Raw genomic sequence first — 66,320 nt, forward strand, 5'->3', positions numbered from 1 at the left:
TAAATTCAAAAAACGTGTCCAGCAGTTGTTCCAAAGTAGCGACGAAAAAGACAGCAAGTGCGAATGGGATAAGATGGAATCGATCACGAGTGCTAGTTTTGGCTCTCTATAGAACGCAGGAGTGCCCGCCTAGGAAGGGGGTCATGGGTTCTAGGTTCCATGGGGGGGGGGTCATGGCGCCGATTGCGCCACTGTAATTTTTGTGGGGGGGGAGTATTTTGAGAGGTATTTTTTCTCTTTTTGCGGGGGGGGGGGGGGCTTTTGCTTTTGGGTCTTCGCGAAATTTAGGGGGGGTGCGCCCTTGCTCTTAGGGGGGACCCCTCTGTAGAGCGGACATTACAATCATGCGCGCTGACAAATTTCTGCATCTCAAAAATCCTCTGACTGGCTACTTAAGCCCTGGTATCAGAACCCAGGACCTAAGGCGTGCGTGACCAACGCCACCCAGGCAGGCGCATCGAATCTTTCGCATTTGAAAATATCAAAAAAAAAAAGCATTAAATACTTCAATGGAGTTTTAGTTTTTTTTCCGTACTCTTTCAATACATTTTTTCTTTCTTCTTCAGTCTTTCTTTATTTTAACAGCTCTGTTTCTGGTAATTTTCATATTTTGATACATTTGGCAAAATGCTTCAAATTGAGACATTTTATTTTTAAAGCCTTTCCCCCCCCCCCCCCCCCCCCCCCCCCACCTTTCGGGGAATAGGGGTTTTTCAGGTCATCAAAATCCGGCCGCTAGTTGAGGGGAGAAAAAAATTATTGTTAAAAATTGTTATTTTTGCCGATTTCCAGCTGTAGTTAATATTGTACACATGCGTCGGACCTTTTCAACGCCCATATTGCGAGTCACCCGTGTGACGCAATCATTTTCACTTTAATCCCTAATCATATTCATGATGAAATAGTTTTCGGGAAAACATTGCTTTTACTCGCTAATCTATTCATTATTTTCAATAAAAATAAAATTCTCTGAGCAGTTCAATTTTAAATGTCTTCTTCGAACGGAGATTCAAAATGGGGCAATACTAAGCCTAAATGCGCACAATATAACCTGTTTTAATTTAATTCTTCTGTTTAATTTGGATTTCTGTTTAATTTGGATTTCTGTTTAATTTGGAATTGTTAATAATATTTCGGACCATATTTTATTATTTATTTGTGGCTTCCTATTCCAGTTTTCGTTTCACATTTTCGTACCTCCTTTATTATTTTCTCACAGATTGATTTATTCATTCGTATAAAACATTAATTGCAATCGCAGTGGCCTGATCGGTAAGGCGTTGGAGTAGTTACGGTAGGGTCGCGGATTCCATGCCAGCCGGTCGAAGATCCTCCATTTTCGCCAATGGTGACTGGTGAACGTCAGGTGTCTCGTGGTTGTAAAGTCCTCCAAATTTCTATTCCTAATCTGTAAATCTGGGGATGCTAGATTAAGGGTTGCTCGACTCCTGATCTGAATCAAAAATGAGCTGTCTTCATGGCCTATCCAACCGGTTGAACCACGTGTAGTGTGTAGTGAAGGGCCCTGAAGTGTAGTGAAGTGTTAATTTTTCAGTACCATTTCGTTCTTTTTTTTATTATCTTACTCGTTTATATCAGAAGTCGACAATCCAAGGCCCTCGGGTCGTATCTAGCACGTTGAGGAAAGGGGAGAAAAATGCTTAATAAAAAGAAAATAAGTATGTTGTGGCTATTAGGAAACTTTCTTCTATATATTTCTTATGAATTCTGATCCCTCCCCATGCTTGAAGAGAAACTAATATTCCCAGAAAAAATAAAATTACGCACACAAAAAATTGGAGAACCGTCCCAATTTCCGAATTATTGCAAAAGCAAAGCAAAGACCGAAAATTGGAAGTTAAGTTTTAAAGCCTTGCTTGAATTAATTACAAATATTTTTATTTGTTAACAAACATAAGATGGCAACAGTTAAAAAGTTTAAATCATTGAGTTAAACATTTCGGATCATTTCCCAACAATTAAAAACATGCTAAATGCGCAGACGACAGTCTGTTACGATTTATCTTTCTTATTGTTGCATTAATTAAGCTATTTTTATTCGCAAAAAAAAAAGGTAAATTAATTTGAATTCTGAAATTTTGAATTCAGTTTATGTGTTTCGCAATCACGAGTTGCGACAGGACCCTACTCATTGGGGGCTATTGTTTCTAGAAACAGCATGGACGGATTTATGGGGGGGCAGAGGGGGGCAATTCCCCCCCCCCAGTTTTGGGAGGACATTATGTAGTAACAACACATCTTCCAAAAATTAAAAAAAAAAAATTTCTTTTTTGAATATTTCAGAAGGTTATGGGTGGATTTTTAAGGGGGGGCATAGGGGGCAATGCCCCCCCAGTTTTGGGAAGATTTTATACAGTAACAACATATCTTCCAAAATCTTAAAACAAAAAAATCATGACTTTTTCTTTTTTGAATAGTTTAATGAAAATGAAGAGAAAAGCGAATGTCCTTTTCTGATGGGAGAAAAGAAAAGGGGGGAAAAAAACGAACATTAAATACAAATAAAACAGCTGTCACTGGGGTGCTAAAAACGTGTCTAAATTCACTATTTTGGACTGAAAACCATTTGGGCAAGTATATGAATGAAAATATAGGCTAAACGAGCTTTACATTAAGCTGCAACACTTATAATAATTGACGATTATTTTGACAAATTAAAAGCTAAAGCAAAGGGGGGAAAACTCCCCCGCCGCCATTCTCGCTAACAGAACAATCTACTCGTTATGATTTGTGTCCACATTTCAAGTATATTTGTGCATAATATTTATGTTCTAAGTAGATTAATTGGCCCCCCTTTAAGAAATTCTTTCTCTCTCTCTCTCTTTTTAAAGAGAGAGAGAGAATAAATAGTATCGCAAACTGAATAAATTTCAGTTATCTGAGTATTCTGATTAAATGAATCTTTTTACTGGGAGGGAGAGTACAATTTTACTTACTATATAAATGCTGTTTAAAAAGTAAGGTTAGTCATAATCATCTAAGTCTAAGTGAGTCAGTCCTTCCCATTATTGAAATCTAAATAATTGAGTTTGATATTTGAGTCAAAAGTTTTTGAAAATTTTGCTGAAATTTTATAAGTCTATAAAAACTTAACAAAGATCGGTAAAATCGTAAAAATCCTTTAACCGTATAAAAACTGACGAATTTTCGTAAACATTACAAAAGATCAAGCAAAAATTTGCAGGTTAGAGTGAATTACAAACAGGGTCAAATTTGCCTATAAGATAAACAAGCTATTGCTTAGGGCCCCAGCTTTGAAGTGGGTCCCTAACTCCAAAAAAAAAATTCATGATTTGTTCCTTAAAAAATGGAAATTGCTTGAAAAAACTAATTTAATTTTTAAGTGCTTGAAAACCTTGAATATTTCGAAACGTGTGGCTACAAACCTTAAATTTTAAAATTTCTAACAAATGGTAGAGGAGAAGGAATGCCAAAATATGTCAAATTCAGCTCCTTGCCACATCCTGTATTAAAAATGTAAAAATTATGGTTCTCACGTTTGTAACATTATTTGAAATAAATTTTTGTGACTCATATGTTTCATATCTTGCTAGGTATTCAATCCCGAATGCAGTAATTTGGAAATTCCTTTGTATTGATTGCTTTTATCTTACTTCTTCTGCATATTGTCTATCTGTTTAGCACGGAAAAAAATACACAATACACTACTTCTATTTCTTTTCGTTTTCTGCCCCACTTGCAACTGAAGAAAAGTTGCTGTCATGAGAAATCTATGGTTACTTTTCTCTATTAAATTTAAAATAGCTATTTCTCAAAGTTAGAACAGGACTATAAAAATTTACAATCAAGTACTAAAATATCAGAGACTGGAAAGGACAGACGAAGTGCGTTAAAAAATTTATTTATTTTATTTATTCTAGAGTCCTTGAAAATAATTAGATAGGACTTTGAAAATCCTAAGCTAAATGGGCTCCAATTACTTCTACTGCATATTGTTAATCTTTTTAGCCAGGAAAAAAAAAAAGATACACTACCTCTATTTTTTTTCGTTTTCTGCACTCTACTTATAATTAAAAAAAGGTTGTTGTAATGAGAAATCTATAGTTTATTTTTTGCTTTCAAACTTAAAATGGCTGTTTCTTACAAAGTTTGAACTAAATTATACAACTGTATAATCTAGTTATCAATTTCTACGTCTATCCAATTAACCTCTATAAGGCTTCAAAATGCAGAAATTTATATCCATTTTACAAAATTTCCTGCGGAGGAGAAACCCCCGGCCCCCTAAAATTGGAGATATTCTATTTCCCACTTAAAAGGGAGCCCTGCATCACTCTCTTGATACCGGCTCCCTCTCTTAAGGTGAGTTCAAAAAGGACAGCATGAAAACACACATTAATGAAAATGACACACAGAAAAGTAAAGCATGGACTTATGTATCGCAGGAAAAAGACAAAAACATGGGAGTGGGGGGGGGGCAATAAAAATGTTGCTAAAAAAAAATCGTGCCCCCCCCCCCCCAGGAACTCAGTCCTAAATCCGCCTATGAGAAACAGCTCCTGTTCCCCAAAGCTTGCCCCTCCTCCTGGGCGGTTATATATGTATAGTTGTGTGTGTAAACCTGTGTGTATGCACGTAGGCGTGTATGTATGTGTATGAGAGTGCGTATGTGTTGGACATAGACGCCACCGACCAGAAGAAACAGATTCCCGGGGACAGTGCTCGGGATCAAAGGAGCAGTGCCTGCAGCGGACGGTGGGCGGGAGTGCTGTAGAGGGAGGCGGGGTGGCGGTGGGAAAATAAAATCAAAGGACATCAAAACAGTCAAATGAGAACAATAAGCAATCGTGATTGCTCAAAAAAAAAAAAAGCACCTCTTGGAGCGATTCGCGCCAAAATTGAACAAACGCTTATTTATATGTAGGTTTACATTTATTCCAAATTTCATGAAGAACGTAGCGTTACTTTTGGAGATATAGCATTAGGAATAAAAAAAAAAACACCTTTGCACTACCCCCTTTTCAGCTCTTGACGCCAAAATAAAATCAGCTCTTGCACCCTCTAAAGACTACTTGTCGATAAATTTTTGTTTGATTCCGTTCATTATTTCTTGAGATATAGCAGACGCAAGTGACGACGAAAAACGTTCTATAGCTCAGCACGTGTTCCATTCCATTTCCATTTTGCTCACCCCCGAATGAATGTTGAGTTTATTTTTCAACCCGACCACCCGTGGATATATGCCTAGGAACGTACAGACACCCGAAATACCCATTTTGATGATCCCCGAGTTAATTACAACGAGTTTTCTCGTGACGTCCGTATGTGAGTATGTGTGTATTTATGTCGCATAACTCAAGAACGGAATGGCCTAGAAAGTTGAAATGTGGTACGTAGACTCCTAGTGGGGTCTAGTTGTGCACCTTCTTGTTTGGTTGCATTCGTATGCTCTAAAGGGGGGTGTTTTGCACCTTTTTTTGGGGAGGGGGGAGAATCATTGTTAATTTCGATGTAAACTCACGTGGTGTTATAATTTGGCGGACACTTGGCGATATATCGCCAGTCTTTTGGTCGCCAAGTTTTGTCGCCAACTTGGCGACAAATTTGACGATCTTTTTTTTTTTTCTTTTCTTTTCTTTTTTTTGAATTTTTTTTTGTTTTAAATCTGGTCTCAATTTGGCCACTGTTGATGATATTTAGAGAGTAAACTATTGAATCATATTAAAACTGCCAATAATGAGAAAATGACATTAAATTGGAGTAAAAGGAAGTCATATGATGCACACATCAGCTCGTCTGCACTCATCAGCCCGGAATAGGAACCACCTGAGCTGGAGGCGAAAAACCTCTTAAGGGAGCCAAAAGAGCCAAACAAACTGGTAGCTAATGTAGAATTAGCACACCAGATGAAGCCCTGGCTTAGGGCGGTAACTTACTACAAAATACCATTGTTAATTGTTTATTATTTAAAAATTATTCTGTTAATTCCACATCAGAGACTTTAATTTCTCTGCGTATTGGCATCAGATGGACGAAACCCAAGTTCAGAGAGACGCTCTTGTTGGGAAACAGCTTATCCCTGCGGTCAGTGGCGGCTCGTGGAAGGGACAGGGCCCCCTCACTTTTTTCAGAAGACAATAAATTGAAACTTTGTATTTATTTTCCTTTTTTTTTCTTTTTGTGCGTACGTACTTGAAATATAAAAAAAAAAAAGATTGTACCGTATTATCCAGCCTGCATATAATCCACAGATTATCTGTTAAAAAGTGCAAAATTAATGAGGTGCGGATTATACGTTGTCGCTGATTATCTGTACGAGTGTGTGTGTGTGTGTTTTCCCCCTCAACACCAACGCATTGAACCTCAATATTTACAGCAGGATTCGCAGAGACCGTTGCCCTACTGTTTATTTTACATAGCTTAAATGTTCTTACGTAATTCAGGCTATGTGAAATAAGCAACATACAATAAAGGAAGAAGTCTTCATTTGCACAAGATTAGACCGCTTGCTCCTTTCTTGACTCTTTGTCTTCAAGTAATTAGCGTACTACAACGACAATTTAGAGAAGCAATCATTATTCTTTAGATTATTTTTATATTAGTTTTGAATATACCTTAAAAGTTATTACTTCTTCACGTTTTTAATTTAGTGGCTGAAATGAATTTAATTTTATTAATTTAACAAAAGAAAAATTAATAAAGTTTAAATATTAATTTTTTTTGAACAAAGGGAGGGGGGCGAGTGTACCCATGATCTGGCCCCCTCACTTTTTCAAGGCACGAGGCGCCACTGCCTGCGGTGCTGCGAATTGATGCAGAAAAGACAGCTTTACGGAAATTGGTTAACGTTGAAAGTGTGCTCTGCGTACAAATCCACTGTATTTTACATCGTAAATTTGTCAAATTCAGCACAGAGGAGCTCAAATGCCCTGTGTTTCATATGGGAAGGTGCAAAACTTTAAATAGCTCCAAAGCATTCAATCATAGCAAATTTGAATTTAGTCGCTAAATAGCGACTAAATGAATTTGTGCAAAAAACACATGAGTGAATTTGTGTATCGTATCAAATTGTTTACCATGTTCAAGACCGAAGAAATTTAAAAAAAAAAAAAAAAAAACTGCACCCAGGGATTTGGTATCAGAGCCTGTGACCGGTTTTGGAGCATCCCCCCCCCCCCCACACTGTTCCAGTGTCGTCGTAAAATAGCCACCGAATACAAGCGCAGTGCGTGCTCATTGAGCCGAGCCCGTGAGCATCGGAAAGTCTCGTGGTTGGTTGCTAGCAGTTACTATGGTGGGCTGAACTGGATTAAGCCAAAGACAAATGAGGTACGGGCGCCACAATTTTGGGACACCATAGCTGTAACTAAAGTTATAACAAAAATTTTAATAATTTAAAATCGCACTATAGCAAGATAAAGCAGGGCCGTATACAGGTGTGGAATCTTAGGAATCACCCCCCCCCCCTCCACCCGAAAAGTTCGATTTGACGTTTAAATGTTCGTTTATATTTAAAAATTTCCAAACAGTATTGTTCCAAAACTCAAATGTCTTTCATATGTATATTAGTTGCATAAAACGTTTTCATAAATAGATAACCCGACGACTTGAACATTAGCTCAAATAGCGCAGAGCTCCGCATGAAAGTTTTTAAACCCTCCCCGAAATTATTTTCTGGTTACGGCCCTGAGGTGAAAGTACAATTAAGTGAAGAGACAACAATATCCTTAAAATTTTACCCCCTTTCACAAATCCCAAAATGTTTACACATGGACGTCCCAATGGGAGGTCACGGGAGGGCACTATCCGGGATTCTTTTTTTCGGGAGGGGTCCGGATTCGCACATTGCCTAACAGTCTAACACACACACACACACACACACACACACATATATAGGCACACATACACGCATAAAAATATTAACGCAGAAGATGTATTTTGTCTCGATTTTCAATGATTCCATCACTGTTTGAATTTTTGTTATTTTAATTTTATTTTCTTATTATTTTTTTTATTCACATTGTAGTAGTAAGAATAATAGGAGAATGTCTCTTCAAGTCAGATGTAGAACATTCATAATTTCAAGGGGTCCGGGGGGTTCTCCACTGGAAAATGTTTTGAAAAATATTTATAAAAATCTGTATTTTGCGGCCTTATATGGGGTAATTCAGACTACAAAAATATCAAGAAAAATAGGCAAACAAAGTCTTTTAAAAGTTATGTATTCTTTTACGAATCAAGATCAATCAAAATAAAAATTGCTTGGTGGACAAATCGTTGACATTAATCGACAGAGAGGAAAAACGAGAGAGGAGAAAAGAAGCACATCGTCAAAAAATTGGACTAAATGGTTTAAAAGAAATGGTGTAGAAATTCAGAAAATAAGAACGAAAGAGTAATATTCTGGCCATTTGGACAATTCATACTTTATTTTCTTGACAAGGGACAAAATTGAAGAACTTTTCAAGGAATTTCAAAAACTTAAATAATTTTCAAAGACTCTAGAACAATTGAAATTATTTAAAGCACATTATTTGCACTTTTCAGAAGTTGATTGCACAGCCTTACAAATGATTAAAACTTTGTAAGACACACCTGTTTTAAGTTAAAAATAAATGCACAACAAAATGTTTCTTAAAACAAACTTTTTTTTTTTTTTTTCAATCACAAGTAGTGCAGAAAATGAAATAGAGTAGAGTAAGTGTTCCCCCCCCCCCATGCTTAAGATATTAACAGTATCAGTAGAAGTAAGATAAAAACAAGCAATAACAAAAGAACTTCCAAAAATACTGAATTCGGTATTAAAGATCGGCCTCATTTTGGGGCCCCCACTTTTTGTTTGGGGACATTTTTCTAAACATTCTATGCACATTGATACAACATTGACTAGCCCAGCAGAATTCAAACTTCAGTTCATTACACCTTACGGACTAACAGAAATTTTGTTTATTACATATGTTGCACTTGAATTCTCAGTAAGCTCGGGAAATAACATTTTGAATCGTATTTGGCACTTCACAAAGGAAATTAAATGTCATAAAAGTACATTGTAACAGAGTTGAATCAAATCCCACATTTAAAAATCTAGCTTGTAGCTACATTTTATTAAAAATGTCCTCACTTTCAATAATTTAATTCTTTCAAACATTTTCGTTACGCAGATTACAGTGTTTGTAATCTCTTTAGAAAACGCAGTTAAAAGTAGAAACTGGAAGTGTTGAGCAGTTTTACAGTGATATTTGGGCCCCCTAAAAATTCTGAGGGGGATCTCAAGCTTCCCGAACCTTTTGGGTAATCAGGACCTGCATGGAACATATCAGTCCCAAAAATTGATCTTGAAAATTATGCCACAAAAACGCGAGAATCGTGATTTTTGCATTTTTTACTCAGGATGTATCAAGGAGCTGAATTTGGTGCATCTTGGTAACCAGATACTCGCCTAATCGGAAACTAGGGGCCCGGCCTTTGGGGAGTCCCCGGCTCGAAATCGGCGTAGTGTAAGTTTTATAAGAGTTTTAGGTGGAGGAGGGCAGGGGCGTGCACACGAGGGAGAAGGAACACCTGTTGGCCCGGGTCCGAGCCTGAAGGAGGCCCAATATTTTTAAAACTATAATTGAAAATTGGAGTAAACAATGGAGGGGTCCCAAAAAAATCATTTGTTACGGGCCCCTAAATTTCTGTGCACGCCCCTGGAGGAGGGAAGTCTACCAAACTGACAAGGGGCCTGCTTTGGCCCTGAATTGAATTGGGAAAGAGTGCAGCAAGTCCTAATTAAGTGCCATAATTTCAAGTATGCTTTGCAGCTAATGAGAACTAAAATTGCTTTTTCTGTATTTCTTCATATTTTCACTCGTTTAATAGTTACAAAATTAAGAATAAAAAAACTTTGTAATTCTCATTTTCTGTCTTAGAAATTTAAAAACTTTCGGGGGGCGGGGGGCTCTGGATACGGCCCTGGGCACTATGACCTTCCAAAAAATTCTTTACTCGGCAAAATTATCATTCTCTGCATAATTTAAGTTCCATTCGGTATGGCTCTAATTCACACAGACCAGTTTTTGGTTGTTCAGAGCAAGTATTGTTTAAGAATGATTATTATTAATATTATCATTTATTCAGTTTTCAATCTTGAAACTTTATTAATTCTATTTCGTGCAGAAAGGCTGCTGCCAAAGGCTTGCGGCCCAGAGTCTCTATGAAAAATATATGCGCACGGATATGGAGCATGGAAGATGGCTTAAAGTCGGATTTATTATTTTGAGTACCCACAGTTGAAACTGTAAACAATATTTCTTAAACTTGCCTCATATTTAGGACATAGCTGTTATGTGTTTGCACACGATAGTAAAATGCTAAGCATTCAAAGTAGATCAATGCTTCAGTCTTTCAGTATCTACTATGAAAAAGAACAATAGCTAAATAATATTACATTTGTTAAAATATACTTATTTTGCATCGAAGAGCTACTTTTAATTAAAATTCAATGAATAAACTGCCAAAAGTATTGTTAAGAAAATATCAATCTTAATTAATTTACTTCGTTAGCAAAGTTTTACAAGATTACAATTGTTATTTAAAACCGAATTATCACAAATATTACAAGTGTAAATACCTTTCTCTTTTCAATGAGCTAACAAAGGAGAAATACACTTTCCAAATCAGTCATAAAGTTACTGGAACCTAACTCATCGGCAAATTTAGATTAGAGCAACCAGGAGTTTATTATTTTAAAAAACCAAATGTCGTATTTCTTTCTGGTGTTGTTTAAAATAAATTATTTTGGAAGGAGGGGGGGGGGGAGCTCCTTCACTCCTTTTGGATCACCCCTCATTTGAGTATGTATGCACGTTTATTTATACCAATATACAGGGTGTTCCGTTCTAGCCTGCAATACCTTTATTTTCGCATCCGTCAGTCCTAGATGTGTACTTCCAATTGCAAAAATGCTCAAAATCAGATGCACAGTTAAGATAGTGAAAGTTTGAAGCAAAAATAAAAGTGAGTCAAAAAATACAAAATTTAACTTTTTATACGGGCCTTAGGTCCCCTAACTAATATTTAGAGAAATAATCTCCATTGAAAACTATTACTGACAAAAAAAAAAAAAAAAACTTGACATTTGTGTGACCAAAACTCAAGGAGGGACTATACAGATGAGATATGAACGTATTGCCCTTTCAGAAGAATGACAGGTCGTCAAAGTAAGAAAAACAATGTATTTATATTTTTACTTGCTATTCAAAAATAAATGCGAATGTTATGCCGTGATACGCAAAAACACACTACAAAACCTCGAACAGTTTGAAAAACCAAACTCTGCACACATATAATTTTAAACAATTGTTAACTGCTATATTTTCCTCCCAAAAGGTGTTGTTGACGGCGACTGTAAAGTGGTATAAATCACAAAACGCTGTGTTTCATATCTCACTGAAAATTGGTCGTACTAATTTCAAACTTTTTTTGTTGAAATTATTTTTCAATGAAGATTATTTCCCTAAGTATAAGTTGGGGGATATTGGGTCCGTATAAAAAGTTAAATTTTGTATTTTTTGACTTATTTTTATTTTTACTTCAAACTTTCAATATCTTAACTCTGCATCTGCTTTTGAACATTTTTGCAAGTAAAAATATACATCTAGGACTAACGGTTGCGAAAATAAAGGTCTTGCAGGTTAAAACGGAACACCCTGTATAAATATGCTATATTGTTCTGAAGAAACTTTTGAGCTTAAAAAAACGTTGAATCTTAATTTTTGAGTAAGTTATTAAGAGTTGATATGATTTTGGTGATTGACCCTATTTTCCAACTCGACTCTCTTTGCCTATCTCTCTAAGGCCACCTGCATTCCAATGCAGCACACGCAAAAAATCTCGTTCTCCGTGTAATGTTCTGCGGCTGTAGTGGATTTAGTGTTAACCAGGGTGCACCACGAGGAGGCTCATTGACCCCTGAAAATTTGGTGAAATACTGTTATAAATTTCTTTGCTTTAAAAAATAAATCCATTATGCTATTTTTATTTTTATGGTAGTGCACCGACTCATAGATGATACATTGGGAAATCGATTTCAAAAGCTGAAAAACTGTTAAAAACTTTTAATTTTTTTTAAAGTGAAATTAACCAACATAAAAAATTAGTTTGTGCTTCAGTTTTCTAACTTATTCAACCGCTTTTTTTTTTTCGCAATATTGCTTTTTATGACATTTTTAAATTCGCATACTATTTCAATTTACCGAATATAAGTTTCAGCTTCTGAAACTTAACCGACAACCGACATTAAATTATTTACTGTTGTTTTAAATTTTCTAGTTAGAGGAGAAAGTGGCAGAAGCTTCGTCTTCTAAGCAGGGGGTCGTGGGTTCGATTCCCGCCGGTGCCCCGGTTGTTATTTCCTTCTCTTGTGTTGTAAATCGTTCCTGTGTGTGTCCGGAGGCACGGCGCTTGGCACGTAGTTCGCTATGTATGTGAAGCTGTTTAGCTTCTAAATAAATAAATAAACAGAGGAAAGAAAACTGAAGAATGACTTAACAAGGAAAGAGATTTCGATTTCGAGTCACAACTGACTACAACTGTATTTATGTCAAGGACTGCATAGTAAGTGCCTTGCCTCCATTATTTTTTATACCGATAGATGGCAGCACCATCACCGGATCGAACAGTTAATGAGAATTTAGAACTAGACCAGGAGCTAATAGCTACCTGGTGCTAGCACCCCCAGAGGTATCGTTTCACTTGGAGGACATTGAGACCACGAGCCTATGTAACGTCTCCCAGTCCCCTTTAATGACAACGGAAAGGAAAGAGAAACTATGCAATTTTATCAGGTTTATACCTTTTTTTCCCCCCCACTCGTCTTTGTATGTCTGCATTATGTCTCACGCTTAAAACTTATTTTTACTCAACAAAGCGTCACGATTTTCCTTCTATTGGAAAAGTGATTCAAAACATGTATGGTATTTGGTGTACAAATAAATTTTAAAGGATTTTTTTTTTCCCAAGTTTGACGCTTTATTGTGAAAAAATGGTTTCATGTTCAGTTTTCGAAGCATTGTACATCGTTGGACACTATATTTTCCCATCCTTCTGGGAATTTTTCGGACGCCTACTACTCGGATTATGGGAGATTCATGCATTAAAACTAACAAAACACGAACAGAAAGAGCATAAAGTTCAAAGACCAGGTAAGCATAACACAAGCGTAATATTAGCTAGAGTCCCTAGGGACTCTAATCACGCCAAACCGAATACAGAGATCTATCGTTAAAAAAAAAAAAAATAATTTACACAATTTAAACTTTTGCCTTGTCTTTGAGTGTTGTTTTTCAATAACGTTGTGATTCGAATCATCGATTTAACAGAAAAAATAACAATAAAAGACCCAAATAAAGTGTCAGAATGGAATTGTAGCACACCCGAACACATGTTCTTGATATAATTACGCGATAGTTAAAGAAATAGGAATGGACTCACTCAAGTAAAGCTACACACGTATAATTTGAACATTGTAGAACAGTAATATGAGCATTAAAATCCTGGACTCTCTTTCATCTTCCAGATTTTGAGTTTTTCCACAGCACTGTCATACGCTCCATGTTAATCCTACGGGAGAAGAAGAAACCCTGCCTCAGGCGGTCTTCGATCAATAGAAAAATGACGGGGCCGTGGTAGCCTGATCGGTAAGGCAATGGACTCGGGACCGGAGGGCCTCGGGTTCGATCCTTGCTGGTCGAAGACCCACCGTCGTCATTAAAGGGGACTGGGCGACGTTAAATATGCTCGTGGTCTCAATGTCCTCCAAGTGAAACGATACCTCTGGGGGTGCTAGTACCAGGTAGCTATCAGCTCTTGGACTAGTTCTAAATTCTCATTAACTGCTCGATCCGGTGATGGTGCTGCCATCTATCGGTATATAAAAATAATGGAGGTAAGGCACTCAGTATGCAGACCTCGACATAAATGCAGTTGAAGTCAGTTGTGACTCTGAATCGAATCGAATCGAAAAATGATGCCGCGTTGGGCAGTGGTAGCCTGATCGTTAGGGCATTGGACTCGGGACCGGAGGGTCTCGGGTTCGATCCTCACTGGTCGAAGACCCACCGTCGTCATTAATGGTGACTGGGCGATGTTAAATATGCTCGCGGTCACAATGTCCTCCAAGTGAAACGATACCTCTGGGGGTGCCAGACTGAGAAGTTATTCGGCTCCTGGCCTGGTTCTAAATTGTCTCTCAAACTGTCCATAGATGGCACCACCATCTATTGTGTTGTCTTTGTACTGTCCTGGAAAAACAAAATTCTGGAAACATTGTGGATTAATAGAGGTATAAGCTTCCCTAGTGGAATAGCAGAAACCTCAATCTGTGTGTGTGAAAGAAAGAAAGATGCCGCGTTGTCGCAACTCTGAAAACTACGTTTTAATATAGGGACTCTACATTTTCCCATCCTTCTGGGAATTTTTCGGTCGCCTACTATGGCCTTGCGTTCGACGAAACTCGCCGGTCAACCGGTAAGTAACCCGTTACTAACCGCAGCGTTCTATGATCAACCGGTACCGCACCGGTTACCATTCTAAGGTGTTGATTGGTTGATTGAAGCAAGTGATCATTAGCTGTCACGTGATTAACTAACCGGCCGCAACCGATCCTGCTCGTCGAACGTAAGCTGGGAGATTCATGCATTAAAACTAACGAAACACAAACAAAAAGAACATAAAGTTCAAAGATCAGGTAAGAATTACACCAAACAATTGAAGCGATAATATTAGCTAATAGACAAGACTGATTATAATCCTACTTCCGATTTCTTAGCAGCGACACCTACAGTTACTTGTTATCCCAAAGGCCGTGTAGCGCGACCTCTCAGTTCTTGCTCCAACTGAGGAGATTTTAACTGTATGATGCGATTAACTGCGAGCCGCAGAGTTTGTTTACAACCGCCACTCACGTGGTCGATCTTGTGCTAGAAAACATGGAAGACGAGGACAGCTGCAAGTTGAAACTCAGCAAACACATCGGCAGGCGTCCTCCCACTTCCATCGTCGAGTTCACCAACGGGAGCGTCGACTTCTCCGCCCCGCGAACCCTCCAGTTCGACAGGTATCGATCGAGCGCGGAATCGGATTCGAAGCGGATCATGAACGCCACGAACGGACGCCTGAACTACTGCGGCGAATCGCAGCTGGCGGACGGACCCCTCCGATACTTCGTGGGGGTCCGGAACAAGCGAACGGGCACGATGAAGCTCTACGACACCGAGTTCTTCCGCCTGAGACCGATCCTGAAGCCACCGGAAGTGAAGCCGGAAACGAAAGAGAGGAACTACCGCAGAGACGTCGACGATCTCGTCACCAATTTCGGGAGCAAGATGGGAAAACGGATCTTGAGCTCCCGTCTGAGTAGAACAGTAGACCCCGCCCACATGGAAGACAGCTTGGATAATTTGACGATAGACGACAGCGTCAACATGTCACCACAAATAGACCCCGCGGACAACATCGACTACATCCCTGCCAAGAACGTCGAAGCGTTGACTCCCGAAGACGTCTACGACATTGACGACATCGTCACGAAAGAAGAGTACCGTTCCCTCGGGGATTTGGCGGCAAAACTGACGAATGCCACCCCCGAAGACATAGCCCGATGGAAAGCGGAGAAAGTCTACTGCAAATACGTCTTGAGCCATCTTGAAGACGGAATCGACGATTCCCGGAAAGCCAAGCTCCTCGCGTACTACAACCTGATGTCCACTTTCATAAACTACCCCTACACGGAGTTTCGCAAGAAGTCCGCCGCCGTAGAAATCCCCGAACCTTTTCGACGGAGACTGCTCGATGATTTCACGGTGACTTCGACGACGACAATGGGGAGGAATCAGAGGTCGTTTCCGCCGAAGATGAAGGACAAGCTCCTCTCCCACATGATCGTCTTGGCGCTGTTCGTCGACGATTTCTGCTCGGATTCGGGCCTCATTCATGCCGACGTGAAATTCGGTCTGGTCCACCTGTTGAGCGTCGCTCAACTCCTCGGATGTTACGTCAGGAAGAAGACCACCCCCAGTGTCGTCAAGCTGATTGAACTGCGGGTGCCTTTGAATGTTTTTAACCCCAAGGTTTTTAGAAAGAAGAATTTTTAGAGATTTTAGAACTCGACTTTTGATGTCTACATCATATATTTTGCATAACAAACACTTTCTCTTTTTAAAACTGAAATTTTTTTATTTGGAGTTTAAATTTTTTACCTAGTGAGTGATGAAAAGAAATAATTTTTATTAGAATCATGCATTTGCACAGATGAAAGATTTTTATCGGTCTATTTTATTTTATCTCAGAATATTAAACTCTAGCTTTTAATCAGGTGTGCCCACCTGGGGGGGGGGTCATGGCGCAGACTGCACCATTGTTTTGAGGGGTATTTTTCTCCTTTTCAGAGGAGAGGCTTGCTTTTTTTCAGGGGGGGGGGGTCTGTTTTAATTCAGATCTATTCATGTAGATGAAACCATAATGCATGATAATATAAAGTATCAACTTCTACAAAATTTTATTGTGTTCAAAGAATAATGATTTGTACATGTTGCGGAACGTACTATTACACCCGCAAAACATACCAATCAGTTTTTCAAGTGCAACCAATGTTTTTAGGAAGTTGATATTTCATATTATAATGCATTATGTTGCCCTATATTTGAATACATTAAAGTGCAAGTAAATGGGTAAAAATTTATCATCCGTGCAAATTGAGCAACATACATATTATTGGTTGCTATATATATTATTGGTCCTGCAAATGCACATATTTCGGTGAGGCTTTAGTTTTCACTATCCAGTCATAATAGCAAAAATTTAAACTTTGCAAAACACTTTAATTTAACATGTCATTTTTTGGATCCATTCATATTAAATTCGTGAAGTTTTCAGCTTGTGAAATCTGACATTGATGACATCGTCACGAAAGAAGAGTATCGTTCCCTCGGGGATTTGGCGGCAAAACTGACGAATGCCACCCCCGAAGACATAGCCCGATGGAAAGCGGAGAAAGTCTACTGCAAATACGTCTTGAGCCATCTTGAAGACGGAATCGACGATTCCCGGAAAGCCAAGTTCCTAGCGTACTACAACCTGATGTCCACTTTCATAAACTACCCCTACACGGAGTTTCGTAAGAAGTCCGCCGCCGTAGAAATCCCCGAACCCTTTCAAAGGAGACTGCTCGATGATTTCACGGTGACTTCGACGACGACAATGGGGAGGAACCAGAGGTCGTTTCCGCCGAAGATGAAGGACAAACTGCTGTCCCACATGATCGTCTTGGCGCTGTTCATCGACGATTTCTGTTCGGATTCGGGCCTCATTCATGCCGACGTGAAATTCGGTCTGGTCCACCTGTTGAGCGTCGCTCAACTCCTCGGATGTTACGTCAGGAAGAAGACCACCCCCAGCGTGGTCAAGCTGATTGAGCTGCGGGTGCCTTTGAATGTTTTCAACCCCAAGGTTTTTAGAAAGAAGAATTTTTAGAGGTTTTAGAACTCGACTTTTGATGTCTACTAGAGACGTACCGAGTACTCGGTAACTACTCGGTACTCGGCCTACTCGGCCAATTTGCCGAGTACTCGGTACTCGGCCAAATTTTGATCAGATACTCGGCCAATACCGAGTAGTTGCAAAAAATTGAATGATGTCCAAGACAGATATTAAAATTTAGAAAAAAACGAAATCACATATAATATTCTGCAATCATTTACAATTTAAATTTTGAGAGTAATGAAGTTTGTAATGCTTCAAGGGAATAAATCTTTATTTTAATGTCCCCAAAGTTAATAAAACTTATTTATTAAAAATTGTGCAAAAAAGTAAGTATAGAAAATATGGAATTTTTATATTAAAAATGTATTTTTGCTACAAACAAAAATTAGTTATAAGAAATATAAAAATACCTTTGCTTAAAAAATAAAAGGAAATAAAACAATGTTAAAAGCACAGTGCAGACACGTGTTTTGGCATTACAAGTAATTCCTTTTTCAATGCACAAAATGTGAGCTCGTTTAAAAGCATCCGACAAAAATCGGATTCTTTTGTCGAATGTCTTCAGTCTTTAGCTAACATTTTATGCACTGAAAAAGACGTTCCTTGTAACGCAGAAACACGTGTCTGCAGCGTTCTTGCACATTTGTTTTTTTTTTGCTTTTAAAAATTATTTATTTTTGGCGGACAAGAACTATAATAGATTGGTACAATTTGTTTTAATTCTAACTTGATTAATCATACCTTTTATATTTATTTTTAATTTAAAAAATAATTTTTTTGTAAACTTTTTGTCAAAAATATATATATATATATATATATATATATATATATATATATATATAAACAATTTTTTTTAAATAATGCATAATTAAATTTCAGCAGGAATTTAGTTTTAAAAACTATTATATGGACATGGAGGTCTATACAACTATTCCAATAAGTTCAAAATTCATCACATGTGTATCGGTGGTTCTTCTTAAAACATAATTGGTACTTGGTAACTCGGCCGAGTAATGAAAGGCCGAGTACTTGGTACTCGGCCAAAGTGCTACTCGGTACGTCTCTAATGTCTACATTATCTGAGGCCCCTAGTTTCAAAACCGGACACTTGTAGAAAACCAAATTTTGCAGGAGACGTAAAAGTCCGGTTGTGAAACTGAGGCAGACCTTCCCGCCCCATTTCAAGGGGGAAAGAAGCGGTTTTTGAACCTAATATTGAGCAGGCAAATAGGCCTTATGATTCTCTACAAGATTAACAAAAAAAAAAGAAAATCGAATTTTTTGCAAGTATCCAGTTTTGAAACTAGGGGCCTCATATATTTTGTATAACAAACGATTTCAGTTTTTAAAAGTTTCTTATTTAGAATTTAAATGTTTTATTTCTTGAGTGATGAAAAGAAATAATTTTTATTAGAATCGTGCATTTGCACAGATGAAAGATTTTATCGGTCTATTTTATTTTATAAACTTTAGCTTTTAATTGGGGAGTGCCCACCTGTGGGGGGGGGGGGCATGGTGCAGACTGCATCATTGTTTTGAGAGGTATTTTCCTCATTTTTAGGGAGAGGCTTGCTTTTGGGAGGGGGGGATTGCACCTGTTTTAATTTGGATATAGGGGCATTCCAAGGTATTTTTGACATTTATGTAGAGTCCGTAACGTGACCTTTTTTGCAATAACTTTTTAATTTACTGTTTGATTTGCAAATTATTTTAATTTGAGCTGGTGTGTTGATAGGAAAAGATCAAAATAAAATAATATGCTAATCAAAGAGTAAATTAAAAAGTTATTGCAAAAAAGGTCACGTTACGGACTCTACATAAATGTCAAAAATACCGTGGAATGCCCCTATATTCGTACGGAGGAAACCTTAACGCATGATGATATAAAGTATGAACTTCTATAAAATTTTCTTGGGTTTAAAAATTAATGATTTGTGTGTTTACGCGTTGCAGAACATAAGATTACACACACAACACATACCAATCATTGTCTTTCAAGTACAACCAATGTTTTTAGGAAGTTGATATTTCATATTATAACGCATTATGTTTCCCTGTATTTAACCCTCGTGGGTCCCTCCCATTTCGGTTACACTCAAGACCCTTGGGGTCATATACGACCCCAATGTTTCCTTTAATAAATGTATTATGATTATTGAATGTAACATGCAATTTTTAAGTTTACACACTTTTTAATGATAAAAAAATATATATAAAGAATGCAATCAAAGTAAAATTTAAATTTTGACTTAAAAATAATAATTTCACAGCAAAACTTACAATAGCTGTAGATTTATTTACAACTGTTACAGACCTGATACAAATGATTTTTGCAAGTGAATTTCAAAAACTTAAGACATTTATCACTGTATTTTCTATCCAGTTCTCTTGGACAAAAGTTGCGACGTCCTCTTTTTTTTTGCATCAGTCTTGCATCTACTCATATTTGAATCTTCCATATGATCTATTTGTGATTTCTTAACAATTGCTGTGGCTGCTTCAGTTCTTGGGAGAAGTTTTCTATTATGTAGTGAAGGTTTTTATTAGTTCATAACCTAATTCTTCCAGAAAATACCTTCTTCTATTCGTTTTGTTTTCATGGTATGAAGGATTAATTTCACGCCAAACCACAAAAGCATTATAAGCAGATACATTAATTATGTTGTAAAAAAGAACTATTGGTCACCGAGCAGTTCCTCTTTTGCAAGTGTAAGTTGCTACTATTTGATCTACAGTATCAACAGCCCCTTTTGTCGAATTATAATCCAATATCATTGTTGGTTTTTATCAGATATATTACTTATATCGCCTTTGTTATGCATGGTACTAATTAGAGTGACACATTTATTTTTCTTCGGTGTATATGCTACTAATGTAGTGTCAGTTGTGAATCCAAATATTGTGGTATGCACCTCCTTTTATTTCGAATGAGTAAATTCGATGGGAAGTTCCGACTTTTTTTTCTTATTGTTCATAACATAGTTATCTTTCTTTTTAGTAGTAATTGTCCAAGTTCATAAGAAGAAAACCAGTTATCGAAAGTAACATTACGCCCGCTGAGACCATAGGTCATATCCAAAACAACACGTGAAGTTTGGTTTTTCTCTGGTGGACCATCCTTTGGCCTTCCAGTGTTAGCATATTCCATGCTTTTTAGAGTCACAAACAATCCATATTTTTATCCCATACTTAGACGGTTTTTTTGGCATGTACTGCCGGAACGAACAGCGCCCTCTAAAACCTACAAGTTGTTCGTCGATTGTGACATGATTTCCTGGATTGTATAATTTAGGTAAAATTTCAACCCAAGTGTCCCACAATTCTCGAATAGCAGCCATTTTATCACTCAGTCGCCTTTCTGCTCTAGTATCTTTGTTGTCAAAACGAAGGACTCACTTTGATATCACTTTGAACCTCTTTAGAGACATTGCAGCTCGAAAAATAGGTCGTCCAAACTCTTCACTCCACAAACTTGTCAGAGCTTCGCCATTTGATTTGAAAACCCCTGCTAGGATTAGAAGTGCCAAGTAGCAATGCAACTCATTATAATCGATTTTTTGCCACTTTTCACCGAATATCTTAGCACCTTCAACATTCGTCATATCTATAATAATTTTTTCAATGGTAGGTGGAAAGTACAACAGAAAAGAAGATTTTACATCTGTTGCTCTTGATGTTGCATATGATGTTGGTCCCGGTTTTAGTTTTATTCTATTTGCCGACGAAGTTCGTCCATGTCCTGCGTATGGAGTATCACGCCACTCAATTTTTTTATTTTTTGAAAGCATATATTTAGGCGAACCACTGTTCGATGTAAATAACTGGTTATTGTTATCACTTCAATCAGAGTTTGATGATGATTCACTATTCAATGATGAGTCCGATGGAAAAAAATCAGCATCACTTACCTCAGAAGTGACTTCAGCACTATCAGAATCTTCTAATAGAGCAAGTTGTTCTTTTTCACTTAGGGGGCGTTTTTTCCACACAGTTCTCCTCATAATCAATATGCATTAACAATAAAGATCATAAAATTATATGAAAACAACCGCTTATCAAAGTTATATCACAAGCAACAACAGAATGGTCTAACCCAAAGTGAAATGGCGCAAACAAAAAAAGGCTGCGCTTCAGAGCAAAAGTAGACAATGTGCTGGTCCCTAGTAGTGAAAATATGAAACAGAAATGATATTTGATATTTAGTGTGTCCACTGACCAATTGTTGAAAACAAGGGCTTGGTAAGAAAAGAGGAGTTGGTAAGCAAACCAAATTTTTGGTGTGGGGTCGCCAGTGACCCCAAGGGTCTTGTGTGTAAAAAATGCAAAATCGAGAAAAATAAAATAAAATAAAAACAAAGCAATGGCATTATTTTGTATAAAACACTAAAAGAATAAAAGTTAAAAAATGCCATTAAAAAGAAATGGTTGATTAACAAGGTATAGCAAACAGAAATTGCATTAGGGTCATATATGACCCCAGGGACCCACGAGGGTTAAATATATTAAAGTGCAAATATATGGGTAAAAATCTATCATCTGTGCAAATTGAGCAACATGCATATTATTGGTTGCTATATATACACTCCTGCAAAAGCACTTATTTCGGTGAGGCTTTAATTTTCGCTATCCCGTCATAATAGCAAAAATTTAAGCTTTGCAAAATATTTTAACTTTACATGTCAATTTTTGGATCCATTCATATTGAATTCATGAAATTTTCAGCTTGTGAAGTCAAGCGATCTAATCTTCATTTTCCTTAAAATAAGTGCCAGAAACAAATTGCCATAAATCAACATTCATGTAGATTTTCCCTCATACTTTTATCTGTCATAGTAAACTGGCAAAAACAGGAAGTGCAGTAATTTTTAGAATTTTTCTTTCTTTTGCCCTTTTATATGTTAACAAGAACATATTGTTATTATTTTGTTTTGCTTTTCTTTGAAATATCTTTTTTTTTAGATCCAAATGTAAGGTATAAACTGTACTTCTGTTACTTCATAATACTGTTATACTATTATGGTTATCCATTATTTTATTTTTCATGCTGCATTAGGCGATTCAATTTCAGTGGATGTAACTAATTTTTGTTTTTGTACAGTTTACATTGTTTTATAATTTCATGACGTGTCACCCCTTTGAAACATACATTTCCCCCTTTTACTGTTATATAAATTTTATTGCTCTATTACTAATGATTGTTGTTAGTCATACTGTTTTAATTCAATTTTATGTTTAGAAAATCTACAATAACATATATCATTCGGTATTTTTTGCAACAATTTAATATGCAAAATATATATAAATTTATTTTGCAACAATTTAACAATATTAATATATTTTTATAATGTTCCTTTGAAAAAAAAAAAGATCATGGCAAAATGTTTTTGATTTCATTTTCTTATTGATATCATATTCTTTTATACATGACACAAATGCTTCCTATGGGAGAGACCCACTGTAAAATTTTATAATCTGTCAATAAATTTATTTCTTGTTTTAGTGCTTGGGTCTTATACAGTTCTTGTTAGCACGTACTTTACTTGACAATCATACTAACTTGATAATTCATTTGTTTCCCCTCATTAGCTAGAAGTTAAATATTTTTTAAATAATGGGTATTTGTAATCAAGGGAAAAAATAATAATTTCATGTTTGAATACGTGAAAAATTTTTACAACTATCGAAAGTCTTAAACAATTTTGCATTTGTTTCTGAAATTAGAATTCATAAATCAGTTCTGTTTTATAATGAAAAATAAATAAATAAAGGTGTTAAATCTGATTCTATCTTAAACGATTTCCTGAAAACTATCTTTTTGTATTATATGGTTACTATAAAATGATATTATTGTTTAATGCCAAAAAAATGAAACCTTAAATTATTAATTATTGTCAAATATTATTTGTATTTTTTTCTATTCCCAGATATGGAAGGGTTCCCAGGTAATAAAATATTTTCCAGGTAAGTTTTCAAACTTCAATGATCAATTTATAAATCACATCTTTATGAAAAAAGTATACGAAATTACATTGAAATCGCCCTTTTTGCTCTTGTAAGACAGTTAAGTTGTCAACCAAAGCATTTCAAGCTACTGTCATAGAGGAAGACTATGTTGTCTTGAATTAAGAAAGAAGGAATTTTGAAGGGCTCTTCAAAAAAATGAAGGAGTTTTGAAGGAGCGTATGAACTCTGCCATTTACAAATGATGGTAGAAAATTGTATTCAGGCAAAATAAGTGGCAAAGACCTGGTGACCATAGCTCAATTTTGATGAAAAGTGCAGATATGACTTTTGTGTTTTAGTACGGCAGTACAGAATTTAAATTTCACTTCAAAATCTATATCTGTTTTGACTAAACATATTTTTTAGCTGTTCACTAGTACTTGCAAAGAGTTGCTGTCGTCAGGCTTTAGCTGCTTTCCCAAAATGGGCCATTCCATGGAAAACGGTGATTTTGTCCCCCCAAGTGACGCTTCATACATTTTATAAAAAATAATTTAAAGGATGATGAACAAAATTTTGTTGCTTAAGAAATCACAAACGCATGTGTGACTTCTAAAGCAAAAACTTTCTTCAAAAATTGTTTCTTTTTTATGAAATATAGGAACCGTCACGTGCGGGACAAAATGACCATTTTCAATGGAATGGGCGTATACATATTTTTTCAACGGTTTAAATAATTATTTCTAAACTAATAAGATATGTTTCCTTTACGTAGGGTACCGTAGCTTTCAGAATCTGCAATTTGTTTCGTCATTGCTGTATTAATAGAGCAAAAATATTAGCTGATTCATAAGCAAGTTACCAGAGGTTGACTTTGGATGTCCCGCACGTAATGCATATAAATAAATTTTATTTTAAATAACAAAATTGTTTAATAAAAATATAATTGTGTCAGGCGTATCTTTGTATCAAACATAAAGATTCAAAGAATTGCTTACCCCTGTTTCATTAAAATATTAAGAGACATGACGAAATGTTAATGAAATTTAAGCGTATTTTTGTCCCACACGTGACGGTGGAATGGCCCAAATCCACGATTTTCATTTTTCCTAGACATTTTATATTTTTTCATTTAAAGAAAAGAAATGAATCATATTAATTTGTCATTTCTATAGATAGACACATCAACTGTTTGACTAAAACACCCAATTCAGAGAAAATTCAATATTGATGACCGAGAAGTATTAATATCATAAATCACACTCTAGAAAAAAAACTTGGGTTTGTAAAAAATGTGGCGGGGGTGTGTGCTGTTGGAAGATGCCACTTTGAGAATCTAATGAAGGTGTTCCTAGAATATTGATTTGAAACTTGATATTGACAATACAAGACAACCTGCCCATTACAGGTTGGGTGCCTGTAACTAGCCATTTACCCCACAAGTATAAAAAATCTTTCGGGACATATATCTTTATAATGTAACAGGGTTCATACTCAATTTTCTAAATAAGGAGTTTTGAAGGAGTAAAATGAGTTTTTGAAGGAGTACTTCTGGGGTCTTCTTATGTAAAAATGTCGTCACACTTTTTATCCAACATATTTACCCCCTTCACCTTACTCCTTCATTTGTCACATGTCATTTTCATAAACATATTGTTATAATAACTGTGTAATGTCACTTTTTGTCTCCCCGTCAAGGCATGACATGTAGTTGTGGATGACTCTTTTTAAACTATTATAACTGCGGTTTACTACACAATTGTTTTTTTTAACGCAATCATTTAATATAGTACATCTACTTATGTTCTTTTAAATACTTAAATAATAATTAGGCAAACTGACTTTTGTTGCTGAGAGTGTGGTTTAGGGAAAAGCAATTAATCATAAAACTTGAAAAAATAGCCAACATGGTTGCCACACTTCCGTCCAAGGGACGGAATTCCGTCTTTTCAAAAATTTCGGCCATCGGATTTTTTTTTTCCATGTTCAAAATGATTTTTATAGATGAAACAAAGCTTTACTTTTGAATTTCTCACTCTCAAAAAAGGTCTTATTCTTCTGAGGACAAAAAACGGGTCCATCTGCTAAAGTTAGAAAGATAAGCTGTTTTTTTTCCCAAAAAATAATTAAATAAGTCACTCAATCTGTTGATTTCAACCATTCTTATCTTAATCTGGAAAATTTTATTCAAGTTTTTATCACAATGCATCTTATAGCCAAGAATCTCATACCTGAATTTTTTTAATTACTATTTTTTTGTATGAAATATGAACTATTTATGTAACATGAACTATAAAATCTGAAGCTTTTTTTCTGCATTAGCAAATAGTAAGTTTTTTTATTGTATTTATTATTAAGTTCTTTTTCTGCTTTTACCTCCTAAAAATCTTGGACAATGATATGTTATTTTTTTATTTAGGTTTTAATTTTTACTTAATCTTACAATTTGGTTTTACTATATAGTTACAGCATCAAAAATTAGCATTATATATGTCTAAAACACCAAACAAACTAAGCGCTAACATTTTGGTGTCGCGAAATGGAGCCACGCGCTTTGCAGTCCTGGCCAATTTTTAGAGTGGCACCCATGATAGCCAAGCACCATTTAAGAAGCATGATTTACTTCACTTATATGAAATGTCTGTCATCTGATACTAATAATATTTTGACCTTCAACTTTTATGACTTCTATAACCGATTTGTAAATCACAGCTTTATGAAAAAAAAATAAAAACCAAATTGCTACATTAAAATTGCTATTATATCTTTGTCCTTGGGATGAAGTTAAGTTGTTGATCGAAGTATTTTAAATTACAAATACAAAAGTGACGACCAGCAAGAGGCTCTGGGCCCAGCTAGACTGGTCCTAGTCCATTTACAATCCCCAGTGAAGATCAATGGCCCTCTTAAAACTGTCTACTCCTTTGCTCATGACCACCTCTTCCGGTAAACTGTTCCGAGTTTCCACTACCCTGCTAAAATAATAATTTTTCGTAATATCCATGTTAGCCTGAGATTTAAATAGTTTGAGGCAATGACCCCTTGTCCTGTTTTCAGTGCTAAACTTTAGCCCCGTAACATCTTTCATTTTAATAAATTTGAACAGCTGAATCATGTCCCCTCGGTCTCTTCTTTGCTCGAGACTGCACATTTTTAGCCTTCTGAGCCTGGAATCGTAGTCTAAGTGAGAAAGTCCACTTATTAGCCTTGTAGCCCGCCTTTGAACCCTTTCCAATACATTAATGTCTTTCTTAAGATAAGGAGACCAAAACTGAACAGCATACTCCAAATGGGGTCTTACCAAACTTCTATGTAAGGGCAGAAGAACTTCTTTAGATTTGTTTGAAATAGATCTATTGATAAACCCAAGCATCTTATTGGCCTTGTTACTAGCAATGCTGCACTGTCATAGAGGAAGATTATGTAGTCTTGATCTAAAAAAGAAGGAGTTTTGAAGAAGTTAAAACCAAAATGAAGGAGTTTGAAGGGCCCTTCAAAGAAATTTCCTAAATGGAGGAGTTTTGAAAGAGCGTACGAACCCTGTGTAATTTCAAGCATAAAAAAAAGCACTTTGGTACATTTCCTTTTTACAGGGTTCCCACGTGTCCTTGAAAGTCCTTTAAAGTGCTTTATTTTTGAGCAAAAATTCTTAATTATTTTGTCAAGATGCTTTATTTTTATTAAGCAAGACTTTAAAAAATGAAATACTTTCTCAATCATCTTTTTATTTTTTAAAGCCCATTGTTGATGTCTTTTACTGAATGAATCATTACGTTTACTAATGTTTTCAAAATTAAGATAAAATATTTTTAAAAAGCTTTCCCAGCTTTTTTTTTTTTGCAAAAACTGAAATTCTGCTAAAAAGCTGGTTTGCTTCGCATTTCTCCCCAAAATTCATTAAACGAGCATTTTCAAGCAATCTTGTAAAAGCCTGTCTTTTCGGTCTGGATCTTTTCTGGAGAGTCTATGTTCTTTTTTTGCTCCCTTTTCCATGTAGGATACTTTTAAATAATAATTTGAAACTTTACACAACCAGGGCACTGACAGATATGGTGCCCCCCCCCCTCACAAATTATTTTGATAGAAAGAAAACTTTAAAATATCGATTTCATAAGAAAAAAGTTAATAATTAAGATGTTTTGCAAAGAAATCATCTCTACATAGTATAAAATGAAGTCTCCAAAAAGCGTCTGTTTGTTTGAACTCGCAAAACTCGAGAACTACCCGGCCGATTTTGCTGAAATTTTCACAGTTTGTTTCTTTAAGTCCTGAGAAGGTTTGCAGACCGGTTCGAAAACAATTCGATGAATAGTTCTTTTTTTATTCCAATTTAGGCCCAATTTTCACATAAATTCCCGAATATGGGGGTGAAAAATGACTTTCACATATTAATATTACAATTTGTTCGAAAGGGTAGAATTTTCCGCGTTCTACGCTATTTGTTTCAATGCTCTAACTTTATTACAGCGGGAGTTATTTGCGTTTTTAGCTCGAATTTTTTTAGGCTTAGCTGAAATTTAGCCACTAATTTCTTCATTAAATAAATCAATAAAAAGTGAAGGAGTTGTCCCACAGCTTTCTTTTTGACGCCATTGGAAAAAGCGACCTTTTTTACTCCAGAACTAACTCCACCTATGGTCGAAAAAATAAGCTTTTATCTCGAAAGGAAAAAAAGTTACAAGCCTTTTCAGAAATCTCGATTCCATTCAAATTGTGAACCATTTTCTTTCGCATTTTAATTCCTTGAACTTATTTTATTTTGTGTTTCCATGGTTACGCATTTTAAATCCATCTTTTTGGATTTAATTTCTTAAAAGTATTTTAATATCTGTCGTCATTGCTTAGAAAGGAAATCATGATGTTTTTTTTTACTTATTTTTTACGCCTGATTGTTGAATATACGTCACTTGACACAATTTTTATTTTCAAAATAGACCAGGCAAAGCCGGGCAACGCAGCTAGTTTAATATAAATCTAAAATAATTTGATGGTTTTCATGTTAGAAATTTTTTTACAGTCGCAGATGGAAAAACTGATTTCTATGGTAAAGGTAAATCATAATGTGCTTTTTGCGCATCAATGATTCTTTATATATTTTCTCCTTTGTTTTCTTGCAGTACATTCATCTATAATGTCCTCATCATCAAGTTTTAGGTCAAACTTCCTTCTATAGATAACAGAGCTAATAAAGATAATTTACCATCAGAAATGAGAGTACGCAAAGGACAATTAATTCTCTTCGATAGCAAAAATGATCGTTCTCCACAACAATTGGCTAATATGCTTTCATTTAATAAAAAAAATTGTCAAATGTCAAAATTTTTTGTTTCCTTTAGAGGCCCCTAACACTGGTCCCTCAAAAAAAAAAAAAAAAAAAAAAAAAAAAAAAAAAAATTGACGACAGAAATTTCAGTCCCTGTACCCAACTTCAAAACTTTTAATATTATTCGGAGTTTTCTTTTTGTATTATGTTTTGTTATTTTAACATTGTAATCACATATGTAGATGCAGGAAATCCAAGAGTTTTATGCTCAAAGTTTGATTTAGTTATGAGTAAAATCAAGTTTTATTAATTAAACTCTTATATGTTTTTTACTAGTGTTTTAACTGATTTTTAAACACAATACTGAACAATTCTGCAAAATCACAAACTGCTCTACAAAACTACTGTAGATGGCAATCAAATCGTTTGTTTAAGGATTTAAAACCTGCATTCAGCTTGAATTTTGTATTTTTTGTCTCACTATTCATTTACAGTATTCTATTTTTTTCATTTCATTTTATTAAAATTTATATATTTTGTATTTTCCCATTTGTTACTGAGTCTCCCAGGAATCAAGTCCAATAATACCTAAACTATAAAATATTACGATTCACCAAGAACACAAAGAAATCACCTCACATAGCTGGAATCAAAATAGGTTCTTTATTTTTATTTCCAGTTTGGAATGGGAATCTTGTTTTTATTTATGTCCCACTTGATCACACATTTTTTCACTGTTTTTTTTTTTGCAATCTTAAGCCTAATGTTTGAGCATTAATACAATTTTTCTTGATTATGACCTGGCGTACAAAAAGTTCAGACGAATGATAGAATGAGAGAAGAAATGTTTCAGTAAAACAGTAAATGCGCGCAGTTGTAAAAAGTTACAAAACATTTATTTTTTGCTATAGCAAAAGTACCAAATACAACAAACTTGATCTAGAAGTTTAAGTGTCCAAAATAAGTAGTAAAATATACATAAAAAAGTACAAAACATTTTATTTTTGCTATAGTAAAAGTACCAAATACAAAAAACTTGATCTAGAAGTTTAAGTTTCCAAAATAAGTAGTAAAATATTCGTACAAAAGTACAAAACAAAGAAAAATGTTCTTTGCATTTTATATATGCTTTCACTGTGACATTTTTCAAATACCCAATTTGCAAAAGAGGTTCTTAAATTTAAAAATTTCTTAAATTGTAACAATGGAAATGTTTTCGTCAGTATCAATATCAAGCACCTTTTTGAGATAATGCCATTAAAAAATTTTAAAACTAACCAGATTTATGATAAAAGGCACTAAGTAAGAAAAAATTGCAAGGGGGCAGTCAAAACTTCGACATAAATATAAAATTTCAAAGGAGAATTCCCTCCCTCCGTTTAATTTTTAATATTGCGCCTAGAACAGTTATTGATAACCAATATAAAAAGCAGGAAAAATAACGCTTTAGATTCATACAGCATTTTTTTTTTAATCATACCGATAGAGTTGCTAGAACTTTTTTCGCATTGAGTGAAACATTTCGTATGCTTAAGCTAATTGCAAATAAAATAAATTTGATTTAAAAAAAAAAAAAACATTAAAAAATTAAATAGAAACTCAACTTTCTATTTTGGCACATTTCTATAAATTTGGAACTGCGAATAATTTCAATAACTTGGGATCCATTAATTTATCTTGTAATATAAATTTTTTTTTACGTACAGAACATTCTGTTTTTTGAAAATAGGTCCGACTATGGACTATAATGGGGTTCATCGAATATAAGTTTCCTAGAAGAAAAAAAGAGTTCTTAATTTAGGAAACTCATTGGAGATCTGCCTTAAAGATGGTTCTGAAGTTTAAGCAATGATACATTATGAGAAAACCATACTGATAGAAACAAAAATGTGTAATTTTTGGTGGTGTGGATAAAAATATACAGGGAGACGGCTATGGTGATTTTAATTAAAAACTACATAAATATTAACAGAATTTGATGACCCATTTGATCTGGAGTTTTGGTCTCCTTATCTTAAGAAAGACATTAATGTATTAGAAAGGGTTCAAAGGCGGGCTACAAGGCTAATAATTGGACTTTCCCACTTAGATTATGATTCCAGGCTTAGAAGGCTAAAAATGTACAGCCTTGAGCAAAGAAGAGACCGAAGGGACATGGTTCAGTTGTTTAAATTTATTGAAATGAAAGATGTTATGGGGCTGAAGTTGAGCACTGAAAACAGGACAAGGGGTCATTGTCTCAAGCTATTTAAATCTCGGGCTAACATGGATGTAAGGAAAAATGATTATTTTAGCAGGGTAGTGGAACCTTGGAACAGCTTACCGGAAGAGGTGGTCATGAGCAAAGGAGTAGACAGTTTTAAGAGGGCCATTGATCTTCACTGGGGATTGTAAATGGACTAGGACCAGTCTAGCTGGGCCCAGAGCCTGTTGCTGGTCGTCGCTTTTGTATTTGTATTTCAGTGGAAAAAAAAAATTTTCAGGGAAAGTAAATTTTACAGACATGAGTAATTCAGAAACATGACTAGACGTTCGTATACCAAAATCTTTCAATGATGCTTTAAAAACACCAGAGGCAGACCAATGGTACAATTCAATGTCAGATGAAATTCATGCCATGCAAACCCGGAACGTTTGGAGTCTTGTGCCTGAACCGGCCAATTCCAAAGTAATTGGCAATCGTTGGGTTTTTAGTGTGAAAAGAAACGATAAAAATGAAATTGTTCGTTTCAGAAGTGGCCTGGTAATTCAAGGTCATAGACAATTAAAAGGTATTCACTATGACCAGGTATTTAGTCCAGTCATTGAATTCTCATTGGTACGATTATTTTTTTCTATCTTTGTGTGTAAACTGAATTGGATTCATCATCAATCTTAAATATATAAAAATCAATGTCCTGAGATAACATATATATATATATATATCAACTCACAGCCAAAACCACTGAAGCTTCAGACTTGAAATTTGGCAGGCATGTCCGCATGATTACGAAAGTAACCACTAAGAAAGGATTTTTCAAAATCTCAATTAGTTCGGGAGAAATTAATTAAAACCCATTAATTTCTGCGAAATTAAAACCTGTCATTGAAATTCAAATCCCTTATTTTCGAAGGCTTTCCTCCATTCAAATCATTATTCAATACTTCATCTCAACTTTTGGTCGATAGCGAACTATAAATTTGATATTGTTTTTGTTTCTCGCGTGATTCTTCGAGGCTTTTCTCAAGTCAAATCATAATGTTTCTGTCTATTGCTTTCATTTTTTCAAAACTAGAAACGAAGTTTTTAAGAACATCATCACAGGCGGACTATCCTTTTGAATTTAGAAGAGTGCAGTTTCCTGTTAAAGTTTGCTTTGCAATACCCATTAATAAGTCACAAGGACAGACATTAAAAGTAGCAGGGATAGATTTAAGAGAAGACTTTTTTTCACACGGCCAATGTTATGTAGCTTGCTCTAAAGTCAGTTCATCAAGCAGCTTAATAATTTTAGCACCAGAAAAAAAACTAAAAATGTTGTATACAAAGAAGTTCTAGCTTAAACATAGGTATAACAAGAAAATGTAGATGGCCTGTGTTTGCAAAGATAATCAATACTTTAAAAGGATCGTTAATAACAGTTAAAGATCGGTTAAGGACAAGGACATATATATATAAGGAGTCCAGGGTCCCCGGGATCCTCCCCAAATTAGAAAAAGTTATAGGTAATAAGTAATTATTATGGGGGATTTTCGAAACTAGGTGCACCAAGCACTGTTAACCCCTGCTAATTCCATTACCCGAGCAATGCCGGGTACGGGAATGCTAGTTTGATATAAAATGTGCTTATTTATATGCTCCTCTAAAGGAAACCATATACATGCATACTTGCCAACCTTCGAAGGAAAAAAAACAGGATGGATGATTCGCCGGCGATGAATCTTCACAGAATTATTAATTTATGCTTTTAAATAACATGAATACTAAATTTAAAATGAAATGGGAGAAAATGAATAAATGGTAGAATTTGCTCTAAGTTTCGTATATTCCCAGTCTCTACCAAAAAAATGGCTACAAAAATTTAATTACTAAAATCCGAAAAACAAATCAGTATATAATGAAAATAAAATATAAAATAAGTAGGTGTAGCGTAGTACATGTTGAAACAACTTCAAACTTTCAAAATAATTAAAATATTTTCAAGATGCAAAAAGATTGAAATCTGCTGCAATTTTCGGCAAAGCACATGCTTTGTTGAACATGCAATGTCGAAAGCTTCCAAAAAATAAATTTTTACTACATGAATTATTAATTGGAAAATTTCATTCCCTGACATTGGTCGATGACTAGAAAGAGATTGAGAAGAAAGTGAAACTTTTTGATGATTGACTGAAAAAACTGCAAAAAATGGGAGAAAATCATAAAAGATGGGAAATTGGGAGATGGAAGCAAAAAACGGGAGTCTCCTGTTAAAAACAGTACAAATGGCAAGTATGTACATGTCACAACCCCAGGGATTTCAAGATCCTGAGAAAATTGGTTATGTTTGTAAATTAAATCGTGCAATTTATGGACTTCATCAATTGGGTCATGAATGGTTTTTGGAAATACATAATGTTCTTATTGGTTTAAATTTTAAGAAATTATCATGGGCAAATTGTGTTTTTATTTTTGAATCAAGTGTAATTTTAATACTTTATGTTGATGATATAGTAGTATTTTGTAAAAATAACAAATGTCTGAATGATGTTATTATTAGTCTGAAATCTAAATTTGACATCAAAGTGCTCGGAAAAACGCAAAAACTTTTAGGCGTTGAATTTGAGGAAATAGCAGGGTTGGCTTTTTGCCGGCAGAAACTGGTTTTTGCCCTGCCAGTGGCAGAAACTGGTTATAACCGGTAAAAACCGGCAGAAACTGGTAGAAACTGGCAAAAACTAGAAAACGTTTTAAATAGCTCTAGTAATTACTTAATGACAGGCAATTAAGTAAAATAAAAAATATAACTCCATTTCGTCATTGCAAAAACTTAATATAATAGTTATTTAATAATTAGTGTAAAAATATGTTAAATAACAAAACTGACATTTCCAAATCAAAGTAAAATTTATCATAGTTGAAATTGCTATGCGTTAGAAATTTTAGCCTTGTAATGTTGTAAGTAACAAATTTTTCAGTTTGTTGTTTATAATTATTTTGTTTGCATTTAATTTAAAGTGTAATATATATATATATATATATATATATATATATATATATATCAAATATTTAAATAAATACAGATATGTTTTATATCATTAAACTCTAAAATTCAAGAACTTCTCATTTTACACTTAATATAACTGAACAAAGCTATTCTAAAAAAGCTTAATCAAGCAGTTACTGATAACCATTTACTCGCCTATATGCTCCATCCAAAGTATTTGGGAGTAAATTTATCATGTAACCAAGAAGAAAGTGCCCGCACTTTACTCACAAATATTAACCCTGATTATGTACCTTATACCATTGCTTTACAAAACAAATCGGCCCCTTTTCCCAAAACCTATTTTTCCATAACAACTACTCCAAATACCGCATGGTGGTGCAGTTTGAAAAAATGTGCTATAGATGAAAGTTTTGAGAATCTTGCTTGTTCTTTGAGGATAATGCCAGCTAGTTCTGCTGGGATTGAAAGCATCTTCACAAATTTTTCCTTTGTGCACAACAAATTGGGAAATTGGTTAGGTTTAGAAACAGCGTCAAAACTTTTATTTTGTTAGAGGCTGCTGCAGTGGGGAAACAATGTAAAATTTGATTTTGGATGATGGTAGTGTTGTAAATAAATTGTATTTGGGTTAATATTTAATTATTTTTCTTATACATTTTCTATTGTGTGTCAGGAGTTGCATTTATGTCATTTTTTTGAGTTTCTGCCATAAATGTGGCAGAAAGGGGTTTTTGCCATGCCGGTTTTAACCGGTTTCTACCAGTGGTTTTTACCGCCTCGGCAGAAACCTGCCAACCCTGGGAAATTGGTTAGGTTTAGAAACAGCGTCAAAACTTTTATTTTGTTAGAGGCTGCTGCAGTGGGGAAACAATGTAAAATTTGATTTTGAAAGATGGTAGTGTTGTAAATAAATTGTATTTGGGTTAATATTTAATTATTTTTCTTATACATTTTCTATTGTGTGTCAGGAGTTGCATTTATGTCATTTTTTGAGTCTCTGCCATAAATGTGGCAGAAAGGGGTTTTTGCCGTGCCGGTTTTAACCGGTTTCTACCAGTGGTTTTTACCGCCTCGGCAGAAACCTGCCAACCCTGGGAAATAGACAATGCATTATTTATTCATCATCAAAGCTATATCAATAAAGTATGCAAAACATATCAAAAATACGATTTTCCAATTGTTTCTTTGCCGATTGGTGTAGGAACTGCACTTTCCAAAGATCAATGTCCGAATTCTAAAGTAGAAACTGAAGTGATGTCTAAACTGCCTTACCGTAACATTTTAGGTTGCATTTCCTTCATTGCAAGTAGAACGCGACCAGATTTAAGTTACGCTGTAAACATATTATCTCAATTCCAATCTAACCCGGGTTTGAATCACTGGAATATTCTACTGAAACTTCTTGGCTATTTAAATTACACAAAATCTCTGAAATTAATGTTTGTCCAACGTTTCAAGTTTAAAAGTCGAATGTTACAGTGATGCAAGTTTTGCAGCAAGTCGCGATGATAGAATTTCGATTGGCGGAATGATTTTATTCATTGATCAATCGCCCATCATTTGGAAAACTTTTAAACAGAAATGCGTTAGTTTATCAACAATGGAATCAGAATATGTGTCACTTACTGAAGCTGCAAAGGAATTCGTTTGGATTGTTCGCATAAAAAATGAACTTGTAAAGTTTGAATTTATTCAGATCAAACTATAGTTTAACTTACTTTGCGACAATCAAGCAGCAATTAATTTTTCAAATTCGCCAATAGAAAACAGTAGAACAAAACATATAGACATCAGACTTCATTATTTAAGAAATTTAATATTAGAAAATTTGTTTGATTTAAATTATGTGAATACAAAACAAAATTTCGCGGATATTTTTACAAAACCTTTGAACAAAATTAAATTTAACTTTTTCATAAGACATTTTTAAAAAAAAAAAAAAAAAATCGAAGTCCAATTACATTTCCATGTGTACTTTGGCAAATTTTTTTGTAAAAATGTTCATATTATGTTATTGACTGCTGTCATTTGTTTTCATGTATCTGGAAATTCTGGAGTGTTTAAATGCAACAGCACGAGTAGGACTTTTGATGTTGTCATTCCCGTGATGTCCTCTGGATCCTTCAAAGTTCGCTGGAGCCAATGATGGTCCACAGTTCAACTCATCAACTTGTTTGAATTTTTGAATGAAAAAAAAAAAAGTGCTGTTCTATAGACTTTAATTTTTGCAGTGCCAGAATTTCAAGTCAAGATGCTGAAATGAAATATTTCAATTTAAATTGTTATTTTTATTATATAATGTTCTGATACGATCTCGATTGCAAGAGGCGGGCCATTGTTTATTAATTTTGAAATATGAAACTGGGAATAAAAGTTAGTAAGTTTATTAGCATGCAAAATATCAAGCCAAAAAAATGCAACAATATAAAAATTTAATCAAAATTAAAAATTTTGAAATTTAAAATAAAAATTTTAAAGTGCTCCATGCGACTCAATTTTTGCTCTTTTCTCAAACAATTTGTATTTTATCAAAGAACAGAACATTGCCAAGAAATTTGGGTAGCCATTTAAGTATTGGTCCATTATTAACTGCACAGTATTTTTTTTTCGCATAAAGCAATAGTTTTTGTTGCGAATATTACGTAAAAATCAAAACTTTAATATTTTTAAGCAACATGAAATTCTCTTAAGCCTTAATGCATACCCAGTTTTATCAAACTACTACCAAAGTATCATATTCTGAAAATTGAAACATATCGAACAAAAATTAAGTCGCATGGAGCTTTTTTCAATCTGTGTCGCATCGAATTTTCCAGTCCGAAATAAATGACGTTAAAGTGTATTACGAAAGGAAGTAAATTATTTTCCAAAAGTGTCGGCAACCTTAATTTGCATTAGGTTTTTTTCTCATTTGCTCATTCCTTCTTGCAACAAGATCGCGTCAGCAGAATATGCAAATTGCCGGTAGCATTTAAGCTCCCGGCACTTAGCTTCATTCTCTTCCCTTTTCAATTTGCAACCCAAGTCAAGACTCGGTCGTTTCTTTCGGCAGCTCAGTCGAGTCTGTCCGTTTTTGCCGATAGTTTCGGCTTACTGCTCTCGACGTGAATATCGTAGCTCAGTATGTTTAACGTTTCATACTTTGACTTAGAATGTTAGATTCAGAAGTCATTTAAAGTGTTACGAGCTATACTTAATATTGTAAAGAGCGTATTCTCAATATTTCCTTTCAGTGGCGTAGCTAGACCCGACTTTCGGGGGGGGGGGGGGGGGTTACTTCTTTTATCTCTCTCTCTCTATATATATATATATATATACATACATATATATACATTATATATATATATATATATATATATATATATATAATTACGTATATATATATATATATATATATATGTGTATAATCGCTTGGAATTTTTTCCTTTTCTTTTTTTTTTCTCTTCTCTCTTCCTTTTTTTTTTGAGACTAACTTTTCGGGGGGGGGGGGGGGTTGTCCCCAAACCCCCCCCTTAGCTACGCCCATGTTTCCTTTAACATGTCATTGTATATATCATAGCCATAATAAACAAGTTACTTTTTAAATTTGGCTCTTCATGATGTTGCACAAGATAAATATGTTTTTTCAAGAACTATCACACGTCCTGGTTGAGCTTCCACTTAAAAGTTAATAAGCTGAGCACTTTTAAAAGCTCACAGTTTAACAAAGTCTAATTTCACCTACATTTCATGCTCTTCGTATTTTAATACCTCCCGAAAGATATTTTCACGATGACTAAATATTTGACATTAATACCAATGTAAGAATTTATTGAAACTTAGTTTACACGGTTGACACTCAGTTTTACTTAGTTTTTTGACTTTGTTTACATGTTTTACAGCCATTTTAATGGAAAATACGCTCTATTTACTTTTTTTTAAACGCATATAACTTTGCGATAAAACATCAGATCAACAAGAGTTTTTTTTCATACGATTCAGCTCACTTTATACATTGTTACCTCCATGGAATAAAAAAAATCATATTTTTGACCGATTTTAGCTACAGTGAAACCTGTGTAAGTTGACCACTTGCGGTGCAGTACTTTGGTGGTCAACTTAGACAGGTGGTCAACTTATAAAGGGGGTAATGATTTTTTTTTTTTTGTGATTCTTGCACCATGTATACATTTTTTGACTAATTGACACCTATGTTCAACTCACTTTCATTGTTTAGCGTTACTTTGAAGCAATAATCTAAGATGTTATTCAAATATTTTTAGAGATTATTTTCCCAGAATGATGTATAATGTCAGGGTTCATACCCTTTAGGCAGAAAAAAATTCAAGCACTTTTCAAGTACTTTTCAAGGTAAAAAATTTTGTTTTCAAGGCAATATCATAAATTTGTACTAAAAATATTGTATGCAGATTTCATTTACTACAAACACATAGAAATAAGGCAATAATACAAAAAAGTATAGGAAAGCAAAATTGCTTTTTCTACAACGAGAGACGCTTTGATGAAAGATCTACTGCGTTGAAAGTTTTTCTGAAAATGTTTGAAAAGTTTGGTCATAAAAAGAAGCAGATACCAAGAGGTTTAATTTTGAGGTTTTTCAAAGGTTGCAGCAGTCAGAGGTTTGTATATTTTCAAGAATCAGCAAATTAATACTTAAAAAAAAAACCTTTCATAAGTGCTTTTAACTTTTATGGGAAGAAACTAAAATACCCAAGTGGCCCACCCCCTCTCTGGCAATGGCATTGCCAGAGAGGAGTTTTTGAAGTCACTCCCCCCCCCCCCGGTTTCAACATTTATTTCCAATATCTATACAGTGGTTTATTACAATATAAGGGCGTTTAGGACAAAAACACTACCCAGAAAGTTATTTCAGTTTTCACTATTAAGTTCTAAAAATATTAGGTTTGCAAATCATTTATAAGTATGCAAATCAATTATTCGTATTTATTTATTAGCTGTTCACACAAGGCATTTCAATTGTCCTCGAGTAAATTTAAAAATTAAGAAGTAAGAAAAGTTTATGAAAGTCCACAGTCCAGTCTCTACACCTCAAAATATACAAAAGCAGCTTAAGCAGTGATAAATACTCTGAATGCAAACTTGAGCCTATTCAGCTTTCATTGATTAACTTGCAATAGACAATAAATGTGCAAGTTCAGATTTATAGAGCCATATTTCGAAATTGAAAAGATTCACAAGAAGTTGACATATATTATGACAAAAGTAGTTTTATTTTGGGAAAAAATGGGTTATTGTTGAAATTAGAATTTAAATTTAGAAAGGCAATAATATTCAGGTGATTTGTGAGTTCATAAAAAATTACCTGAAAGTTTCAAAGAGCAAAATGGGGCGAGGGGGGGGGGAATAATTTTTAAAACTAAGACCCCTATTACTTGAATATACATATGTACAACAACAACTTTTGCTATGCATACAATTCATAAAATAGTTTATTAAGTCAAAATATTTTGCTTAGAAATACCATGCCCAGTGCCTGTTGATAACCAGCAACAGGCACTGGGCCTAGCTAGGCTTGTACTGGTCAATTTATTAGATCCAAATGAAGATGAATGACCCTCCTTAAGCTATCTACCCCTTTGCTGATTAAAGCCTCTTTCGGTAAGCTCCAAGTACCCACAACCTTAATAAAGTAGTAATTTTGAACATTTGAGGAAAAGGGGAAAATTGGAGATATAGGGAGGTAAAAGCATAAAAACGAACACTACTGGATTTCAAGTGAATAATCATAACACAACCACCCCTGTTATACACCTTATTTATTTTAGCAGATATAAAAAAATGATGTACTTATAAATAAAATTATATAAATCAACTTTATATTTAAAATACAAACTTTAAGTTAATTTGTTAGGTGCTCAACTGCTGAAATTTAAATTTTTTTAAAAAAAATCTGCTATGACCAAAAATTAGGTAAAGATAATCATTCAAAAATGCAAAAATAAATTAGCAAATAATTAAACAAGACCAAGGTAATAAATTCTTTAACTCTTTAGTTATTAAAATAAAAAATAAAATAAGCTAATCTGATGTAGCAGTGTCAAAATAACTACTAATTGCCAAAAATATAAAAATATTTACAAAATGCAAAAGGATTGAAATCTCAAACAAGGGAAGCAAATTTTCGCGAATTAAGTTTAATGTTGTCATGTTTCCCATAAAATAAACTTATATTTTACTGAAATTAAACATAAAATATGCTAATCGACGGTAGTAAATATGAAAATAACATCCGATTAGTGAATATATTTAAATATTTGCAAGATGCAAAAAGATTGAAATTTCAAACACGAGAAGCAATTTTTCGCAAAGTCTGAGTTCGTTCGACGTGGCATGTTTCCCATGAAATAAATTTATTTGTTTTTTATTAAAATTAAACAAAAAATATAGTAATCTAAGGTAGCATATGCGAAACTAACATTTGATTAGCCAAAATATTTAAATATTTGCAGGATGCAAAAAGATTGAAATTTCAAACACAAGAGCAATTTTCCGCGAAACCCGAGTAAGGTCAATGTTGTCATGGTTTCCAAATAAATTTCTTTGTTAATTAATGAAATTAAACAAAAAATAAACTAATCTAAGGTACCATATGTCAAAATATCTTTCGGTTGTAAAAAACATCAAAATATTTACAAGATGCAAAAGGATTGAAATCCCAAACACGGAAGCAATTTTTCGCGATGTTGCATACTGAACACATGTTCAGAAAATTGCATTGGTGAAATACTTTTTTAAAACTTCTAAGCACAATTCGTTGATTTTTGGGAGAATTTAAGCACTAAGAAACTTTTTCAAGGTTTTAAAACTTTTTCAAGGTTTTCAAGCACTTGAAAATGAACTTTTTTTTTTCAAGCACTTTTCAAGGTTTTTCAAGGGCGTACGAACCCTGAATGTGTCACGCAAATTTAAAATTTCAGTAAAATTGATCAAAAAAAAAACAAAAAAAAAACGTGTTATTGTTTATGAAAAAATACTCATTTTACATTAATAATTCCTAAAAATTTATTGCTAATCAAAAATTACAAATTTTTCGCTGAACAACAAAAGAAAAACAAGTTTGGAGAATAAAAGGGTTCTTAGTAGTTTTGCCATGTGGTTAAACTCAAAAGGAGGTTTAGTTATGCTGCTGTTTCATTTAGTTGGTAAAATGCTGGTCTAGTATAAAAAATATTCTTGGAAAGCTATAAAAAAATAATAATAATAAAAAAAATAATTTGCTAAATAAAATTTAAAAAAATTAACCAAGTGGTCAACTTACAAAGGGTTTTTTACAATACTCCAAACCAAACTTGGTGTTCATTAGTGGTCAAGATAGACAGGTGGTCAAGATAGAGAGGTGGTCAAGTTACAGAGGTTTTCCTTCGTTATATAAGATAGGACTCATTCCGTTCCTGACAAAAGCGGTCAACATAGACAGGTGGTCAACTTACAAAGGTGGTCAACTTTACAGGTTTTACTGTATTTGGAAAGTCCACGATCCCCTTAAGTGGGCCTGAAGATGAATAAAAGCTCCCTCAGTTACATAAAACCTAAAATATGTGCCATTTCTCCCCCATTGGTTTAAAAATATGGGATATTTCTCATGAGATAAAAAAGTACCTGCTGGACATTTTCGCGTTCAAAGCCCTGGCGCAGCCATTTTGATCCGCTGCACCACTTCTCGACACTCCTGACAATTTCCGATCTTGAAGGCCTGAAAGGAAAAACTCTTTTGAAGCAACTATACTGCCGTGCTAAGCACAGATGTGGTATCTGCAGTAGAGCTCAAAATGAGAAATTGACGATTAAAGTTTTACAACTCGTTTCTTTGATTTATGACTTAATTAAATGCTCAACTTGGGGAAATTGTTTCGTAAATAACTTATCTAAAATCCGTGAGAGAGTATTTTTTGTAAAAAGCTCAATTTGAAATTAATAAATGTAGTTATGACAAATTTTCTTTTCAAAACTTTTTCATATACTAAGCTATTTTCACCGTAAGTGACAATGACGAGGCATTTTTAGGGGTATCTGCACGGATACGACAAAAGTAGCTTAGAAAAACGTGCTACATGTATCATTAAATAATACTGAAAACATCTGCTTTCTTTAGACTTGGCTGTTTCGCTTTATTTTGTTAATACAAATCTAACAGAATTCTATCTTCTGAAAAGATGCCATTTTCAAAACTCTGGACGGTTAAAACTGTAATCCATAACAATTTTCTGTTTTTTATATTCAAAGAATGTGTTTTTTAAATTATATAATGTTTTATTTTCTAGATTCATTTTTACCGAGCATGAAGATAATTTTGGCCGCAGACGATACTTAAATAAAAATATGACCGGCCGTAGAATGAAATGCGTTTTTTTTTTGCATGAAAGAATTAGATATGAATATTTTACATGCATTTTATTTTTAGAATTTGCATCTTAAATAACCATTTAAATAGAAAAAGCTGAATATTTACTTTAACAATTATGCAAAGTTGTATTAGTTTTTATTATCAACCTGTATCAACTATTCAACGGTAAACTAATTTTAATATTCTGTGTCAGAATAAACTGCTACATTATTAAATATGCTGCTTTACTAAGGTATAAATGTCGTATATACAAATAACTAAGGAAAAAAGTGGTAACTGCGCAGATACCACTTTAAAGGCTTAGTATTTGTCACTTACGTTCAAATTGCCTTAACAAACTAAGCAAATTTGCAGTTACGACTTTTTTCTTAAAGCTTTTTTTAATACTTCGCGTTCACAAATCGCCAAAAAACTTGACATTTAGGTAAATTAAATTACTAACGACCACCTGGTGACAATAACTCAATTTTGATAAAATGTGCAGATACCACATCTGTGCTTAGCACGGCAGTATAGCCGAAGCACGCAGCATAGGGTTCGAAAATATCCGATATTTTGATATATATCGGATATTTTGATATACAGTCGAACCTCCATATATCGAACTTCCTCATATCAAAATTTTCTATACATCGAAATCCCAGCAAATTTCTATGTTCATTACATAGAAAAATTGTTTCTATACATCGAAAAAATCTCTATATATCGATTTTTTTTCGAGCTATTCCTAGGTTTTTTTTCTACTTTAGACTGTTTGTCTCATGAAAAATGAAGGTTAGAGGAGAAAATTATGATCACTAAAGGTTGCTACAAAACTCATAAGGAATCTGGGGTTCAGGGGTGTGTAGATAGGTGTTGTTCTGGAGTTCTTACATTCCCTCAAGTTTATTTCAAATGTTAGTTGCAACCAGTAACACTGTAAAATCAGTTTCAAGTTATTCCTTTTGTCTGTTGATTATCATTCCTAGAATTTTTAGCTTCAGTAAAAATCCTTCGAGTTAAGGAGGTTGATTTTTTACTTTTCTCTCGATTACATTGTCCAAACGAAAATCCCCTAATGTGGCGGTTCAAGTTGAATTGCCGAAGATTGAAGGTGTATGAAGGTGCAAAAATGTAATTTCTGTTAAATTTTTAATTATTAACTTTCATTTAATCTGATGCTAGTTTAAGTTAGAAATTGGGTTTCATGCACGAAAATTAGTTTTAATTTTAATGTTTTAGGATATTTTTATGATAAAATAAGATCGTTTCTATGTATCGAAATTTCTATATATCGAATTTTTTTCCGGTAATTTGCTACTTCGATATATGGAGGTCCGACTGTATATCCAATATTTTCAATCAGTGCAAACTAAAGTCTTTGAAATAGTAAATGCATCCTCATATCACTCTTAATTTTCTTACATTGTTATCTGTACTAATAATATTAAGCAGTAGAGTTTGTTTGTTTGAATGCGCTAATCTCAGAAACTACTGGTCTGAATTGAAAAATTCTTTTTGTGTTGAAATGTCTTAGTCATCTAATAATATTTTCACCTTCTACTTTTATGGCTCCTATGCTCAATTTGTAAATCACATCTTTACGAAAAAAATAAATATACGAAATTACTACATCAAAATCGAAAATATACCTTTGCCCTAATGACGATGTTAAGTTGTCGATTGAAGTATTTTAAGTCACTGTCATAGAGAAAAATTACTATGTAGTCTTGAACTAAAAAAAGGAGTTTTGAAGGAATATTTTTGATCATGAAAATACATTTTTTTGAAGCTTATTTTAAAAAAAAAAATTTTTTTTTGAAGCTTACTTTAAAAAAAAAATTTTTTTTGAAGATTACTTTAAAAAAAAAAAATTTTTTTTGAAGCTTACTTTAAAAAAAAATTTTTTTTGAAGCTTACTTTAAAAAAAAAAAAAATTTTTTTTTTAAAACTAAAGTCTTTATCAAATTTTTTTAATGGTTGAACGTAACATTATATTTCATAAATTTCACTTAAACTACCATCATTTAGGTCGTCAGTACACAATATAAAAAGGAAACGTTCAAAAAACAAACAAACAATACAGTACCCGCCACTAATAAAATCACTGGATTATAAAATCAGCCACTTTCAAAAATCAATTCTGGAACATTGCAATACCAAAACATGTTAAAGCCATCCTTTAATAAAATCACTATTGTTGTTTTATAAAATCAAAACTTTGGACATCATACGCAAAAAAAAAAAAAAATGATAAAAAAGCAGCACCAAGAAGTGAAGGAATGGGTCTCAGTCAATGAGGGAAATCTCAGCACCACCTCTTTAATGGATGTCAGAAACGCCCTCGATGAATTGATGATCTAAAATGCACTTTAGAGCAAAGAAGAAAATATAATGTTGAACATTACATAACATTTAGTAAACTCTCAAATAATATTGAATCTTTACTCCACAATCCTGTTAACCAAACTGCAATATACCAATACTTTAAGAATCTTATACAAATACAAAATCCTCCAATACTCCTTCATTTAGAAAATTTCTTTGAAGGGCCCTTCTAACTCCTTCATTTTGGTTTCAACTTCTTCAAAACTCCTTCTTTTTTAGATCAAGACTACATAATCTTCCTCTATGACAGTAATTTAAAATACTTCGATCGACAACTTAACTTCATCCCAAGGACAAAGATATAATAGCAATTTTAATGTAGCAATTTGGTTTTTATTTTTTTTCATAAAGCTGTGATTTACAAATTGGTTATAGAAGTCATAAAAGTTGAAGGTGAAAATATTATTAGATAACTAAGACATTTCATAAGTGAAGTAAAACATGCTTAAATGGTGCTTGGCTATTTTTTCAAGTTTTATGATTATTGTTTTTTCCTTCACCACACTCTCAGCAGCAAAAGTCTGTTTGCCTAATTATTATTTATACAAATACAAAAGTGACGACCAGCAAGAGGCTCTGGGCCCAGCTAGACTGGTCCTAGTCCATTTACAATCCCCAGTGAAGATCAATGGCCCTCTTAAACAGGGTTGGCCGAATTGGACCCAATGGGTTTTTTTGAAAAAACCCATTCAAAAAAACCCATTATCTAGCCCACTTTTGGGTTTTTTTAAATTTTGTGAGAAGTTTTTAAAAAAATTAATTAATTTAAATACTTTCACAATTTAAACTTCTTTTTTATTTGTTCTTCACCACAGACAATGAACATGAAAAATGGATTTTGAGCTTTAATAGTATTTCTTAACTCTTAACGGCATTAAAAATATACTTCAAAGATTTTAAATAAATGTATTTAACTTTTTCTTTAACTGGTCAATAAATAATTCAAACTATCTTGACCAAGTCCTGTCACGTCTGATTTTCTCAATATTTGTAGATTGTACAGAAGAAACTAATCTAGTTAAAAGGCTTTCATGTAAATTATTTTCTGCTAACCAACACGTCACAAATCTCGAATAAACACAAGGTAAATTTTTTAGAAATAAACAGATTTTTCAAACGGTCGACAGAAAACAGAACAGGTACAGTATTTTCATTATTTTACAAAAAAGTTAAATATTTCTTACCCTGTACACAGAAATAGAAAAACAGGCAACATAAAATTCAAAGAAATGTCTTGATTAAGCTGGAATTCAGTAAAAAGGGATTTAAACTAATTGAGGTTCTACAGTAGTTTTGCATGACGAAATGAAATACTATAAAGTAAAATGCAAAAAAAAAAAAAATGTAGTAATTAAAAACGAACAATAGATTTTATCACTCGAGAAGTAACTTTGCCCTAACTGTTGGTAATAATGAAAATTAAAAAATCTGAAACTTCACCATTCTTGGGTTTTTTCGTCTTTTATACTTTTCTTCATAAAACTCTGAATTTTAACTAGTTTTCCAGCTTTTTACCCGAAGATAATCTTTGCACTTTGTCCATATACTTATGCTACAATATGCTACAAGTACCCCACATTTTCCCTAAAAAAAGACAAAAAAACCCACATTTCTTTTAAAAAACCCAACTTTAGTTGGGTTTTTTTGGGTTTCATTTTTAAAAAAAACCAAAAAACCCTGGGTCCATGCGCTTTTTTAAAAAAACCCGGGGTTTTGCCAACCCTGCTCTTAAAACTACCTACTCCCGTGCTCATGACCACCTCTTCCGGTAAGCTGTTCCAAGGTTCCACTACCCTGCTAGAATAATCATTTTTCCTAATATCCATGTTAGCCTGAGATTTAAATAGCTTGAGACAATGACCCCTTGACTCAGTGCTAAACTTCAGCCCCGTAACATCTTTCATTTTAAAAAATTTAAAATGAAATCATGTCCCCTCGGTCTCTTCTTTGCTCGAGACTGTACATTTTTAGCCTTCTAAGCCTGGAATCGTAGTCTAAATGAGAAAGTCCATTTATTTAACCTTGTGTAATAATAGGGGCATTCCACGGTATTTTTGACATTTATGTAGAGTCCGTAACATGACCTTTTTTTGCCTTAACTTTTTAATTTACCGTTTGATTTGCAAATTATAGTATTTGAGCTGGTGTGTTGGTAGGAAAAGATCAAAATAAAATAATATGCCAATCAAACGGTAAATTAAAAAGTTAAGGCAAAAAAAGGTCACGTTACGGACTCTACATAAATGTCAAAAATACCTTGGAATGCCCCAATAATAAAAAAAAAACTATCATGTTTCGTTAAAATGACAACTGTACTTTGAAAAAGTACTTAAACTTCAAAACTTTCATTTTTATAAATGTAGGTATGCCGGTTTATAAAATTAGCTGCTTTATAAAATCAAATATCCAGAGAACGAATATGATTTTAAAAAGCGACGGTCACTGTATTACTCTTATATTTACTTCTTTAACAGATTGTTTATGATGGCAATAATAGCATTCCCATTTTTTTTCTTCCTTCACTAGATGCACTTGGAACTTTATACATTCACGGCAGCATAACACTTGAAATTCATAAGGCATTTTCTTTTCAACTCGAGAAATTCTGCAAGAAGAAGTTTCATTAGTCATTTTTCATTTAAAAATCCTCATAAGCAAAGTAATTGATTACCAAAGACTCAAAACAAGAATGTGATTATAAAATTTGTATCAATTAAAAATTTTACTTTCGATAAAAATCAGATATTTAGGAAGAACAACGTGATAATTGTTCTTAAATTCGAAAAGAAAAAACGTTTAGGATCAGTTACACAGAATTAACTTTTAAACGTCTATAAACTAAAAGAAATTCTGAGAAAGCCTAATATTTCAGATAAAATAACAAATTATTTCAGAACATTTTAAGAGTTTTTATTCTTACGATTTTTAAAATCTGCTCACAAACACACGCTAAGAACGGAAATAAAAATACCAAAAAAAAGTAACTTTTACACTACATTCGGCACTAAGCGCAAATTGTGTAGACCTTAAAAACCGAAGTCTCTCCCTTCCATAAATCAATGGTTGCGTTCGACGAGCGCGACCGGTTAGTTAATCACGTGACAGATAATGATCACGTGCTCTAATCAACCAATCAACTGCTTTGAATGGTAACCGCTGCGGTGACCGGTTAAACATAGAACGCATCGGTTAGTAACCGGTTACCAACCGGTCCACTGGTGAGGTTCGACGAAATTCACCGGTCAACCGGTAAGTAACTGGTTACTTACCGAAGCGTTCTATGATCAACCGGTTACCATTCTAAGCAGTTGATTGGTTGATTGGAGCACGTGATCATTAGCTGTCACGTGGGGATATTTCGATAATTGTGAATCTGACGATCTTTCTTTATTGGCGTCAATTTTTGCCGTAAATAATTTAATTTTGGTAACCCTGCTGATTTATAGTAACCCTATGTGAATTGTTGATTTGCAAAGAAAAATATCTCTCGCACAGGCGCTGGAGCCAAAAATTGACGCCAATAAAGAAAGATCGCCAGATTCCCAATAATCGAAATCTTCCACAATGTTTCCAGGAGTTTTGTTTCCCAGGACAGTACAAAGACAACACAATAGATGGTAGTGTCATCTATGAACAGTTCGAGAGACAATTTAGAACCAGGCCAGGAGCCGAATAACTTCCTAGTCTGGCACCCCCAGAGGTATCGTTTCACTTGGAGGACATTGTGACCACGAGCATATTTAACGTCGCCCAGTCACCATTAATGACGACGGTGGGTCTTCGACCAGTGAGGATCGAACCCGAGACCCTCCGGTCCCGAGTCCAATGCAATAACGATCAGGCTCTGTCACGTGATTAACGGCCTGGTTCGAAGTGACTCCGCTGCCGGCTGCCCGGACTCGCAAAATATAAACATTTCTTATGCTGCCGGCCGGTGATGTCATCTTATTCCTATACCCCCTATTTGCCGCTCAAGAATTGGATCGTCCAGAGAGTCCAATGTGTGCAACGTGGGTAATGGTCAGGTATGTTCTTTTGTTTTAACGCATTAATTGCTTATCTTTAATTATGCCTTTTTTGATTTCAGAATAAAAAGCTTCAACACTTTCTTTGCTGACTTGATTTGGGTGAGAAATCAATTTCTGAAATTTGTATTGTTAAAATATTCTTTATTTCCAGGTTACCCTCATCCCGATGTAACGAATACTGTGAAGTAGGAATTGCAATTCAAAAGAAAGAATCAAAATTTAAAGTGATACGAAGTAAGTCATTTTAATTCCTCTCATTAGCATCTCAAACGAAATAAATATGTGTAGAAAAAGTAAGATTTAGTAGTATCTGCATTTTAATGGCAGCCAATCCATATGAATTGTCTCGATATTATTGTTTTAGTTATGTGTTTTAATAAGGAGAAATTTAAAATCCTGTAACCTAGGCGTGTGTGTTACTTTATAGACATTGTAGCTAATTAAACGAATTTTTTTAATTGGAATATTTGGGGGGGGGGGGGAGAATAATTTTGGAATGTGAATTATGTAGTATGAACAATTGTGTGTACATTATTAATTATTTTATCCTTGTTTTAATCATAATCCTTTACTTATGCTACCTTAATTTACTAAAATGTCGTTGGTTATAAAAAGCAAGTCTTCCTGAACATATGTGTATATATTTTATTGAAAAATACCTTTGTTCTGTTAATAATATTTTCTATTCAATTTGTTTCTCTTGCTGTATTTTATAAATTATTCAACCTTCTTTAATGAGAAATTTGCTGCATTCTGTGAATAGTGATGTCATTTTGTAACTAATCTTGTACCTTGGATGTGCTCTTTTATGTACATTTGGCTAGTGCTGTTTGTTATGAAAATAAAGTCTCAGAAAATTGCTTTAGCAAAAGAATAATGTAATACAGATGGTAATAAAGCAACTGGAAAAGTGAAATAAATAAAACAACCGGAAGTGAAAAGGATAAATTTTAGAAAGGGGGGGATTTGTTTTCTGATAGTAACAGGTAGACAGACGTTACTTTTACAGACGTCCTAAAAAACTTTTCAGTGGTTAGTCACATGTAAATGTTTACGGAAATGAAGTTGCTAACGGACTGGCACATGAGGGGAGCCGAGGGGTTTCTCCTCGTAAAGGGTGCCTTTCTTCTTCAGAAATTGCAACCAGAGTCAAGCAAAATATCTGCTCCACTTAGAGACGGGCTCCTGCACATGGGTAAAAAGCAACCCACCCTGTTTTTGCTTTATTTATGGCAATCAGCTGGGAAGATCAAATGGTACTAGCCTTACTACGAAGCGTACACAGTCAAGCACAGCAACATGTGGCAGGTCTCAAAGGGCCCTAAAATATGTACTGTGAACCCTTGATTATATAATGCAATGTATTGCTTCAAAATTATGTTTCTATGCTAGTTTATGTTGCTTTTATTTATAGGTGAAGTATGTATTTTGTTCAGGAATCCAAATTTTTACTGAATAATTATATTATTTACTGAATTGCAAAACACCTTTGTTTTGTCCAACGTGCAATGTGGGTAGCGGCAAGGTACCTTCTTTTGTTTTAATGCATTAATTACTTATCTTTTATTATGCCTTTTATGATATCAGAAAAAAAAAACTTCATTGCTCTCTTTGCTGACTTGATTTAGGTGAGGAATCAATTTCTGGAATTTGTTTTGTTAAAATATTCTTTATTTCCAGATACCGTTCCTGCCCGAACGACAGAAGTAAGAAATTGCTATTGGCAATTCAAGAAAGAATCAAAATGTAAAGTAATTCGAAGTAAGTTATTTTAATTACTTGCATTAACATCTCAAACAAATTTAATATGTGTAGAAAAAGTGAACTATTTAGTATCTGCATTTAAATAGAAGCCAATTTATATGAATTGTCTCAATTATTGTTTAATTATGTGTTTCAATGAAGAGAAATTTAAGATCCTGTAGCCTCTGTGTGTGCTACTTTATAGACATTACAGCTTAATGATAAATTTTCTTAATTGGAATATTTCTGTGGGAAATAATTTTGACATGTGAATTATGTAGTATGAACGTTGAACAATTATGTGTAGTACATTAGTAATTAGTTTATCTTAGTTTTAATGCATAATCCTGTACTTATGCTATATTAATTTACTAAAATGTCATTGATTATAAAAAGCAAGTCTTGCTGAAATTACGTGTATTTATTGTATTGAAATGTACTGTTGCTCTGTTAATGCTCTTTTCTATTCAATTTCTTAAGCGAAAGAATAATGAAAACTGAAATCAAAGTTCTGCAACATAAATGCAACTGGTATAGTGAAATAAATGAAACAAGGTTTGTTTTCCGATAGTGAGAGATACAAAAAACCTGATTGAACAAATTAAGAAACCATGTGTGTTTTTTTTTTCTTAATTATAAATTTTCACTTAATAGTGAATGCTTTTTTTCCTCTCCATGTTCCTGAAATACGTTTTTTGTGTCTTCTCCAAACTGAATGAAACACAGCAGGGGGATTTGGTTTCATTTTAGTTGCCATTTCCTCTGCTTGTTTTTTTCAGTGTTTTCTCATCCATGGATCGAGGTATTTTCTCTTGTTACCATCCATTCGTATATCGCTGCAATGCCTCTGGGGGTGCTCGGCTCCTGGTCTGGATCAAAAAACAGCATTCTTCGGTGCCCTAAACTGTAGCACTTGGACCTTGGATTGTCATGTAATGTATTGCTTCAAAATTATATGCTCTGTGTTTCTAGTTTATATTTCTGTGTTGCTTTTATTTATTTTTGGAAAAGGTTGCTTGTTAAGATAATCAGGTTTCACTGAATGATATTTATATTGTTTTTTGAATTCCCTAACACCTTTGTTATGTTGCTATTCTTTTCGTTCTAATTTCTGTTGGTATATTTTATAAACTGCAGGTCTTTCAAGTAGAGAGACAAGTAGCTCCAAGAGTTGATTTTCACTCTAGTAAGAGGATCAGATTGAAAATTTGCAGAAACAGTAGTTAGGTACATATTGCTGAAAACTGCCTTAGCAGAAGAATCAACTGAAATCAAAGTTCTGCAACACAAGTACAGTGAAACCCCTCCTAACGGACACCCCTCAAAGGTGGACACCCCTCTTATGTGGACAATTTTTAATTCCCCAGTTCCAATGCAAATAACATTATTAAACCACTGTTCTGCGGACACCTCTCTACTGCGGACAAAAAAAATTGTTTCGATAGTGTCCGTATTAGAGGGATTTTACTGTACAACTGGTATCATCAAATAAAACAATTTCAAGAGGAGAGAATGGATTGTTTTTATTTTAAAGGGTTTGTGTTATCTCATAGTGAGAGATACAAAAAACCTGATTGAACAAATTACGAAACCAAGTGTGTGTTTTTTCTTGATTATAAATTTTGATTTATATTGAATGCTTTTTTTCTTCTCCAGGTTCCTGAAGTACGTTTTTTGTGTCCTCTCCAAACTGAATGAAACACAGCAGGGGGATTTGGTTTCATTTTAGTTGCCATTTCCTCTGCTTGTTTTTTTCAGTGTTTTCTCATCCATGGATCGAGGTATTTTCTCTTGTTACCATCCATTCGTATATCGCTGCAATACCTCTGGGGGTGCTCGGCTCCTGGTCTGGATCAAAAAACAGCATTCTTCGGTGCCCTAAACTGTGGCACTTGGACCTTGGATTGTCATGTAATGTATTGCTTCAAAATTATGTGTTCTGTGTTTCTAGTTTATATTTCTGTGTTGCTTTTATTTATTTTTGGAAAATGTTGTATGTTAAGATAATCAGGTTTCACTGAATGATATTTATATTGTTTATTGAATTCCCTAATACCTTTGTTATGTTGCTATTCTTTTCGTTCTAATTTCTGTTGGTATATTTTATAAACTGCAGGTCTTTCAAGTATAGAAACAAGTAGCTCCAAGAGTTGATTTTTACTCTAGTAAGAGGATCAGATTGAAAATGTGCAGAAACATTAGTTAGGTACATATTGCTGAAAACTGCCCTAGCAGAAGAATCAACTGAAGTCAAAGTTCTGCAGCACAAGTACAACTGGTATCATCAAATAAAACAATTTCAAGAGAAGAAAATGGATTGTTTTTATTTTAAAGGGTTTGTGTTATCTCATAGTGAGAGATACAAAAAACCCGATTGAACAAATTACGAAACCAAGTGTGTGTTTTTTCTTGATTATGACCCGTCATTCCGATGTAACGACTGAAGTAAGAAATTGATATTTGCAATTTAAGAATGAACCAGAATTTAAAGTTATTCGATGTAAGTCATTTTAATTGCTCTTATTAACATCTCAAATGAAATTAATATGTGTAAAAAGTGAAATATTTAGTAGTATCTGCATTTTAATGGAAGTCAATCCGTATGAATTGTCTCTATAATATTATTGTTTAATTATGTGTTTTAATAAGGAGAAATTTAAAATCCTGTAACCTACCTGTGTGTGTTACTTTATAGACATCGCAGCTTAATTAAACAAATTTTTTAATTGGAATATTTCTGGGGGAAATAGTTTTGAAATGTGAATTATATAGTATGAACAATTGTGTGTACATTAGTAATTATTTTATCCTTGTTTTAATACATAATCTTTACTTGTGCTACCTTAATTTACTAAAATGTCATTGATTATAAAAAGCAATTCTTCCTGAATACATGTGTATTTATTTTATTAGAAAATACATTTGTTCTGTTAATACTCTTTTCTTTTCAATTTGTTTCTCTTGCTGTATTTTGTAACTTCTTCAACTTTCTTTAATGAGAAATTTGCTGTGTTCTGTGAATAGTGATGTCATTTTGTAACGGATCTTAAATGTGCTGTTTTTATATACATTTGGCTAGTGCTGTATGTTATGAAAATCTTTCTGATAGTAACAGGTAGACAGGCATTACTTTTACAGACTTCCTAAAATTACTTTTCAGTGGATACCGTCACATGTAAATGTTTATGGAAATGAAGTTGCTGATGGACTGGCACATGAGGGGAGCCGAGGGGTTTCTCCTCGTAAAGGGTGCCTTTCTTCTTCAGAAAGTGCAACCCGAGTCAAACAAAATATCAGCTCCACTTGGGACTCAAGCACAGCAACATGTAGCAGGTCTCAAAGGGCCCTAAACCATATACAGTGGACCCTTGATTATAAAATGTAGTGTATTGCATCAAAATTGTATGATTCTTTGCTAGTTTGTGTTGCAACTACAGATCTTTCGAATCGAGTTTAAATTTTAGAATAGGAAAAAGTGGCTCAGAGAAGTGTTTCTAGGTCTAGGAAGAGTATCAGATTAAAAATTTGCAAAAGCATGAGTTAGGTGCAAATTACTGAAATTTTCTTAAGCAAAAGAATAACTGAAATCAAAGTAATGCAACATAATTCAACTGGTATAATGAAATAAATAAAACAACTGGAAGTGAAGAGAATGATTTTGTTTAAGGGTTTGTTTTCTGACATATATATTAGCAGATAAAAAAATATTTTATTGAAAAAGTTCTGTTTGTAAAAATTAAGATCAACTACATGTTATTGATTTGTATTTATCATGTATTTTAACTTAAAAATGAATGCTTTTTTTCTACCCTCCAGGTTCCTGAAATTTGTGCCCGCTCAAAACTGAATGACACGTAGTGGAGAGACTTGGTTTCATTTTAGCTACCATTTCCTCTGCTTGTGTTTTTCAGTGCTTCCTTGTCGACGTATATTCTGTTTGTGCCATACATTCTTCTATTCTCTACCCCATGGGTGCGCGGCTCTCGGTCTGGATCAAGGAACAGTGGTCTTCAGGGCCCTAAACCATGTACAGTGGACCCTTGATTACAAAATGTAATGCATTGCTTCAAAATTGTATCCTTCTATGCTAGTTTATGGTGCTGTGTTGCTTTCATTTATAGGTGAAGTAAATTTTTTGTTCAGGAATCCAAGGTTTTACTGAATAATAATTATATTATTTACTGGATTGCATAATACCTTTGTTTTGTTGATATTGTTTCCATTCTAATTTCTCTTTGTGTATTTTTCAAACTACAGATCTTTTGAATCAATATTAAATTTTAGAAAGGGTTTGTTTTCTGATATTAGCAGATAAAAAACTATTTTAATGCAAAAACTACAAAAAAAAAAAAAATATTCTGGTTGAACAAATTAAGACCAACTATATGTTATTGATTTATATTTATTATATGTTTTAACTGAAAAATGAATGCTTTCTTTTTTACCCTCCAGGTTCCTGAAATTTTGTGACTGCTCAAAACTGAATGACACATAGTGGAGAGATTTGGTTTCATTTTAGCTACTATTTCCTCTGCTTGTATTTTTCAGTGCATCCTCGTCGACACATTTTCTCTTGGTGCCTTACATTCAAAGTATTGTTGCAGTACCCCTGGACGTGTTCCGCTCTTGGTCTGGATCAAAAAACAGCTGTCTTCATGTCCTAAATCATCTTATTTATTGTTATAACAGTTTATATTTCACTTTACTGCATGCTGTTAAGTCACTCCTATTAATATAATACTGTGTTTTAAATACTCGTACTCTATGTTTTAAATTACGTTAATCCTATGTATTTCTTTACAATTAATGCTTTATAAGTTGGTGAGTTTAGATTAGTAAGAAAGTTAGCGTTGTTTAGATTATTGAGCTGTTTTGAAGTAGGGTAGAATGTCGATTATCAGAAACCCTTTTAACTTGAAGCTACTATAACTGGCATCAATTTCTTGAATTTTAATTTTTGGATAGATAAAGATTGACCTAGAAAAATTTCTAGAAATTCCAGAAACACATTTTAAATATATTGCAGCAAACATCATATAGTTATATGCCTCACACTTATCTATTTGTTGTATGATGAAAAAAATATTTTCAATCATTGTGTGAACTAGTTTATAAATCTTTTTATGTTATAATTCTCTCCAAGCAATATTAATTTCACTAATATTGAAGAAATTAGCCCCAAGTAGAAAGTATAAACTCTCTAAAGTAGATAAACATATTTTTAAAAATGCAATGATGATGATAGGTGCAAATGGCAGAAAGCTACGAAAGGTAATTTATTTACCAAAGGCTTTAGCAAGAGAAAAAATGCAACAGTAGTAAAAGTACTGTAACCAAATTAGAACTAACTGGAAGTGTAAAGGATGAATTAGTATAGGAACTTGTTTACTAACAATTGCAGGAAAAAAAAGATAGTTTTGTTGCAGTTACTGCTAAAAAACCTTTTTTCTGATTGAACAAGTTGCAGAGCCGTTACTGTATTCTATTCTGTTAAAATGTATTCATATATTAATAAATTTGATTTCATAATGTATGTTTTTTTTCACTCCACTTTCCCAAGAAGCTTATATTTTTGTACCCATTGAATGGCACATAGCAGAGAAATTGGGTTTCATTAACTGCCATTTCCTCTGCTTGTTCTTTTTGACTCATTCTAACTGACCTATTTTATGTTGTCACAATTTTTCTTTATCAGAGAAGTTGAGAAAAGAATTCCTCAGTGCAAAAAGATAGTGATAAAGTTAAATTATCAAGAATTTTATCAAATAGCCAGGGATGACTTTACACAACCATCAAGATAAACGAAAAAACAATTAGTTGGCTGCTATATTTCAGGAATAAGGTAGAATCCCAATGACTCTTTTGACTGGAAACTCAGGATGTCAGTTTCCTTCAATTTTAGCTTTTGATAAGGATAAGTAAAGATTCTCACTTCAAGGTTCCAGAGACTGCCATTTCTACAAAGTCACATTATGTACATTTCTGTCACTACTATGCTTTATGTTTTCTAACTCGCCAGTAAATATTTGGAACACTAACTAGTTCTGGTTTTCCAAAAACTTTAATCAATATAATGGAAAAATAACATAATAAAAAATAAATAATTGTTTTCATTGGTAGTTTTTTTCGGCTATTTATCATTTAGGACAAAAGAGAGTCAACTACGTTATTAAAAACAGAATGAAGAATAAAGTTTACTATATCATGTCTTCTTAGATTTTGTTCGTTGGGGAAAGTGGGTCACACCCGTAAAACTTAAATATCCATCAAGCTTTTGTACTTATTTACACTAATCATGTCACGCAGGGTTGCCATACCATAGAAAAACCAGAAAATACAAGGAATTCAAAATCTCCCCCCCCCCCCGCGAAAAAAAAGGAAAAAACTAGGGAATTTTGCAAATTTTCTTAAAATGCAGGACGTTTCAGAAATGGAAGTTGCAAAAATTGCTAAATGTATAAGCTACTAATAATTAAATAAAGTTAAAATTAAATGAATAAACTAAAATAAAAATCAATTTTGCTTTAACATACACATTTTTTCCCCAGGTTTTTGTTTGAGTAAATTTTAAAATATCTATCATAAAATCAAATGGTCTTGAATGTTTTATTTGACATGCATCTTGAATTTTATGCTAATTTAATTTAGAGATCATGAGATTAGTCTTCAATATACTGTTCTGCTAACTTTTAGTGTTTTTCTTTTAAGGTACAAGCAATGAATGATTTAAAGAGAGCTTTTTTTTAAAAAAAATAAAAAGTTAAATATATAAATATTCAGTCACCATGCTATTTATTTCAGTTTTAATGAATTCTTCATTTCCTCTTTAATTTATTAATTTATATTTTCCCTCCGTCCTAAAATTAATGTCTTAAAAGTTTAAAAGAAAATTAATGTCCTAAAAGTTTTTATGAAACTTTTAGGACATTCATTTTCTTATACAAATACACCGATTTAACAATTGCCAAGGGACTGGAGAAAGTTATCGTTAAATCGAGCAGCATATATATATTCAATAAAGTTAAATCCGAACCAGTGAAATGTATCATTTAATTGAGGGAATCCGTAAATTTGATATCGTTAAATCGAAATTATACTGGATTAGTGTTTGCTCAGTTGTGATGCTGCTACTCACACAGGGTAAACTCGAAGAATTTTTTACCTGTAAGTGAGTGGCAAATGGCAATCCTGTCATCACAGTATGGTTGGTTTTGCACATTTTTGGGCTTCGTTTTCTGCGTCACAGAATTAAAGGCAAAACAAATTCCCAAAAAATAATGTTTTAGGGAGTTCAAGCAACATTTTTCACAGAAGCGTTTCCAGGTTAGTGTTTATTACTTATGCTCATTAAGCTTCAATTATAGTTTCACCTAAAGTGCACACTTCTATTGGAATTTTTGCACTAAGTATTATTAATAAGTTTAAGAGAATGGATCCCACTTTCCCTATATTATATGTTTGCTACAAGGGCTAAGTGCCCTATAATAATCTCATCCTCTAAGCAAAGCCTGCTTAAAAATGCGTTTTGGTCCACGTTAAATTTCTGCGAGAGAGCGCTTGATCGCCTTGTCCTCCCCGCATGAGGGGGGGAGGGAATTGGACGTTTTTCTCTTGGGGGGGGGGGGGCTTTGAACCCAATCGAAAAAAAAGCTTCAAAATTTTAAGATGGAAAGAATGCCAATATCGCATGTGTGTACACACACGCATGCGTATTTAGGGTGTCCCAAAAAGAAAACGAAAGTAGATTTTTCAAGATGAACAGCCTCATGTTTTTCCAAAAACAATTGTCAAAATGTTTCATATAATTTGAACAACGACAATTCGTGCCGACTTGAGCCTGAAAGTGTGAACCAGCACTGTACTAGGCCGTATCGAAAAAAAAAAAAGTTTTTTGCAGTTCGAAATTTCATGATGATAAAAAGTTGGCCCCACATGTGCCACAAAAATATTTAGGTGATACGCAAGAGACCTATATTTTGAAATTTCCTTCAAAAAGTTATCAAGCTGAACAATATAAACAATTAAGCCGATAAGCGTTGAATAGAAATGTTAGCTCTCCTGCAATACATTAATGTCTCCCACATGGTGCTCAATATATAGAATTTTTCAAATTTAAGTTAAATTTTGAACTTGATATTTTATTTAAATAACTTTTTTGAAAAGAATTATAAATTTTATACTTTTTGCTGGACGCCTAAATATTTTCGTGGCGCATGTGAGGTTATAAGGGCAACGCAGTGGCGGCGATTCGGGGGGGGAATGGGGGTTATTTTTCTATGGTTCATTTATTTATTTTATTTTCCAATTTAGAAACCAAATCTAAAAATAAAAAAAAAAAAAAAACAGAAATGTCAAAACTTTTTGAACATAATTCTTTGTTTTACTTTGTATATCTGTTTACGGAATATTATTTATCACAAGCAGTAACTTTTAGTTTATGTATTCATTGTTTAGATATTAGTAAATCAATTGTTTTACTTAAATACACTCCCGTTTGGGAAAATTGCAACACCACGAATGACTTACGCGAGTGAGCTGAAAATTGCAGGAAATGTAAAGTACGGCATGATATGCAAATGATCAGAATTGCAGACCGGTAGCGCATGCGTATGCTGAGCAGCTTCCTCTGAACTGCGGATCGAACCGAATATAAGTAGACGGCTGTAGCGAGGCGTGTATGATTATCGGTGGTTATATGCTAGAGTAACTGAATCTTTACTATGCCTCTTCGACGAAAGAAAGCGAAATTTGAGCAAATTTCGGAGTTTGAATGGAGCAGATAATAGTTCACCCTCGTGAAGCTGGATTGTCTTATCGTGCAGTAGCCGCTCTTGTGCAGCATAACAGCAATACAATCATGCATGTTTGGAAGCAGTGGACGGACGAAGGTCGGACAGCTCGGAAATCTGGGAGTGGATCCCGAAATGTGACGTCAGCTCGCGATGAAAGACACCTGGTGCGTATGGCCCTGACAGACCGCACAGCTTTTTCTAGACAATTGGCAGCACAGTGGTCAACAGCTACAGGTGTTTCATTGTGTGCTTCATCAATTCGGAGACGTTTGCTACAGCGTAGGCTGCGCGCAAGGATTCCTTTATACAGGATTCCTCTTACGCAAAACCATCGCCGCCTGAGGCTACAATGAGCCAATGTGCATAGGAGCTGGCGTGCTGATTGGCAGCAGCTCGTCTTTACAGACGAGTCCCGCTTCAATTTGTGGCACCATGATGGCCGAATTCGTGTCAGGCGCTATGCCGGTGAACGGCACATTCCGGAGTGCATTATCGAACGCCACATGGACGAACACTCGGAGTTATGGTCTGGGGTGCCATAGCATATCATGGACGATCACAATTGCTACGAATTGTGGGCAATTTGAACAGTATTCGATACAGAAACAAAGTTTTACAGCCCCAAGTTATTCCTTTCCTGAAGGATTGCCAGGGGCTGTATTCCAGCAGGATAATGCCCGTTCACATGTCGCCAGGACTGTCAAATCCTACCTTGATTCGCAGCAGGTACAACTTCTTCCTTGGCCTGCATATTTCCCGGATATGTCACCGATTGAACATGTGTGAGATTTCGTTGGGCGGCGTCTCGCTCGTGATCCTCGTCCTGTTGTTTCGACAGACGAACTTTGGTTGCGCATACAAACAATATGGAATACTCTTCCGCAGGCAGATATTCAAACTTTGTTTCACTCCATGTCGAGTCGTGTAGCAGCTCTTATTGCGACGCGTGGTGGCCCCACAAAATTATCTATCTCTTTTTATTGTTTGTTTGGTTTGAAAATGTAATCATTTATTTGTACCATTATCACTCAACTGGGTATTGAATTTTATTCAACTATGATGCTTCCTTCATGGTGTTGCAATGTTCACAAACAGGAGTGTAGTTGTTTAATGAAATTTTTACCAACCTTTTGTGACATCTCAAAAAACTTCTGGTAACTATTGTAAGTCTAAGTGTTTCTTCGAAGAAAGTTATTGTGTACAAAATTCATCAACATCTTAAGAAATAAGTGAGTTCACATCAATTACCCCTCATCTGCTCTCAAAACCAGCCCTAACAAAATTTTACACTTTTTTTTTTCATTTTTTTGCTGCCGCTAAAAATCCTATGACTTTTAGGTTTTTCTTTTTGCCCCCCCCCCACCCCCCGCACTTTTTAGTCCCAGTCGCAGCCTCTGGAGCAACGTTTCATTGACATAAAATTTCGAACTTAAAAAAAAAAAAAAAAAAAGATTCGACCTAGCACATGGGGGGTGGGGGCAATTGCTCCTCCTGAATCCCTAAATGACGGCCTCCCCCTTCCTTTTTTGGGAAGGACCACCACTAAAACCAGGCCCTGAATCCACCATTTTGATTCCTTCAAGTTTTTTAATAAAATTTTAAGATTTAATCGCAGGAATAAGGGAGGGGGGAGGTGAATCTATTAGTAATTTGAAGGTAACGAGTTAAACTAAAATTGCAATTTTTGGTGGTTTTCGTTAATATAAGAGGATGAACAAAGACACCGATTGAAAAATGATTTTTTAATTTTTTATAGAGTAAATTGATTTATTTCACGAAAGTATGAACTAAATATTCCAAATAAAGGGACATTACTCATCTTATTTCATAAAAATGGAATTTTAAAATTGAAAAGAAAAATCTAAAGTGATTCTCCGCCCCGAATTTCGAGGCCATATTTTGCAGTTTAAGAAGTAAATTGAATCAGTAGTATTAAAAGCCAGGAATACTATAGCCCAATTTCACGAATAATAATTAAAAAAAAGCTTCAGTGGTTCCCCCCCCCCCCAACCTCTACACTTCGTTTAACCCCTTTTTTGGTACAGCCGCCTATGATCTTTTGGTGATATTAAGGGGATGTCTTGTTACTGAAAGAGAAGTTAAGTGGCTCTAGTCCGGAATTTTTTTGAAATTGCACCTTAAAACGGGACTTTGTTTTGTAACGGTATCGAAACTGAAATCAATTTTCTGCTATATATCTTTCGCTATCTTTGAAGAAAATGAGAGGGGGATCTACTTTGGAAATTTTCATAATGGAAATCAAAAGCATGCAATGTCTGACTTTTTTTTTTTTTTTGGTATTAACGCAAGAGAAATGGAGGTGGAATAAAGGAACACCTCCCACGGAAACCTTCTGAAATTCAAGGCCTAGAAATGATTTTTATAGTGTATTACTTAAAAGGTCAGGGTTGGCGCTGCTCTTGAAACTTTTTCATATTGAATTTTAAAAACGCAATTTTAGCCTGTATAAGCGAAACTTTGGAAGGGTGAGAGTACTCTCCTACGGACACCTTTCAACGTAAAAGGGTTTGGGGGTGTCTAAGGAAGAGTTAAGCTGTAAAAACAAAGCTATCTTTAGGTAATAATTAACTTTGGGAGTCTTTATACCCACACCTTAAAACATTTTAAAGCTATCTTTGGCTTTATTACAAGACGAGGAAGGGGAGGGGGAATCGCTTGGGAAATTGTAAGAAATTACTGATGTCCCAAAAACGCCATTTTAGGCTCTGTTGAGCTAGGTCAGAGAAGAAGAGGCAAGGTAAGTGACTCTCCAGCGTAAACCTTTCCGATCTAGGAACTTTGGGCGCCGAGCATATTGAGCGCCTGGAACATTGGGCGCCGAGCATTCTGGGCGATGGGATCATTGGGCCCAATGTGCTGGGAGCCCAAAATGTTCCCAGCACCCAACATGCTCGTCGCTCAAACTTCCCATTTCGAAACCTTTCTAAGTTCAAGTTTTAAAAAGATAGCTTTCCGTAGTAGCACACGCATATCGTGGCGTCATCTGTACGTCATTGCCGTATACTGTTTTTGCTGTATAGCGCGTCATCTTCACGATATTACGAGAAACGATATTTTACAAAATTATTTTTATTATAGTCATATTTCAAAGCGTACTGTTATTTTATGAATAAAATGGAATAAATAAAAAATAATCCAGTTTTATTTAAAAATTTCAAATTTTTGAAATTTTACACCCCTCTCTCATTGCGACACGATGACACTTACGTTATGGTTACAATGACGCATAAACGATATAGAAAGATATCGTAACTATGGGAAAGGATGACTGCATAATGACACTTGCGTCATCGTTACAATGACGCGTAACGATACTGTCACAATAGCGCACGCTCTGTCAGATTAGACATCGTTTTATATTGTGACCCGATGACACAGCGATATAGCATTGGTATTTTTACGATATTGTCGTACGTCATGTGCTAGTAGGGTTTTTAGCTCTTTTTCTGACAAGAGAGGGAGGGGCTAGGAAATCAGGAGGCTGTACCCCAGAAATTTTTCGAAACTAAATGCCTTTAAACGCATGTTTATGCTCTCCCAGGTCTCGTCAAGGTGCGCAGTGCACTTAAAAATTTTCTCCTTTATAAGTTGCCGCTCCGGCGCTGGGTTTTGTTCCATCTACGACAAAGAATGTGCAATGAAAAAATGTCGCAAACAAGATGTTTGGAAGACTGGCCAATATCACGTAAAGTTAGGATAGCTGACATCAAACGGTTTACTTTATACAATATTGGGCACTACACAACGCCAGTATTGGCTGATACTGGCGGAACAAAATTAGCCAATGCATGCCGGCAAGCTTTTTGCAACACTGGCAGATGCAGGGCTGGCCAATTTTGTAGAACAAAATACGTCATTATCGGTCTAATTGGGTCGGCCGCCACCAAACGGTGAAGTTTTTCACAATGTTGGGTAATTATATTGGGTAATACTGCCGGCAAGGTTTTTCGCAACTTTGGCAGATACTTTGGTAACCAGGTGACATTGGCCCTGCATATATTATTGGGCAATACTGTTGTGGAATATTGCCTTCGCTCGCATTAGTTTCCAAGGTCGTTCACCCTCCACCTTTCAGTCATAAGTAGTATCGCAAAGAAAAGAAAAAACTGGGTTTATTCCGGGATTTTTGAAGATTTTCGCGAGAATTCTAAAGTAATTTAAAGCAAGGATGTTACCTAATCAAAATAAATATGCAACGTTTAATACAACCAAAAAATCTGAAAATAATTTCTGAAGTGAAATTTTTATACTTTTAATTAACTTTTAAACCCATTCAAGTAGCACCCCCCTTCTTGTAGTAATGCTACTGCGTTTGTTGGATTCTATAAATTTTAAATATTGGAGCAAGTTTTGAGCATGTATTTTTTCGTACGCTCTTAAGACACATTTTGGGTCTCATTCACCCCGAAGGATTAATTCTATATCTTAAAATGTTGGGGATGTTTTTCAAGCAAGGCCGCAGCCAGAGGGGGGAAATTTTCGAACCTTCACAAAAATAAATTGCGAAAAATTTCGTTTTTCGGACTTCAATTCGGAAAAATTCGAGTTATGTTCGAACTCCCCCCCCCCCTCCAATATTACCAAAGATCGTTCAAACTTTCGTTTTCAGGGCTTCAATTCTGGAAAAAAATTCCGGGAGAGCGTCGCCTAAAATTACCGAAAAGTGGCCCCAAATCTCTCCTCCCTCAAACAGTACCGAAAATCCTCTAAAACCTGCCTTTTCAAAAAATTTTCGGCGGAATGTTTCTTCGCCCCCCCCCTTCTCTACCATTAACGATTGTTTGAAATTGTTTTTAGGGCTTAAATTTTGAAAATTTTCAGGAGAGGAGCATCCGAAAATTCTTCCACATAACATCATTGAAAGTCAACCAAAATTACGTTTTTAGAGCTTCAATGGGTAAAGATTGCCGGTCCCCTAAACGTTACCCAAAATATTATCACAATTGTGTTTTGAAGATTTCAATTTCAAAAAATTCCCAGGGATTGGCCCCAATCTTTCTTCCCTCAAACATTACCCAAAACTGGGTTTTTGCAACTGCAATTTCAAAAAATTTCGGGGTATATCTGTTTTGATAATGTCACTGAATATCTTAAACTAAGTCTTTTCCTTCCCACAAACTGGTTTCCAAGCTCAGCATGTATTTTGTTAGTTGCATGTTAAGTATTGCTTCTAACTAAATGAAACACTAGATAGTAATAAGAAATTGTTTTTACATTACGGATACAAAAGTGAAAACTCAGAACAGGCTCTGGGCCCAGCAAATTAGGTGCTAGTCAATTTATTAGCCTGTATAATCCGGATAAATATCAACAGCTCTGTATTTGTAACTTGAAACTTACATTTAAATAAAAAAAAATACAAAAGATTCAAACATTTTGAAACATTGTAAATCAACAGAAACAAAATAAATGCCTTAAGCAGCAATAGTTCGATCCGTACCAACACAGAGTTACATCCGAGTGATCTCATACATCACTCCAAATAGTTTAATCAATCCATGGGGAGAGAGTTAGGTTTCCACTGAACTCGTAAACCTCGTTAAAACAGAGCCAGCAATAAGCTTATACTTGAATAAAAATGTTTAGAAAAATTTTATAGAGCAATACAAATTTAAACACCCATTATGAAATTTTTATATATTTTTTTGTAATTTTTGGGGTCCTTAAAGCCTGTGCTTCTCATGCTTACGCTTAAACCAGGCCTTGAATGTATTAAGATTAAGTATCAGATGCGAACATCCTATTCTACTCATTGATATTTTAATTCTGTAAGAATGTTTTCTCTAAATAATAAAAGTAAAGCCATTAAAACAAAAAATAGGAAACATGTTGCATTCATGCGCTACAAGATTATAAAAACTTTTCTAATGGCTGATAGGGAGCTTCCAACGGTAAGCAGCCACTATTATTTTAGGAAGTTTGTTTCTTTGTTTTCTTTTTTTTTCTTCAAAAAGAATATTTTGGAGCAATTTATATATTTACAAATTTATTATGAATAAAGTTTTATACATTTTTTTTTTTGCATCTATACATTTTCTTCTTATTCGGATTTGCAAGTCTAGTATCCTTTTTCGATTTTTCTAGAATGATGCAAGTTCCAATCAGCAGCCCCCGCTAGCACTTTACTGACTTGATGGCTAATGGAATTAGTCTCTGCTTGTTGGTACTTAATTTTTACACTAGCTAAAGAAAAAAAAAACAATTCGTCACTTAAGATATAATTACACATTAATTTACACAGTGAAATAGGCTAAATAAATGCATAGTAAGAATTATATATTACACATAACAAAAGATACAAATTATGTATAACAAAATTTATTAATATGACTTAAGTAGTGGGGCAGCAAAGAGAGTTTTGAGTCCCCAGAGCCCTTCGTTATAACATATATTACCAATTCTAATATAGTAGTCAAAAACATGACAAAACTTAGGTTCTTCGGCCTTCCCACCCAGGTAAAATCCCTGGCTGAGAAATTCTCAAGAGATGATTTAAGATCATAAAATTGTTTCATCGATGATTAAGGCCTAACTGAACGTTTTCCAAATCAAGCCCTTCTTCAATAACATTTTTACGATGGTAGATCAAATATGAACCAGAATGGAAAAAAAAATGTCTCAACCAAAAACAATTTTTAAAAGCCATCCTTTTTCATCATATCATTGTTCCATTGATAAATATCAGATTGCCAAGTTTTTGATGCTGCCGTGATAAACAGAACAGGACTGCCACTAAGTTATGGTCTAAAAATAGTGGTTTAAATAGAATTTTAAATAAAAAAGTCTGCAAAACAGTTGCCAAACAAGGAAAATAGTAACTGGTTAAATGAAGGAACCAGTTATGTGAGTGATGGTCTAGTAGATGGACTATTTTCCTAGGTAAAGGATACTGCCTACAGGGCCAGATTTAAGGGAGGGCAGGCGGGGCTACTGCTCCGGGACCTCCACAACAAAGGGGCCCCCACAATAAAATTTTTACAAAATATCCTAACTTTCAAGGGTTGAAAATATCGGATATATACATATATATCAAAATATTCGGATATACAGTGAAACCTGTGTAAGTTGACCACTTGCGGTGCAGTACTTTGGTGGTCAACTTAGACA

The 66,320-nt window shown here is 34.3% G+C and overlaps 2 protein-coding genes and 1 long non-coding RNA gene across 3 annotated transcripts; 2 read left to right on the forward strand and 1 right to left on the reverse strand.

Moving 5' to 3' along the window:
• The first annotated feature begins 14,951 nt into the window (after positions 1-14,951).
• LOC129226539 (DNA-directed RNA polymerase I subunit RPA49-like) lies at positions 14,952-16,148 on the forward strand. Its single transcript, XM_054861148.1, has one exon. It carries the CDS (start codon positions 14,952-14,954, stop codon positions 16,113-16,115), a length of 1,164 nt encoding a protein of 387 aa, XP_054717123.1. The 3' UTR covers positions 16,116-16,148.
• Positions 16,149-16,687: 539 nt separating this feature from the next.
• Positions 16,688-17,493, forward strand: LOC129226163 (uncharacterized). Its single transcript, XM_054860763.1, has 2 exons — positions 16,688-16,708; positions 16,897-17,493. The coding sequence occupies exons 1-2, from the start codon at positions 16,688-16,690 to the stop codon at positions 17,491-17,493; spliced, it is 618 nt and encodes a 205-aa protein (XP_054716738.1).
• Positions 17,494-35,852: 18,359 nt separating this feature from the next.
• On the reverse strand, positions 35,853-47,632 carry LOC129226480 (uncharacterized). Its single transcript, XR_008580787.1, has 4 exons — positions 47,550-47,632; positions 47,093-47,234; positions 41,518-41,611; positions 35,853-36,151 (listed from the first exon to the last, which is right to left on the reverse strand). It is a non-coding gene; the product is annotated as an uncharacterized LOC129226480 (long non-coding RNA).
• Between the last annotated feature and the right edge of the window lie 18,688 nt (positions 47,633-66,320).

Source organism: Uloborus diversus, chromosome 7 (genome assembly GCF_026930045.1).
Source record: "Uloborus diversus isolate 005 chromosome 7, Udiv.v.3.1, whole genome shotgun sequence".
NCBI classification, from domain to species: Eukaryota; Metazoa; Arthropoda; class Arachnida; order Araneae; family Uloboridae; genus Uloborus; species Uloborus diversus.

Excerpts from the sequence above, each read along its gene's own strand:
- LOC129226539 (XM_054861148.1), top strand. The coding sequence starts at position 14,952 with ATGGAAGACGAGGACAGCTGCAAGTTGAAACTCAGCAAACACATCGGC.
- LOC129226163 (XM_054860763.1), top strand. The coding sequence starts at position 16,688 with ATGGGTAAAAATTTATCATCC. Across the intron at positions 16,709-16,896 it reads TGGGTAAAAATTTATCATCC|CTTGTGAAATCTGACATTGA; the intron begins GTGCAAATTGAG and ends TGAAGTTTTCAG.